The following is a 71840-nucleotide window of genomic DNA, read 5'->3' as shown; positions in this document are numbered from 1 at the left end:
ACCGTTCCATCCTTTTTGCAAATATTCTGATAAAAAAAAGAGAGGGACAACAGAAATATGCCGCGAGAAGAGGAAAACAAGAGAGCCTCTGATTTGCAAGTGGATTTCAAGTGCAGTGAGGAGGTACTTGGTTGTTTTGCAGCCTTGACATGTATTTCTAATCTCCAAGCCGGGCGTTGAGCTCAAAGAAACCCCCCCTTTTGTGCTTTTTTGCATCCACTAGCATTTGTTAGAGTGCATCTATATGTTGTCAATCACACAAACATCCTGCATTAGATTAGATCTTGCCAGACATCAATCACAGGGGGTGGGTGCAACAGTATTCTCTCCAGGATTAAGCTGGTTTTTAAATTGGCTGCAGTGGACAAGATGAGCTGTGGAGCAGAAAACTAAAGCAAAGCCAGAGAGGAAAAGGAGGAGAGAGGGAGGAGGAGAAAGTGGAGGGTAATGAGGTTTGTTAGGGGAGAGGCAAGAAAAAAGAGAAAAACATTATGATGCTGTGTTTAACTTTGAAAATAATGATCCCTGTTTGTGTGAAATGAGGAAAACTTGAGGAATTTATTCACTGAGTGGTAATTAAATTCACTATGAAACTTTAAATCGGCTAAATAAATTGCTTTTCTCAATTAGCTTCCCTTGATTCCTCCTCAGAGCAGCTTTCCAGATCGTATTATTTGTTTGATTTACCTTAATTCTGCAAAACAGGATGTTTTAGGTCACTTTTAGAAACAGTTTTCTTAAGCCACTGATTCATTCTGGCCTAAAAAAAAATCTTGACTGGATATATTAGAACATAATTAGATTAAATGTTATGTCACACTATTTTAATTTGTGCTCAAACTTCTGTGCTGTTGTGCTTAATTTACATCAATTAAATTTATGTGAGCTTAAACAAATGATCACAAAGGGACATGATTTGTAAACACAGTGAATGATGGGGTAAATACAGGATGTACAGATGGAGAAAGCATTTCATATTTAAAGTTTAAAAGAATATTTCATTTAAATGTTTTATTTGAATATTATCTGACATTTCCGGAGACAAAATGTTTATGGCACTTTCATCAAAATGAAAGTGGCATAAACATTTTGTCTCCGAATAAGTTTACTTGCAAACTATTAATGTTAGGCAATATGCTGATTAGTAAAACTGTGAGCAGCTTAAATATTTAGCTAAACTTACTAACAACTTAATTATGACGATGAGTAATTTCCTGTATCATTATAAACAGAATAATAAACAAGCATCATTCCACGACCTGATGATTTAAGTGTTTTCACTCACATTTACCAGGAGCATGTTTTGAGGAATTAAACCATTTGGTCTCATGTCTCTGTGCTTGTTTTAATATCCTGTGCTATATGAAAAGCAAATGAACAAAACAAACTCAGAGGTGATAAATGGTGCATGACAATGATAAATGACCTATCGAATGATCATTAGATGAATCTCATCACTCTGAACTGTCAAAGAATGAGAGTTTTGACTTGAAGAGCTTGAAGGAGCCTTATCTTAAAAAACAGCAACACTTATCCAGTGTTTCCCAACAAAACACAATGTCTGTTCCTAAAGTTTAGAAACCTTGTTCACTGCATTTTGTTCCCAAGAAAACATTTGCAAAGTAGAATTTTTTAAATAGATTTTCAAAACCTGGCATGTTTACATCCATGTTACTTTATAACAGTCGGAGTGAATGCTAATTGTTTCCATTCCCATTGCAGAATAAGGCCAGATGGTAGTGGATGTTTTTTCCAGTAAGAAGGAGGCTAAACAATAATCCTTGTAAAAGACATGCCGCTCTCGACTTGCAAATGATGCGCCTGGAGATTCACTAGATTACGGAGGAAGCTAATATTTTCCCTATTAATTCCTCTGCCATATTTCTATAAACTTTTGGAGGCGTTTGGTTTTCATAACAGGAGCTGTTGGTTGGTAATGTACGCTGCCACCAGATATGACACCTGCCTCCAGATCAGCCAATAGCAAAATCCAATAACAGGGTTTCAACAAGACGAGGGCAGCTGTTGTGAATATTTACCACAAACTCTTTGCATAAAAATGCCAAGATTTAGACCTGAATCAAACAACAACACGGCAAAATACGTTAGTTTTCAGCTGAAAAAAGTAGTTTCTTACAGTTTCTTTAGTTACAATTTAAAGTTGGTTTCAACCAGAATGTAGTGTTCATGTGAATAAAGACCAGATACACGTCTTGATACTGCATATAACCCCCATATGTACCTGCTGTATTAATAAGCACAGACCTGCTCCCTCTCCTCCACAGCTGCCAGCAGGTGCTCCTCACTGATGTTATTTTACTCAAAAAAAAGACTTCAGAGTCAAGACACACCATTACTTTTAAAGTGGAGCAATAAAGAAGGAACTGTCATTTGTCTCAAAGGGAGCACAATCTTTGAAAGATTTATACTCCATATACAGTGTTTAAATTTCCAGTGCGACTACAGAGATTGTGTTTGAATGAAATGCCATTTAAAAATCACTAAAGGAAGACAGATCACCCTCCAGTAAACGGGCGTATCGGGTTCACCCTGCATGTCTTTGGAGATGTAGCAGCATGTGTGCCGTGTTTTCATTCCCCTCTTTTCATAATTATTTGAAATAGCACCAGCAACTTCAAAGGCCCGTTGTCGGAAGACGTTGCCTCTCCCGACTGTTGTGTCTCAGTCTCCTGTCCAAGCGTTTCTTCAACACAAATGGAATTAAATTAATTGCTAAGGAGACCGGCAGCTGGCAGGAAGCGGCTCAGGCAAGAAACAGCACCCATTAATATGGAACAGATCATTTACACCGGAGGATTTACTATAGTGAGAAGTTATCAGGTAACTCAGCAGCTTCACAATTTATATACAGCGATATATTCTTGTGTATATGCATATGTCTCTGGGTGTATGTGCTCGTGTGTCTCCTCTGATACATAAGGAAATGTCTGTCCCCTGGATCACTGAGCCTTAGTTATTAGCTACTGTACCTGTACTGTTCACATCATAATATAAAATATGATACAAATATAATAAATGATAAAATAAGAAGAAGGAATACATGTCGTTGTAATACACTTCTCTTTTTCTATTATACTTCTTTGGGAGGTGAGCCTGTTTTCATGCATGTATGTTGTAGTGAAGCACAGTGTGACTGTTGGTAATGTGCACTTAGTATGCTGACAGAATCTCACCATGTGATTCACTCAGCAAACCATATCAAACCAACATAAATCATAGTTGTGCTGTCATCTTTCATAGCACGTGTTGTTTTATGTTCACCACATTAACTGTTCATTATGAATGTTATTTTGCCATTAGAGTGCAAAAAAGATGGAGGCAAATGTTTTTTTATAACTGCTTTTGACATAAACACAAATTCTTAATGTACAACTCTTTCTCTTCTTTATTCTTTATTCTGCATAACACAAACACAAACACACACACTCCCAGATCACATACACATTTACACTTACACAAACACACATGCATTGAAGAGATCTTCTCTCTGTATGTGCTCTGCATCTTGAAATTTAATGAGTGGGGAAAGTCTTTGACTGTGCTCGCTGCTGCACCGCTTGGTAACCACAACAAAATGATCGTCAAGCATGAGAGGATAAAAATAATTTGCTGTGGAAGGAGGAGATGTGGCCTCACGTCCCTCTGCTGTGCAGGTAAACTGTTTCTTGGCAGTGTAGTGCAACGTCTGGACAAAATGTTAAAGAGATCCTGCACGTTTGAATATGTTCTTTAAGCTGTAAACTAAATTATCCGACTGTTCTTTGTTGAAATGCTGGTTTAAATATCATATTTCTAATCAATACTATGGGTTGAATCTGGCTCATAACGCCACCTAGTGTTTCAAACCCTCTTGGGCCTTGCAGGACTAAAGCTTACATTGAGTCTCTACATCATAATGTATGACACATTTAACCTCCTCTTAACGTCTAACGTGTGCAGCTCCCTGCCACCAGCAACCACCCGTGAGTGGAAAGCCTCATGAGCACTATGCTGAAACCAAACCCAACTCATCATCTACCAATCAGAGACGTCCTCCATCATCTCCAGCGCCTCCATCTTCTCAGACACGGCTGATTCAGCATCCACAGTCTCTCTCACACACACACACGCGCACACACTGTTCCAACAGCATCGGACCATCGTGCTCCTCGGGCAGCTGTGCCAGAGGTTCAAAAGGCTTGACGTGATTGTGGAAGTGGTCGACGGAAAGCTCTGTGAAACTGTGCGTTCCCTCACTTGCGTTATCACACACAAAGCAGTGAAGTTACACTTTTAATAACACCTTAAAAACTATGCAGTCATTAGCTCATGTTACACAAGCTGCCTGAGCAGACAGCAACTGGAATTTCAATTATTAACCCAAGATCACCGCTTTCATCCTTATTCTGTCCAAGAGAATAGACCTGTGTCGTGGGCCAGAGGTGAATTCAGAGGCACTGGCACAGTTTAATGTCCTTTTTCTGCTGTGAAAGTACTGAGCTCATAATCCTACAGTTTTAATAATTATTCATTATCTAAAGCCGTAGTTAGCTTCATTATATTTGTTTCATTTCACTTTATCACACTATCGCATTTGGCATGGTAGTGCTGTCAGTTTCTGATGAATTATTTCTAACCCCTTTGCAAAGCGTTAACACATTTCCACCACACTTTTACTGTCACAACACGCCACACTGATAATCCTTATATCAGCTGTGAACCCACTAACACCACAGATTAATCTTTTCTTTCATTTTCAAAATGCTGTTTATCTCTTATTCTGTGGTTTCGGCAAATAGAGACGAGCCAAGATGAACATGTTCATCTGGGGGGATCTACTACTACTGATATGAATTTTTTAATCCTGAGATGTAAATATTTGTAATTAATGTCTAATTAATTTACTGGCTGTAATAGCAGTAATTTCACTTTAATATGATAAATCAGTGGTAATGTTTTTAAATGTGCCAACACAAATGATTTGTTGCAATAAAACAGCTGACAGAGGAACTCTGCAGCAAAACACCATCACACTAACTGTGATACTGCAGGTACCAAGTCTCCAGCTTTTTCATGTCTTTATATGAAATGCAGGAGATTTTGTACATTTTTGTTACAGTCACCAAATTCCTTAGAGCTAAAATTGTAGAACAACAAATATGCTATTTACTAGTTTTTGAGTACATTTAGGTCAAATCTGCAGTTCCCATCTGTGTAAAGACACTATGTGGTATTTTTAATGTGCTTTTTTAAACTACTTAAGTATCGTTGGTTACTTTGCAACACTTTTTGGTCATTTTGTTTATTTGTGGACTTTCTATCTATTTTTGTTTGTTTAACAGCTCTTGGTGGTTATTTCACATCTCTTTGTAGCTGTCCCATGTCTCTTTGTGCTGGTTTTGTGTCCAGGTCCAACAGGGGGCCAGTTCACCTGATCCATCATTCATTCATAATTGAATGAAGAGAAAGCCCATTGACACATTGTTATTTTGGTCTTTGTTGACACCAAGCAAAATCCCATTATCCCTCCCATCAACCACTCGATCGTGAATCACACAAGCCTTCTTTAATGTTGCGCAGTCACCAAAGTTCATTTGGAGCCAACTCATAAACAAGACAAAATCTCCTCAATGCCAGTATCTCAAATTAATTCACGAGGACAGCAAATGATGAGCGCTAAGGGCTGCCAACATGAGACCATCAAAAAGACAAAGAATAACATGGAAGACTCTTAAGGGTCTTAGAGGGAGGAAACCATCATCCAGGTCAGGGCTTCAAACCCTTTATCCTCGGGTGTTAATTTCTTAACTGCCATGGACAATACTGACCTTGTGAAAGCTCATAAGCAATATTGGAAAACATTTATACTTTGTACTTTTGGTTGAAAATATCAATCTGTGTTGCTTTTTTTTCTTTCCGCAGTTGTATTTCAGGAATGCGCTTCATCAAAGCTGTTGGACGACTCACTGTTGGCTGCTCGCCTGCTCACCACCACCACAACCGGGGGATTATTGTGCTATTTAACTGGTGTCTGCTGCAAGCATATTGTACGTTTAGCTGGTGAACTCTGCCAAAAGCTATGACTACAGGGGCATTTCTTTTCCAGAAAAGTTAGGGATTGAAATCTGTATTTTGCTGGTGTCTGACGCCTCAGCCTCAGATGAACCACAATGGATAATGTGCTGATAAAAACGATGGACAGAATGGCAGGAAAGCCTCAGCAACGATTAGCAGGAAAAATACCATAGAGACAGGTCTGCTTATGTCTCTAAGACTCTAAGGAGACTATATCCTGCTGGGGAAACATTTTCAAATTGAACATCTGAAAGGAAAGAAATTTCATCTGCAATTTTCTGCCTCAATGATTTTTGTGTCTACGTAGACAGAGAAGTCAGATCAGATTCAGAAAGATAAGGTACAAAAATCCTGCAGCTGATGAGACTACAAGCACATGTTGTGTTTCCTTTGGCTACAACTTAATTATAGCCACAGCACCTTAATTTAGTGTCCTTCACTGCTCCATCTCCTTCAAAGAGCTGAAAAATACCTCGAGGCCTCAAAAGAGAAGAGTGGTCTTTCCCCCTTCAACTTTAATCAAAGGTTGTTGAGCCAAAAGAGCATGCGATAAACTTTTGAAGTATTTTATTCTGAGAGTGTAGCAGCAAAAAATTGACCACAGAACTCCTGTCACAGTGAATCATCAGTCATGTAGATCATATATTCGACCTGTGGAAGTCTACTTTTCCCCTGAGGATGCGACAGTCTGATATGCTTAGTGTACCTCATGATGACATCCTCCATTTGATCCTGAGGAATCGTTGAGGGCTCTGAACATGAAAGCTCGCCTTGGTGTATTGTCAGAACAATAGTTCTATTGCAGGGGATATGCTGACTTACTGCAGAGATGGCATCAAGTTCATCTGCCGCTCAGTGTTATTATTTTATTTTATTTTACTTTACGCCTGCATTGGTGTGAAGTGCATATCAAAACAACAACCTGCTGAAAAGCCATGATGATATTTCATTGTGAAAATTGTACATTTTCCTCAAACTGAAGGTTGATGTTTTGCCATGAAACAGGAAGCTGTGCATCCACTGTGCATTGTCAAATCAGCCCCACATTTCCCATGCTTGATCAGAGTTCTGACCTGAACAGGTCTATTTTTCTGTAATTAGTCACAGCGCCAACTACTGGTAACAGGAAGTTAGTCTCATATGGCCGCTTTCATTCAATTTACATAACATCTTCACGGTGTGGTCTACACTTGATGGTGTGGACCATAATGCATGATTGGCTGGACACACAAGAAGTGACCGTTTCGTCCGGTCCATGTCCGTTGTGTTGTTTTATTCATTGCTGTTCTTTCTTATTTACCACTGTGCTTTGTTATTTGCCGATTTGATTTGATTTATTTCCTGTTGTGTTTTCTTATTCACTGTTATGTGTTCTTATTTGCAATTGTGTTTTGTGATTTGCTCTTCCGAAATTCCCTCCTGCCAGAAGACTGCACAAAAAGCATTGAGTGCATCACTATTCGAGGATTGCTCTGCTGATGTATAGAGCACCGGATGACCTGGCTCCTCAATACTTTCCTCACTTACTCAATGTTTATCAGCCACAGACCTGTCTGATCATCTGGAAGGGCCGGGTAGTGTCCGGTCTTCCAAAAATGGAATCAGAATCTGGCGAAGCTGCCTGGAACCGGGGAACAGGCTACCAGATGACCTGAGATGTGCCCGTAATCTTATCATCTTAAAGAGGAGGCTCAAAACATTCCTCTTCTGCCAGGCTTTTTATTAGTTTTTATCCAAAGCCCCAGTGTGTGTGTGTGTGTATAGGCACATGCATGTGTGTGTGTGTGTGTGTGTGTGTGTGTGTTTGTGTGTTTGCCAGCTGGGAGTCGGGTGGTTTAATCTTGTGTCATGCACTGCAGGCTCAGTATTTTACATTAGTTGTATTGTTTTTCATGTGAATCATGCTGAATCTACCTTTGTGTGATTACACAGAGCGTAGACAACATACTGGGGACAGCTGAATGGAGAATGCAAGAAACCTTTTGACAAAATACACATGAAACTGATTTGGTTTGTCACTTAAGACCAGCAGAAATGATACATTGACATTCATGTAGAATTGTTTGTCTCTACCTGATGAATCCCATATTCAAGTCCCTTTCAGCTCCATTTTGGTCTCAACCAACCACTGAGGGAAATTACTCCCTCGTTTAGCCAATAAATCTCAGACTACGCTAACCAGCTATTTTTTGTGCTGAAGAGGTATTATAGTGAGTTTTATTAGATTTGTTGTGAAAACCAGGTGCCTGCAAAGCTATAATGATAAGATAATTGAATGATGACTGATGAAAGTTGCAAGCCAAAAATAATAATGATTTAGCCTGTGCCAAAGATGCAATCAATTAAACAATGGACTGTATTTATATAGTTTCTAGTCTTAATGACCAAGTACAAGCCACATTCACCCATTGACACCATTTATACACAGTTTGGGGCTCAGTATCTTGCCCAAGGATGATTTGGCATATAGAAGGAGAGGCTGGGAATCAAACCGCTGGTTTTCTGATTGGTTTGCCACAGCCACACAATTTTACACACACACGCACACACACACAAATATATATGCAGCAAGTAAACTGATGTGCAGTGTTCACAAAAAAAAGCTTTTCTGGAGAAGATATTTTAGTGAAACATATAAAATGACAATGGAACTTACTTCAATTAATTTACTTCAGAGCACATATGGATCCAGAGATCAGACAGATATTTTGTTATATTACGTTGCTTTACACTTACATCACAGTTCCTGATTATTCATGTCTTTTTAACGGATGTTGGAAAGCTCACAGATGATAATGACGGCAGGGCCAAAATGAAGCCAAAAGACATTTTGGAAACATCTGCTGGATCATGCTTGATTCCTATTTTCAGTATAACCAGAATGAGATCTCCTCCATCTCCAGTCTGATTGATTTAACCAACACTGTCACACGCCTCCTTCCTGGCCAGGCCTAATTTAAAACAGATGGCATCACCGTTCTTTTGGCAGACACCTGGAACAGGCTGAGCCAATAAACAAGTGAAAGTGTGTTTACATTATAATGCTCTACAGGGATTGTTTTTGTCCTCACAAGGACTCCTTGATTACTATTCAGATGACTGCAGAGGATGTATGGTAGACGTTTAGAGGTCATCTAATCGGAGAGAGCTCCACAGGTGCAGCACAGGACACCTTAAAAACAACCGAATAATGGCTACACTTTGATTCATTATCATCAAACGGCATCAAACAAAAGATTTACATGTACAATGTGCATCTTCGGCCACTAGGGGTCTCTAAATCAAAACAAGACCAAAAGACCAATTTTGATGATGTCATGAAGCAGTGTGGGATCATGGGAGTTGTTCTCTTTAACACCATTGCTGGTGAAAATCTTCCTGCTGAATCTCAGGCAAACAAACAGTTGAAGGAAAATACAGCCAACTGGCTAGCGGTGTTTTCCTTCATCAAACGTGGTTTGCCCCCAAAGTTGTAGCACAAAGAGAGAGCTGATATGACACAATTAAAAACCAACCAAAATGAATTGTTATATCTTCAAAGGAGATTTCATAGGTAGGTGTATCTAAGCAGCTAGTGACACCGATAAAAAGATCCACAAACTAAGAGGTTTCACAGAACAGGAACACATTTCAGTTTTTCCATCCCTGCCAATCTACCAGAATTACTGGAGTCAGGAAGAGTTTGAAAACATTCACTTCTGTGGCGTAATTATCACTAATTAAGTCATGAGGGAAAAAAATCACTTTGAACATTATCTCTTTTTTAACATAAAAGTCTGTGGAAGCACTATGCCATTAGGAAATGTGCAGATAAAGGCACTCCAGCAGTCAGCAAGACGCCTTACACAGTCTGCCAGTATCTCCCTCCGGGTGCAGGGTATCTTGTAGTGCTGCAGCCAAAGCAATGTGATTGAGCCGGGCAGCTCAATGAATGCAGATATATTTACTCAGTGTTGCTCTGGGAAACATAAATCCAACAGGCGTCGTTTCTCCAAAGTTGGGGGAATCATTGATCCACAAAATGCGCTAAATGATTTAAGAGTAAGCATTTCTCACTTGCACACTTATGTTCCAGCCAAAGGGCAAAGCTTGTTCAGGAGAAGAAAGTACGTTTTTATACAGCATATTTTCGAAAGGAAAGAAAAGCAGCAAATGCTCTACTAACTGAAAAACAGAAAGAGAAGAAAAGCACATTTAAAACTTCATGTCAAACTTAACCTCGGATAACCCTGCTGTCAGCATGTATGATCACAGAGTGAGTCATAAATAATCATAAATAATCTGCCAAGTTTTCCTGCTTGATGTAACTACCTCAGCCAATCAAGTGTGACCTTTAGCTGAAAGTATTACTGTGAGCTCAACATAATAATGATTGCATTCTTATGAAAGAGGGTCAAGTAAAGGGCTGCTCTTACCTGAAAGACTGAACCTGAGGCATCTGTGCTGTGTGCATAAGCAAGGGATGGAAAATCAAAATAAAGTACAAGCTGAATGTTACCAGGAGTATTTCCGACACGAATGAAGGCACTTGAAGTGATTACTTGCCATGTTTAAATGCACAGAACAGGTAAAAGGACACGCAGGGACTTTTTTCTGCAGCTACCACACCATTGACGAGCTGACGTGGAACAGCGATAAAGACAATATGCTCCAGTGTCTTCAGGTGGACAGTTTAATGTCTGGCAGATATTCAGAGGCTCAGTTTGTGTCAAATAAACACCCGTTTACACAATTCCTGCACTTTACCTCTTTGGGTATTTTGTATTTTACAGGTAGACAGATATCATGAAGTAATATTGTGTTATTGTCATGCAGGATATAGATTATTGCAGAATCGCTGTATCAGGATATTATCGTTATCGCAGGTCAAGTGTAGCGTATCGTATCGTGAATGACCCCACCCCTTCTCACCACACAGTACCATTTTTATATAAGAGCCATGATAAGTGTCAGTAATATTGATCAGTTGCAAACTAAAAAGTAATGTCTTGTCATCATCCTCCTTCATCACAGTTACTGTTTTCTCTACATTGATTCATGTATAATCATCATGTCATATCTGTGTTGCTTCAGGGAATGTTGCTGTCCCCTACAATTAATATGATACAATCAATAGAATGGAAAAGTGGCATCACCTCAAAACAAACTTTACACAGTGTAACCCCCACCCCCCCAGAAAACTAACGAGCACTCAACAACAAACCTGAGCTGGAAAGAAGGGGAGCTGCTCACAGTTAAAAGGTTCCATGAATTTTAGAAATGATGATAGGGTAACTTGTCTTGAAAAGGGCTACTCAGCCTGTGAAGACACTTGTATAATATCTTCTGTGGTTCTGGAGTAGCTTTCTAAGGAAACAAATAATAACCTTAACTGTGTCATCAGGGGTTCCTTGGCTTGAGCTGAGAGGCTAAAAATTCAAACAGCACGCTACAGGACTCTTAAAATATGTGGACATTTATCAGGCATGGAGGGTCTAAAGTCCGAGCTGCATATCAAGTTGGACCATGGGACCCGTGGTATTAAGCGGGTTTGGAGCTTTGCCCACACTGGGGACTGTATGTCAGGCTATCTCATATTCTGACCATTCTTTTTTTGAAAATCTGTCTCTTATGACTTTCCCAACTTTACTGGGTCACTGAATTATCCCTGTGAGAACACTGAGTTCTTACACCCAATTAAAGCAACTTCAGACAGTGTTTTTCCAGTTTTCTTCCCGTCTGAACTGCCACGAAGCTAAATTTAGCACGAGCAGCGATGCCCTGTACAGACCCACAGAGAGAGAGTGTGGACGTCAGCCTTTCACACAGCTCTCTGATACAGGGAATGTTTTGTATACTGTTACCAGCAGCATTAGCAGAGGTACTGAAGACGCCACAGAGCACACTGGCATCACTGTTAATGCATTGTTTTTTTTCTAACATGAATTAATAAAAACTAAATTACTGCTCGTAATTAAATGAATTATTTTATTTTACTGCAATACAAAGCAATTACATCACATTATTGCCTGCAGCTCTGCTGTATTTTTATTTTTTTTAACATGACAGGGCACAGTAATGGAACCAGTGATAATAGCTCCTTTTTAATGGCTAATTAGCGGGATGATGAAGTCTGTATGAAGTGACACTTACACTCTCTCCTGCATCACTTCTCATTCCCCCGGGACTGCTGCTGAGAACAGGTAATCTGCTCAATCAGTTTAGGCAATTAGCCTCGTAAACATCTGTAAAACTACAAAAAAAAAAAGATTATGATATCAGAGGTTTCAGTTTCTTTAAAGGACGGTGCTCGTAACAACATTCAGTAATTGATGAATAACCTTAATGTGTAAACTCATGCCAAGAAGCTCTCATCCTTTAATCTGAACAAGATGACAAGATGTCTTCGAGACACCCAGCGCGTTCCTTTCACTTTCAGGGACTTTCAGCTGAGTTGTTATACAAGTGTTCGCCTCAGACACTCCCTCATTCACAATTTATGCTTATTGCTTGTACACCCACACACCAAATCCTCTCCACCACTCTCCCCTGCGACCCCCAATCTTTCATTTTGGAGAACGTCAACACAAAATATGTCTTCATCGTTACATTTTGCCGTCTGCTAATGTTTTTTTGCCTCCTTGTATGTATGAAGTAACTTCCAAGGCAGGCTGTCATTTATTCAGTAGGAGAAATTCTGTATGCTCTTTGCAGCAGTCTTCCTCTTGTCTTTTTACTCTCTCCTCTGTGAAAATAAGATGAAACCAGTAATGCTGCCAGCTCTTCTGCATGTCAACATATTATAGAAGGGCGACGGGAACAAATATTAGCAGTGGGTGAAGTCCTGGGTTGCACAACAATTTATACAATGATGGTATTTAACATATTAAAACATTTGCTATAGTCACTGTATGATTGCCTTCAGATTGCTTCAGAGTGTTGTGCAGGACACAGTATGTGCAATTTGTATGCTATTATTTAGATGCCTGCGCCCACAGTAACAGAAGTGATATCCTAATTAATGTCCCTATTTGATGTCAGCAATTTAGCCAGTTCCCACACATTGGCAGTCACCAACTGTGAAGTGAAACAGAACGTCCGCACTGCGAGAAGCAAAATAAAACGCAGTATGTGCGGTAGCCAGCCATCCTAATTAGCCCATTTTGTTTAAGATGCCTGAAAACGATGTTTGCATTTCCTTTTGTTCTGTTTATTGCAACATTTCACAAGGGGGAGAGGGGAGGGAGAAGAAAATTCAACACCTGGCGAGTCACGCTGGGTCAAAACTGTTCCGTTACACAGGAGAGGAGTTTGTCGTCGCTCAGGAAAAAGTGAGAAAACACACCGAAAATAAAAGGCGCACAGACCAAGAGACATATACCAGGGGATTTGAGTTGTCTTTTGATGTCAGTGTTAAGAGGTGCAGAGATAATAATCCACTGTGGGACTTGGGAGCAACTAAACATTTTCTCAGACATCATTATGATATTATAAGTGCCAGATGATGGGCTGAACAGACGCTGGGAAAAAAAACCCCATGTTGTTTAGGTCCCTCAGTTTTGCAGAAGTACACAGAAAAGATAATGACAGTAATTTATCTCAAGCAGCTAATTTCTGCCAAGTAGAAAGAAAAAAACGTTACTGAATCAAAATTAACAGATAAGCCATTTTCAGACATGTCCTCTGGAGGACCTCCGCAGAATTGGGTCTGGACTGTTTTGGACTTTTCTGGACTTAGTTGTTAAATATCAAATTCAATTATTCACAAAGACTCAACCCTCTCGGAAACTGTTGCTGCGCCAGTCAATAAAACTTCCCTTGATTAAAGATAGAGACAGACAAGACAGGCTTTTCCTTTTCAGTTGGTTTCCCTTATTTCTAATTCTATGTCTTCATTTTAAACAAGAAACCTTAAAGACTCTAACCACACAGCGAATCATTCAATTTGGGTTCTTCTCAGGAGTGTGTGGGTGTGTGCAGACTGTTTCACTCACACACGTTTATCTCTGCTGCAGTGGAACCTGCAGTGGACTGTTTGTAAAGATGCACAACACGTCTTCACTTCCTCCATACGGGTGCTGCCATCTTGCACTTTTGACGTCACTGAAGTCGACACATTGACCAATCATGTCTAAGTCTCAGCTGTCAATCATGAAGTCATATACATTATATGTATGCAGTTTTTTATATAATCAAACAACTAATTAAAACAAAACTTACTGGGAAAAAATCACTTGAACAAACATCAGTGTGATAAAATCTGAATAAAATGACAGAAACCATCTTTGAGAAAAATGTATTTGACGTGTACTTTGACTTGTCACAATGTCATTTTTAATAAAGTGAGTCAGTCCTACCTAAGATTTTTGGTATTTAACAAAATATATAATTGTATTATAAATGTTTTAAAATGTTTATGTCCGCAATAAATCCAAAATAGATGTCTTCCTTATATTACACTGTTGATTATCATTAACGTTATGAGGTGATGATCTTCAGGTACATTTTATATTTTCAAACATATTACAGTATTTGTGGTGCTACAGACAAGTTAAGACCTTAAAGGTTCAGTGTGTAGAATTTAGTGACATCTAGTGGTGAAGTTACACGTTGCAGTTGAATACCACTCACCTCACTCTCCCCTTCCAAACATGTGGTAGCCTTCAGTTGTCATAAAAACTCAAAAGATGTTTACTTTGTTTGGACGACTGTAAAACGATTATTCTATATTTCTGCCAATAGATCTCTTTTCACCTAAATCTTACACACTGAACCTGATATATCACGACTACATCAACTAAATCCATGTATTACTTTTTATTTTCTTCATGTAGCCAATGGTAAATCATTATTGCATGAATGAGCCTCTATTTGAAATAAATTGACAGAGGAAAGACTCACCTGTCCAGACAGTATATAACCTTATAGCCACTTTAACACACACACTGCAGGCACAGGAGCGCTTCACACTATTCACCTCAATCTTTACATTTTCATTTAATTTGCTCAGAGGTGTCCCAAGGCGGCTGTGCCCCTATTGACTGATCCCCGGGCTGCGACCTTTAAGTCAGACCTGCAGCACTAATTAATCTTAGCAGAGTGATACATTCAGAGGTTCAACCAGGCCGGCACCTCGCAGACAAATTCATTCCACAGCAGGAGGAAGCACAGGGGCCCTGTGTACATATTCCAGCCGCAAACGAATGAATGCAATACTCCCTGAGCTAACGCTTTAAGGAGAGGCTGAGCAGATAATAAAGATTTAAATAAATGTCGAGGAGAACCTGTGCTCTATCTTGGGGATATGATATCTTTGGGAACAGTCGGCAGAGAAATTCATGAGACAAATATTTGTACCAAAAGATAAAAGTAAAGAGCCCGGGATTTGAGTTCCACACCTCACTGAGCACTGCTGGTCTGGTATTTATTTCCCAGCTGGATGAAAGCAGAATTTAGTGGACACATAGATTATTCATCTGTGACTCCAGCACAACCACTTACAGCCTTATATCTCAACAACAGAGCAGAATGTAAAACTGACGACAACTAGCTGGCTGATTGATGGTGAGCGTGAGATATTCATGAGGCAACGCTGTCCTGAAACATGATGGTGCGTCTAAGTCAAACCTGAACTTGTACTTTTCATCATAACTGCTGGTGATAAACACAGAGAAGCAGCGCTGCCGCTCCGTTCAGATATGAAGGAGTCTGATATGTTATGGGAATGAATTACTTTTGAATGCACAACTTTTTTTTTTTATTTACAGAGCAGGTTTGGCGAGAAAAAAAAAAAATTCAACCAATTCCACTGGGTGAGACTCCTCCAGGATGCAGCAACAGTTTTCCTGCAAAAATAAATAAACACAAAATAGTTTGATGAAAGACGGCTGAACTTTGTATTGGTTTTCACAGTGGATAACAAAACAGAACTGGAACAATAAAGATGATAATAAAAGAAGGTCTGATGAGCATGAGTTGTCATTATGAGTTTTTCTGTACCCTTCTGAAAATGTGTGGTCTAACTTGGATGTGAAGAGTCAAACCAAAAAGCTTAGAGTGTGATAATTATAAAATTATCCTAATTATTATTAACATTATGTGTAGTATGTCACTGTTTACAACATACTAGTACACCATCTGTTCTAAACATGTCTGTTTGGAATGGGCAGTTTTTTCGGCCTGTGGTGATGCTGGTTGCAGTCATTGTAAAAGTGACCTGCAGTAATTGAGCGAGTGAAGTCCGACTGCAGGACTCAGTCTGCAGAACCCTGAACTGGAGAATCAGTTGTCGTTGCAGTAACGTGCTGTTGTAATGATGGACAACTCCACTTGTGTCGATAAACGCCAGCTGCTGCTGCCACAGAGCGCTAGTCATCCCTTTATTTATGTCGAGTGGCCAAAATGATCATAGCCTCCAAACAGAAGACTCCGTCCATTTCCGTATATCTACAGTATCTAACACAGTGAATATGAGGTCTGGGAGGTTTAGGCCCTAAAGGATCTAAGACCAATGATAATGCTGCAGTCTTCTTCTTTTGCCTGCATGACACCTGTGACCTTAGAATCACAGGAGAATCTCTCCCTGTCTTTTTTCTCTGACTGTTGTTACACAGGAGCTATTTCCCTCTTTGGATTTTTGTCTAACCATCAACATGGGTGGAACAACCCCCCCCATACCCACACTGGCCTTAAATTTAATAAAGCCACAACATAGAGAAAAGCTTCAATCGTGTTAGGTCGAACATTACTGAGTGTGTTGTGTTTACTCTGGGTATGATGGATAGGCAGCAGTGCGGAGGTACTCTACAGCAGTTTGCTATACTGGACTGAATGAGCTGCAGGAGGAGATCACTGCCTTTCTGATGAGACTCTGAGCTGCGAGGAAGCCGCTCTGCGGCGAAATGCAATGTTCTACAATCTACTTCTTATCAAAAGCACAGGTAAACCTACCCCCACGCTCGAGAGGAACTCCATGACTGCGATCAATACATCAATCAGGAGACATTCCCGGCTTGAGGCAGCTCTTGCCAGTAATCATCCACTTCAGTCATTCTTTTGGTGAAATAGAAGTTACAATATCTTTATTATCAGCAGGACTGTGTTTACGAAGGCCCAGAAGGGCTCTGAAGAGGACAGCTGCTGAATGAATGTGCCCAAAACGGCAACGAGGGGATCAATGAAACCTCGACACAGTCAATAAGCATTTCACCAAAAGTTCTACGGATCCTTCTGAGGTTCAGGCTCTTTTGTTTATCTCTTTTATAATTGATGGATTATTGCACTTTATGTTGTGTCTTGTGTTCTACAGCGCCTCACATCCTCAGGCATCGCCCAGAGCTGCTCATCATGACACGTAAAGAATTCTCCAGCTGCAGACAAACAAACCAAAAGGTAAAATAAAATTTTAAATAAAAATTAGAGAGTCGCAGGAACTTATATCCATCGTTCATTCTTCTGTGACCTCAGCTTTTAGCCAATCAGAGGAGAGAAATTCATAAATTGGGTTATTAATAAAGGTGACAGAACAGGGTGATGTTGAGGGGACGTTGTAATGAAATCATGCTGAGGCACACAGGCATTGAAATGATCCCGTCAAGGCCTAATACTACTTAATATTCTTGTCAGTTCTCCCTGTTTCTATTTTTGTAAACACCATTTGTGGCTGACAACCAAAGGCCACCCGTGTTCATAACACAGAGGAGACCCTGCATATCAAAAGCCATCTCTCCTTAGGATTAGCCCCACTCTCTGCCATTCCCACTGGAAGGAATCCTGATGAGGAGCCTCAGCAGCGACAGGTTGGACATGATAACCCAGCGTGTGAGCTCGCCACTACAGCTATTATATACAGCCACCAACTGAGACACACACACACACACATATTCCTCCTTTTTACAAACCACACTTTTCTTCCTTATAAACACTCCTTATCAAATGGTTTATATGCCGTATCTTAACACAGAGTATTTGGGCAATATTGAAGACATTTTTTTATACGATTTTGAGAATAAAATCGTAACATTATGAAAATGAAGTTGTAATTGAGAAAAACCTCATAATATCACAGAGTTAATGAGAAAGAACTCCTGAGTTCTTCTGACCTTCTGGATCCAAAATTTTGATTACCAATGTTACCGTTTCTTGAGAAACTACAAAATCCATTTCAATAGCATGCAAAAGATATATTTTCCTATGAAGGAATAGTTAGAGTATTTGCTTTCTAACAATCGGTGAAGTTCAGAGTTATTGGTAATGAGATCTGTTCCCCTCATGGCAGGGCCGGGATGTATCTTCCTGATTCCAGTGCTAAGCTAAGCTAACCAGTCACTAGCTGTAGCCTTAAACACTACAGCTATGACAGTGGGATTGATCATCTCATCAAATCTCTGCATGAAAGCAAATGAGTGAGTTTCTGAAACCGTCAAACTGTTCCTGTTAATGGTTTTCAACCGATCAATAAAGCGTTGGTTACAGCTTAGAAACCCGTGGAGAGTAGAGAAAAAAAACGTATTTTCCTACTAAACTAAAAACAAAGCTGCTCTATTCGCTTGTCAGTGAACAGATGCCAATAATATGAATGAGTTCATCAAAACATCAATAATGAAAAGGCAGCAGCAGCAGCTTACTCCCTGTATGAAACATTGTCTTATGTCTTTCTATCATCATAAGTCAGACAAATAAAACCTCCCCTCTGTCTAAAGAAGCAGCCAATCCACAGCTGACTGGAAAAAAAGAATGGGCCTCTGTTCTCAGATCCCTATACATCCGCTCCTCTGTCCTCGCTCTTGCCCTCAATTCCCAAAGCAATCTCAAGTCAGTGGTTCTATTAAAACAATACTGTCTCATGCAAATTGCTACTGTCAAGCCCCTTGGTTTTATTTCCCGTCCTTGCCTCTCCGATGCTTTAATGGAAATTGTGCTGGCCAGACTTATGCGGCGTCAGATAGGATCAATGGTATCAATAAAACAATCCGACAATGATCACAAGCACTTTCAGGCTAAAAAGCGCAATGTGCGACGTTGAATGGACGAACATCTACAAACCAGCAAACCAGGTAATTACAAACACCGGCGACAAATAAACCAATAACTGTGCAGCTTCCAGGTGGCCCAACTTTTTTTAGTGCAGAAACATTATCTTCCTAACTGGCAGGTTGAGCTGTTGTTACATTTTAACAGCAGTTAATGATCCAACGTTTGCACCTCTACTCATCCGTGAACATATGCTGGAAGTTTTATATAAAAAAGTGCTTAACTAGATTTATCTTGTCTGTTTCATTAGCAACAGTTTAATTAAATGACTGATTTGCACGGTGGGTACTTTGGCACTGTTAAACCTCGCCTCACATACATTAGTCATAAGGTGTTGCTGTGTGTGCAAGGGGACTTGCAGGAAACCCTGTTGAGTTCATTATGAGCCCTGTCTGCTCCGAGAAATATTCTTGTTTCTTCAACTCGGGCAATTGACTCGGCTGATCTTCACTCTCTTGGTAATGAGGCCTCTGCTGGAAGTCTGTGGGTCTCACAGTTTTATTAATAAAGTGAACTGGTCTGAGGGAATAAATTGCGAGCTCATGGGCGGCGGCTCCTCTGGCCAAGAAGATGACATCGAAATTTAACACACCCGTCATCAGTGCTGCTTTGCTGGTGACGAGGAATCTTGTGAGGAAACTGGGGAGTTCTGTTCCACTTGTGTTGAATCTTGAAAAGAAAAATGTTGCTCTGGATTCAACTGAGAGCTCAACAGCAGATCAATTTTAAACTCAGCAGAGAAGTGTCCTTTCTGAGCCTGCCTGTTTGAATGGGTTGTTTGCTCATCCTGTGGTGACGTTGGTTGTAGATTCTTTGTGAAAATGTAAAAATGTCCTTCATTATTTGAGCCGCAGCAAGAAAAGACCAAGGTTCTGTGGGACTCAGAACCTTGAAGCCTCCACTGTACAAGGAGCTGTTCACCGGTTCATTCAGGCACCGTTCCACATACATGCAGACAGTTATTATACAGAAACCTGAAAAATGTTTCAACAAAAACACAAACTGTATTCAGTGACAGGCTCTTACTGATGTACGCTCATCTTTTCAAGCCGGGAGCTTCATCTAACATTTTGCTTCACTTCCACGATGTTTACCAATGGAGGAAGGGGAAATTGCAACCTCTCTTGTTTTGTGTTGGTCCTGATGAGATAAGAACAATGAACCGGTCAAAAAGTTTGAGGTAAACTTCACATTGAACAGCTTCAAACCAACTTCATTCACCAACAAGGAACACTGTTTCATTCGAATGCGTTGTAAATGAGCACGTATTTGCATTAACGCTATTATGAAATCCCAGTTAAATATCACCAGCATGAGGGAAACTTTGGCCTCTTTAATGTCTTAGACCAACCAAAGCAAAATACAGCTTGGCAACTTCAACAAAAGAAGGAACTTCTGAGCCTCTAAACAAATAAGCTTTCTGTTCCACTGACAGCCATTATGTTAATTCGCTAATGCAGATTAAAAAGTAATTGCTAACAATGTGTACACAGAATAATCTGCCTAGGCTGACTGCTGTGGAGCAGATAAGAATAGGCAGAAGAGATGTCCAGCCTCTATGCTTCATTACACTCTTTTGTTCCTCCTGCGTTCATTTAAAAAGATTCTGTGCAAGCGGAACCAACTGTAACCTTATCTCCCTTTTTATTTTCCTCCTCTGTGTGTACAATACTGAGTTGTTCATTTATTAATATTCATTCAATACTATTACAGTATTTGTAAATGGAGTTCCATTTCCATTTGTATCTGGATAAATTGATTCGTCAAATAAAATATTCCAAAATACCATAATTATGCAGAACCAAATTCAACATGGCAAAATCCATTGATTTACCAAGAAAGGCTGTGATTTGAAAATTCAAAGCTGCTTTTGACAAATGTATTACATAATAGAAGAGGGAAATAGATTTGTACTGATGAGCCACAGGTATATGCAGGGAACTAAACTGTAGCTTAATGCGAACAAAAAATAAACCAAAACAATATGTGTTACCAATAAGTTGTTCATAGTAGAGCTACACAGACTTTTAATTATTATTATGTTACCAACTCACTTGGTTACTGTCTGACGAAGTTTGGCTCAACTTGGGCCCAGAGATAAATGATTGTACTAGACTGGAAATAAAGATGGATGACATGACTGCTCCTAAAAAGTGAAGCCAAAGTGTCTTGATCACTGCCTGGTGGCTGGCAGCAGTACAGGTCATAATCGATGTCTCCTCCATGTTAGATAATGGGACATGAAGCAAACTAAAAAGTCAAAGTATGTAAAATAAGCATTTTCTCAAAGATGGTTTCTGTCATATTACATAGTTTTCACCCCACTCATGTTTGTTAACTCATTTGGTTTGAATTAGTTATCCGATGCTGTAAAAACAGGGGGAAACATCTGGACTGACTGTGATGGTTGATTGCGTGTCTCGGTGGGACCTCGATACCTCAGTTACATCCCTTGATCACCACGGTGCAGACGAAAGTGGACACGTGTCGTCCATCTTCACATATAAAGTTTGTACCTAAGAGCCTGAGTTCTGCAGCAAACAGTTTGACTTTTTTGCATTTTGATTTAAATACTTTTACCTCTCCACATTATTCTGATTTCTGTTATTGGCGTAAAACATAAGAGTTGGTGGAGTTCTGTCCATTCACTGTGAAGGTACACATGTAGCATCAACTGAAAGATACAGATTTTATAATGTATCGGCTGAATGTCTGTAACTTCAGAGGTTTACTGTGTCCTGCACTCTGTGGCCTGAAAGGTTCCTGACACTCAATACTGGATCCATTCAGAGCTCAACACCCTGAGGGATTTTATACTGAGGGAAAATATCACTCTCTCATCGCAGCACTGTTGTAGCTGTTCAGGTAAGATGCTAGCAGACTGTAGCAAGCTGGGAATAATGGATCTCCTCCCACCTTCTTGGTTTTTCTGGACTCTGTTGTTTACTTGGCATTTTGTTCTTAGGATCATACATCACTTCATCCCATGGAATTACTGCCTCTCAGGTGTATGCCTCCACCACGTCAGACTGTAGTTTACATGCATGTCTGTCCACAACTTTACGTATATTATTTTAGTAGAACAGACGTTATTTCTATCGGACATTTGAGTTTAATAAATAAATCAGTGAGAAATGTGTTTACTACACTTAAATAATATTATGTAAAGAACAAAATGTGAAATATACAATTTCCTCTTCTGTCCCTGAGCTTTGTCTTTGAATATTAGTCAGAAGAGTTTTTGTGGAACGTTATGTCACAGTGAAGTTGACCTTTGACTCTTTGGACATAAAATGTCGCCACTTCATTATTTAATACTGAGACATTTTTGTAAAATATGGTCATTGTTAGCTCATTAAGTTTTGAGTTACGGACAGAAACATGTTTTGTGAGGTCACAATGATCTTGACCTTTGACGAACACGTTTCAATCAGTTCAAACTTAAGTCAGAGTGGACACTGATGCCAGGTGTAAAGAATTTCTCTCCAGGTTTTTCTGATATATTGCGTTCACTAAAATTATCTGGTGGTCACACTGACATTGACCTTTGACAAAAAATCTTATTAATTCATCAATTTAAGTTTGTGCCAAAGTTTTGTAATTCCCTTAAGGTGTACCTTAGATACCACGTTCCTGAGAAGACGGATGCATGGATAATGTTAAGCATTCTTTATATTGACACAGGAGGGGATATCAAAACCCATCAGAGCTGGTGACTTTGCTAAATGAGAGTAAGCTCCACGTGCTTTAAGTTCAGTTTATTCAAGAAAGAAATTGGTGCCATTGGCACAAACTCATGCCTCTTCTGTGAATCACGTTCCCGAGCTTAGATCATCCTGGATGATACAACACAGCTGATTAACTAAAACAGCTTCCTACATTTTAAATGTTACTGTAACTGTTTCCCTCAAAACTCAGCTGTGACAAAATGGCTTCCTCGCATTCGACTGCACAAATCTGCAAGTCCATGTTTGTCAAACTTTAAATGATTTAAATAGAATGTCTATAACTACTATATTACATTCTGACATACTTTTTAAAATACTGTGAATAATATATATATATATATATAAATATATATATATATATTTTATATTCATCTGTTTCATTTTTTTTACCATCATACCAACTTAATACATTTATCTACATGGTACAGGCATTTGCAGTTAGCAGAACAGTGAAAATCTAAATGCTACATATATATATATATATATATACATATATATATATAGAATACAGTAGTATAGATAATAGACAGATGGATGAGGATTTCATACTTCACAGTATCTATACGGCTATAACTACATGCTGATCACGGTTTCATTCTATCTGTGTTTTAGGTTTAGCATTTATTGATCTACCAATCATGACTAGGTTTTTGCTTTTGTCATTATGTCGTATGTTATGTTTATGTGCAGGGTTTCTTGCACTATTTCTGCACCTCGATCCATGAAAAACTTTTTGTTCAGCCGTCTACTTTGTACTCCCAAACTTTGGCTGTGTTGACTGCTGATGTGACCGGCCGATAAAATCATCCACTATTCAGATTTGTTTCCAACAGATCTGTTGATCGACCAGTCATCCATTAATCATCTCAACTCTTCCCCAACAGTCTAAACAGAACAACAGGCATGTGTGATGATTTTACATGTCAGCCTATACAGCAGAGTAAAGCGGGATTTCCGAAAACTGTAATCTTAAGACGTAAAGCTTGAAAGCACCTTCAGCTCCGCTCCCCACCTGGTAATTGATTCTCCACACACATTATGTAACAGCCTCAGTTTGTGCTGGAGAGCTGGTAAACATCAGCACCAGTCAACATTTGATATCCTTTGTCTGTTCTCATGGAGTTTAATCCTGCTGAGTTGGTTCAAACAGCTGAATACCTGGAGACTGACGTGATCGCTTTATAATGAGAGACCACATCTGTTTCAATGTTGAAAAAAGTATTGACACAACACAGCAGAGGAAATGGTATGAGAAACATTTCTTATTCAGGTGGACAGCCAGTGAAATATGTGATGGAATATGTCTTACAACAGCATAACAGAACCTAACAGAACACCAAGGTTACCATGGCTTCCCTTCAGCTGTCATTGTGTGGGGGAGGAGAGAAACATCTATAAAGCTTTGACATTTTATACAATGAGTTCTTTAGCATACCATTAAGACACTATGTTTTAGTCTCTCATTATGTGCGAGGAACAAGTTCATGGCAGAAATTACAATATAAACAACTGTGTGTGCGCTTGGTAGTTGTAATAATCAGGGTGTACAGACACTGTAGGGCACGTCCACTTCCAGAATCAGGCTGTTCATCTCAATTTCGGGGCAGGGGATGAAAGGTTGAGCCCCTTCTGCAGAATTTACAGCATCTTCCTCTTCTCAAACTCCTACAGAGACGGACAACAGAGAAGAAGAAGAAAAGAAACGACGTGAAATGAAGTGAGGTAGAGGAGGCTGATTTATTCATGCGGAATTCACATAGCTCTTTTATGATCCTGTGTGTCAGATCAGCTGTTGAGGAGGGGGGTGGGATTTAGGCAACAAGAGCTTTGGGGAGCCTGTTTTTCCTGTTAAGTGCAAATCATGTTGCGTGTACGTGTCAGTAAGTTCCAGTTGTCAACATTAAAACAGCTCACTTCCTGTGATTGATTTGGGCTACAGCATCTGAAAGAATCTGATTAATGTGAAGTTGCAGTCGCTGTGTGTTATCAGCACAGTCCAACCATGTGACTATAAATGAGAAAGCATTATATAGGCCATTAAAACGGTTGTAGCTATTTACATATTCAATTTGGAAAATATCACACAAACTGTAGGATGATAGAATATGTCGCTCACCGAGAATTTCCCATTCCACAGGGGGAGAGCAACTTAATGTTAATGTTATTTATCAGGTTTACAGAACACACAGTGCTCATGCACATGTTGGCTCATCCCTCTTCGGCTTGAGAATACCTGAAGGTCTACTGCCACCTTGAGGGGAAAATATTTTCTTGTTTCTGAAATGTGAATTCCTGGTGAGGCAAACCTCAGCCTCTCTGAGCTCAATAATCTGGGAAGGATGAAAAGAACGGGGAGAAATTTGGATCGGTGGGAGGATGAGAAAGTTGTGGGCTAGTTCACTAGATTTTGACTTCACAGATGAGGTGAGGTAGCAGAGGGAGTGACAAGGGATCAGTAATTAAAAGGAGAGTGGAGAGGAAAAGAACAAAAGAAAGAGTAATGGGATGGAAAGAGCGACATGAAAAAAAGAGGGGGAGGGCGGTTATAACCAGACCCGCTCTTTGTTGGTCCATGACAAGAGAGCTACTCAAGGACACAGGACAGGAATCCTAGGTAAGAGTAGAGTTGTTTGTGCCACAGGGTAAAAAAATAAATGCAGCAGACTCTTTGTGCGAGACAAGACTCAGACACTTGACAAGACAAGACGAGAGGAAGAAGGGGAGTGAAATGAGCAGAGTAGAGACTGCCACTCAAATAAGACGGTGAAAATACATCTGGATTCAAACTGGAGCGGAGAGCAGAGGAAAACCTGACGTGAACGAACAGCGAGATGTTTACAAGCTTGTAGTGACGACGGCTTCGACACACCGCAGGCCGGATGTATATGAGGAGAGTCATATATATATATATATATGTGTTCTTCACTGAGGACGTGTCCAAGTATCACCGTCAACTCCTCATATATATATATAATATAATATATATAATTCAGAGGCCATATTCATTAAAACAATGGATTTAAAGCTCCTGAACACATCTGTATACATGTGTGTGCATGAATATCAAGCGGGACAGGATAATACTGTCTGCTGCTGCGATTTCATTTCTCTCTGATATTTTGTAAACAAGTAAAAGGTCATAATTATTCTACCTTGCATATGAATTAGGTGTTTTTCAGGAAAAAAAAACACAAGTCTTCAAATATCTTGTCCATGCACCAGTGGAACTGAAAATGACTTTGTATCGTATCACTGAGAGTCTTGCATTTTTAATTCAGTTTCAAGGAAGTGTTTATTGTTTTTTAAATAGTTTAAGGCCCAGAGCTCATATTTTCTCAATACATATCTTTCTGTGACGGGGACCAACATGAGCACAGACGTCCCAGCAGTATTTAAGGATTCGGTTGTTTTATTGTCTGTTTTCTATGTTGCTGTCTCTGTCCTTGCTTAGTTGTTAGAAACTAATTCATCTAGGGCGAGGGACAAGATATTGGGGCCAGAGACCTTCTGGTTTTCATTTTTAGTTTGACCAATCAGGTCTAAGCAGGGTTTGGTTGCCTGCAGGTAAACGGTCCATGTGGAAAGCAAAAGAAGCAGAACATATTGACCCATCAGCTTTTAATTCATCTGCATTCATACGCAGATTGTAAATAGAGATGAGCCAAAATGTCGCCTGGACCTAAAGCGGCTACTAAAGTGAGGAGAAACATTCGAATAACAGAAACTAGTCGTACGGTAAATCTTGGCCTGGACCAAAAGGTAGCTGAACTGTCCCTGTGTCACTGTCATAATAGAAATTCAACATGTCAGCGTGTTGGACAAGGACACAACATATCTTTTTAATGAAGCCACAAGCTGCATGAAGGGATTTCAAATAAACACTGGAGGGATTTAATTGAAGAAATACACTAAATTACGAATGAAAAAGGTTTTTCAAGAGATATTATCAAATCCGATTTCAGACTGTCTGATCTTACCTCTTTTACAACTCCTGTTGATAAAAGTCATTGACTGAAACATATTTCTAATAAACTCAGAGCTGACAGTGTGTAGGGATTCAAATGTCATTGTTTCAATGCACCCGGTGACTGGATGAGTGTTTGACAACTTGATTTTGGATAAAAAACTAAACAAGATATGAGATAAAAAGACAATTTCCTCTGCCATATTCTACTTTAAGCAAATTGTCAAATGGCCTGAAATTAAAATGTAATATCTTTTAACAGAGACGATATCAGCATAGTGCTTTTCTGTTTACACTACCACTGAACTGTCAGGGTGCATCTGTAATTACCATGACGATGAATAGTGTGCCAGGAAGTGCTTTAGTAACTGTGAGGACAGAAGCCTCTTCTGCAGCGTTTGTTTCTTTTCACGATGTATCACTTTGGCAGTAAATGCGTTATTGTTGCCATTATACATTTAATTCGACTGGAAACGTCATAGAAACACACAGTGTACCTTTCTGATCCTCAACACACATTCGGAGCGTAAACTTGCCGTCGACAGAACGCTGAATCTGGACAAGGAGGTCGTTTTGCTTAACTTATCATGTTTTTAGCATAAAAACATCTGCTGCAGCAATATGCATAATTCATAAACTTCCAATTAAACTCGATGACGCATGTATCCAGCTTTGGAAAATTCTTTCCAACACTCCTACAGGTCAGCGGCAGCAGAGATTCCCTCCAAGCACTCGAACAGCTGCAGCCGGGGTCGTCATTGTTTCCCACAGCCGAAGCGTTATGTCTCTTACGTGTTATTACTTTGATAACAGGGGTCAATGAGATTAACAGAGATGTATGAACACGATGTGCAGCAAAATGAGCCACCACGTAGCACGTTTTTCATCATTACACGCAATGATTATGAATTAAACTTTGAGGGGGAAAATAACACAAACATGTGTTAATCTATATTCGTGTGCAGTCGGGGCCGGCGGTGGTAATGAAAGTTTAAGATGATGAATGGGTGTAATACATGCTTTAATTTTTTATACATCTTGTTATCAATGCTATGCAAGAAATTGAAATAAAGAAGCAGTGATCCCAACTCTGCCACTGTCAACTTACATTCATTAATTTCTGCCTCTTCTCTTCTGCCTGTCTTTACAGGATAGTAAAATGTTTAATCTCAACCTTTCTGATCCCAGAAAATAAAACACATTCTTGTTTCCAGTAATCCTGAATTTGTAAGTGTTCAGGGATGAACGATGGTGCTATGAATGACCATCATACCAAGATATTTTGTTCTGGAGGCAAAAGACAAGCGTTATTAAAGTGGTATTACAATGCGATTATATTACCTCCTCATTAGTCGGCCTGGATGTCAGCTTTTATTAGCTTACTTATAAATCTGTATAAAATAAACACGACCACAGTATTTGTTTATTTGTGAGCTATTTTCAAAGCTCAATTAAACACATTTTCTTTCATTTATCAACTTCGACAAATCTGAGCTAAAAACCGGAGTAAAGAAAGGTCTAGTTGGCTTTTTGTTGGGTATTAAAGGTACAGTTTGTAGAACTTTGTGATATCTAGTGTTGAAATTGCATGTTGCAGCTGAACACCCCTCACCTCACCCTCTCCTTCCAAACATGAAAATAAACTGTGGGAGCCTTTAATTGTCATAAAAACTCAAAAGGTGTTTAGTTTGTTCAGTCTGGACTAATGTAAAAAACATGGCAGCCTGCGTAGAGAGGGTCCCCTCGATGTAAATATCAAGTATTCTGGGGTAAAGAAATCTACAATTCATATAATTTAGATGAAACGAACTAGTGAAAACATCATGAGGATTAATCTGCATTAAATTTCTGCCAATAGTTCCCTGCCACCTAAATCTTACACACTGGACCTTTTAGTTGGATTTCTAATTATCTCAAGACAAGCGTTTTGTTACATTTGTATTTGACAGTATTTGATAATGAAAAGACTGAAGCTGGGGTCAAGAAAAAAGATGCGAGACGGAGAAAGAGAGACAAGACGAGATTGATGAACGAGGTAGAAAAACCAACAGAGGGGGGTATTCTGAATCCAATATATTTGGGATTAAGTTTCTATAATGAGTTCAAATATCACTTTTGAGGAAGTTAGCTTCTGCACGTCTGTAATGGTGACAGTATTAAATACGCTGAATAATTCAGGTGTGACATATGAATAATTCCAGCCTCTTAAATCCCTTTGCGGACGGGGAAACGCTGGCTTCACCTGCCTGTCAGAGTCCTTCACAATGACACAGCTGAACGCTACATGAGACTTTGTTCAGGTTTTATTCAGATATGACAGAATTATCATGGAAGCAGCAAATATTACAGTATAACTTAGACCCTTGTTCGGACCTGAGGCCCAAATAAACAAAAAATTAATTATATTTAGGGCTAAGAAAAAGGTGGATATATATACTAGATCGAGAAAGCTTTTATTTTTAATTATAACTAATGTTTAGATAAGTCTTTTAAAGGTTATCTGCTACGACTATACCATAAACTTTAATATGTGGTCCTGTCCTCTTCCACACCCCATTAAACGGTACAATTATCACATTACCATAATTACTATTACTGCCCTTGTCCCATGATAAAAATCTGGCGGGGACTCACCTTGAACATGGTGCTGCCCAGCTGGGCCGGGGACATGCTGACTATGACTCCCGCCGACTGGAGGGCTGCAATCTTCTCTTTGGCTCCACCCTTTCCACCAGCGATGATGGCCCCGGCATGGCCCATCCTGCGGCCAGGAGGAGCGGTTAGCCCCGCGATGAAGGACACCACGGGCTTTGAATTAGCACCCTGGACGTAGAGGAAGAGAAAAAAAAACATGAGTAAAGTGAGATCAAAATGAATAGAAAAGGGGAAAAGTCTCAAGCAAATGGAGGGGGAAGGGGGGAAGGTATGAAGCAAAACAAGGGAGGGAGGGAGTTGTACAAAAATAGAGAGAATACATTTTCTGCACCTGTTTTTCATCCATTCATTAGAAATCAAACATCCCATGTCCTCCCATTACAGAGCCCCTGTGATGACAAGCTTGTCTGTGCAGCCATCTCTGTCTCAGCCTGCATTATTAAAACAAAGGGTCAATCAAGCCATTTAATTGCATGGGTTGGTGTATGACCAGATAGAGACTCACGCTGCTGCCATTTCATATCGTCTCAATTCGGTGATGGTAATTAGTCATGCAGGCACTGATTAGCTCAGCGCCTGTCTATGCTGCTTGCTCGCTGATGGATGTTACATTCAACAGTTAAGATCATTTCCAAGGTGAAGAGAGCTAATGTTTCATCTTCTGCAATAACATTAGCAGCGAGAGGGACGGAGAGAGTGTGTGTGCATGAGTGTGCAGCAACTAATAATTCATAGTTAGGAAATAATAACCTAATTGTAGAGGATAGCTTTGTGCGCACGCACAAAAAACACACACACAGGCTGTGGCGGTCTGCTTTCAGAGAGTGAATGCGACTCAAGAGCCAAAGAAGAACAGCGAGGTCCTTCATAAAACACCCACTTCAACTATTTCAGCTCTAAATTCTGACCTGACAGTAGCAGCAAAAAAAAAGATGCCAGCCGCTGATATCAACCAGAGAAATGTAAAGGACTTTGGCTACAAATGCACCACTAATAAGATACTAACACTTATAGTTAACAAGGAAAATGGAGACGCGATGATGGAATATCCCTTTAAAGTCTGTAAATATGTTATGAGCAATTCTTTTCGGTGCTGTAAACTTGACTCAGAAGTCGAATCACGTTTCAAAATAAACAAACCACCCTTGTGTGAATCAAGCCTTAAATCTACCTCAAACGAAAAGGGGTTTAATTACTCTTAAACCCTGCCTCCCTGGATACTAAGTACTAATGCATACAGGGAGGGGAGTCAAAGATCCGTTGGCTTTACTCCTCTTTTTGTTTTCCACTGGAGGCACTTCAGATATATTCCCTTAATTATAAACCGATGAGGTGGTTTGTCTACCTCAGTGTGCTCACATGACTGGTGGAGGGTCTTTGTTCTGCAAACACAAAAACCAGTCTGGTCTGATATGAGGAATCACATTCACAAGCTTAAAAAATATGAGACAATTATACGCTTCTATAAACAGGTAGACATGAATAAAACCTGGCATGTGTGCGCACACATGTGGAGCCAACTGATTTTTAATTTTTTTTAATCTCGGGCTTCCTCCAGACGACAACCAGCTTTAGTATCCAGTGTTGTTTACACAGAGTCACAAGGGGTTTAGTTAAGCTCAATGGAGACGGGCTAGGCTATAAGTCAAGAGGCTGAAAAATAAATAAATAAAATAAAAGATTCTGTAAACCTCCACTGCAGCTTAGGTGCCAAACAGTCCGACCTACTTGTTATGCATGACGCAAATTGTTATTTGGTCTTTCTGTGTAAAACCTATTTCTGACTTCAGAAAGCCTGTGAAGCTGTGGTAATGATAGGCACTCCTTTGATACAGGTGACTTCTTAAGACCATATGATGTTGGCAAGCATCGCAGACGCTGATGAAGACTGAGTCCTGAAATATGCCATGCATCATAAAACCTGACAGCAGGAGCCGGTAGGAAATATCGGCTTGTTTTCCTGAATTTTACTGAATTAAGGCGTTGGTAGATAAACAGTCTGCAGAAACTCAGCTGTGACACTGATGGATACTGAAATCAATATCTCTTCACCTTTCTGGTATAATGCATCTTTCTCAAACAGGAGTTCAATATATTTAATGTTGCATGACACAAATCAATCATGACACCGGACCTTTAATTTCACCGGGCATTCAATACATGATGTGTCCAGTGTGGCAGAATTTGTCAAGTTAATGTGAAACGTCAAGCATCTTAAAAAAATAATAATTTTTATGTCTTGATGAGTGATGTGGCGAGATAAGAACAGTTTTACTTTTCTAACCAGATATTAGTGTCCGTGTTTTAAAGAGAAAATGGTGACATATAGTTGGTGGCGTATTTGATAAACCTCAATAAAACTAATGCAGTGTTGTATTGCAATAAATTCTTCCTTCATAAAAGTTAAAATGTTCAGATTTTTCCTCCAAAACGGAGGTAATGTTTTTTTATTTCTGGCCATTTAAATGGATTACTATGAAATTTGGTGGAAGGATGAGACATGTGCCAAGAAAAAAAGAATCTGCATTGTAGCGATTGGAGAGAAGTGGTATCAAGGTGGTTTTTAAAGCATCAAATAACTAATTAAAACCAACCTTACCAGAAAAATTAGCACTTGAACAAACATCAGTGAGATAAGAAGTAAATAAAACGACAGAAACAATCTATGACAAAATCATTGAACTAATTTGGAGGGGTGGGTGGAAATGTAGAGGTCGAGAAACAGCTTGTTGGCAGTTTGTTTGCTTATAATACTGATAATAATAACTTTATTTGTATAGCACTTATCTAAACGAGGTTACAAAGTGCTTCACATTAAAGTCCATGGCAAAATGAAGAATCGATTGCAATAAAAGATATTCTGTTCAGTCCAATTTACGAGCAAAATCACAACATAAGGTAAAGACCTTAAGTTTATAGAGAAACCCAACAGTTCTTTGACACTAGGAATTATACTGATCCTTAATTCTGCCAATTGTTTGTCAATTTAATAATTTTGTCCATAAAAAATATGAAAATGTGTTAAATTTTCCCACAGACCAAGGTGTTGCATTTAGATGTCTCATTTCCCCCGACCCGCAGTTCAAACACTTCTAAGTTCAGTTTACTGAAGTTTGTGTCGATGATTTTGCTTCAAATTTATACTTTTTTTTAATGAAAATAATTGACTGATTGATTTATGGATTATACAACTTAACTATTACAGCTGTTTGGGGTTAAAGAGAAATTAAAAAGCAATTTAGAAAACAGTTTTCAGGAGCTTTAAAGACCCAGTGACATGAGAGCTGGATTACTTTTACTACTCTCAATGTGCCGTGTTGACAGAATAATGTGATCATTCTTACCAGAATTCTGAGTCTACTTGAAAATGTGTTATCATAACAACCCAGAGCAAAGTGACTTCTACTTGGGTTTGTCAGTAACATAGCAAGATTTATCTTTAGAGCACAAATAAAGAAGCTCATGAATTGACTAACAAAGACAATCTATCATGACGTTTTGTAATATATTCTTATATTGTGAGATTTGCCTGAGTTCACCTGCTGCTCATTTTCTTGCAACACTGTGCTTCACATAATAGAAACAGACATACATGGGAGCTGCCCTAGGTTAGTGTGCTGCTGACTTGAATTCAAATGTATTCAAATCAAGAAAAGTTAAGTTTCCTCCAAAGTAAAACAACGTCTCCAAACTGCTTTTGAGCTTTGACTATTAAGAAAAAAGGTCCAAATACACTGTTTAATGCACAATGTTCTACACAGTTGACTTTCAACAGAAGATCAGCAGCTTACTCGCATGCTCTGCTGAGCTTTTTCATGATCGTGTTTCAATTGAGCCGTCCCTCGCTGTCAAAACTCTGGGTGCTCGGGCGGGTGGTGTGTACTTTATTTGTGGAGTGAGAGAAGTTATTCTCCTAAGACGCCAGCAGGAGATTTGCATGCATTAAAGCAGCCGAGGGCAAATCAAATTTCTCAGCTCAAGAGAACTACAAGCATGCGTATATACACAGAAACAAACACGTGCACACTGAAAAATTAGCAGATTAAAAATTCGTCCGCAGGGAGTTAGGTGCCAAGTACAGGCCAGTAACACGTTCTCAGCTACTTGGCTTCACAAGTCAATCATCACCATACTGTTCTTTATCGCATGCATCACAAAAGGTTCACAGCTCATCAGCACTGCAGATTTCCAGAAAACGCCCTGCGACTCAGACGTGCACGCCATCTGTCACTTTTTATCTTTATCACACAAATCACACGGACACTGAAAACTGAGAGGGAAAGCTGAGGCTGTGATCAAAACGAAAGGGCACTTTCACACTTCTACTTTGTTCTCGTTGTACGATGGTTTCCAGCGTTCACTACATCTGATGGATTTGAAAGGGCATGACTACGAGCTATTTCAGAAAAGGATAAATGTTTTAAACGAATCGATATATCTGCAGAGGTGACTGCTGAGGTGGAGGATATTAAGAGGAGAGTGAAGTGAAATAACAGGTGTCCCGTGTGTTATTTTCTTACAGAGTTGTGCTGTTTAAGGTATTCTGCTGCATTCTCCTCTGCATCGCCTCCGATTTCTCCAATGACGATGATGCCCTCTGTCTTGGGATCCTGCAGGAACACCTCCAGACAGTCTATGAAGTTTGTACCATTGAATGGATCGCCGCCAATACCTTGCAGGAGACAAAGCAAACACTTGTCAAGACTCTCGCAGGGTAATGCCTGTGCATATTTGAGTATGACTTGGCTGCAGAGCCAGAGAAGGAAAAGCGGCAGCTGGAACTCTAATTTATGTTGATATGGTCTGAAAATCAGCACTGAGGTTGTTCAATTGTTCACTGGTGTCATGATTTTAATGAATTTCACATTTTACCTATTATTCCCTTGTACTGACAAATTCAAGCTTTCTTTTCAAAATGTCCACATCCTCAGCACAAGCAACAACAAAGTGATGTATTATTATTAGTTTTTTAACCCAGTTCAAAAATCTGTCACATGTTAAAAGGGTCTTGGATGCGCCCCCTTGCACATGATGGTTTCTAATATGGGTTGACTCAGACTCCAGAGTTTTTACTAGGAGGTATCTAACAGTGCCCGTCTGCAGTTTGTTGCTGAGCAATGAGGGGATTTTTTTTGCAGTATAACAGCTGCATCTGGAAAATGACTGTAAGATGGTGAATCAGGATAGAAATGTTGTGGACTGTTACAACCAAAACAATTATGTGGGTTTCACATACAAGTAGTTATGTAATTTATTGTCAATACAAATATGTGAATCCCTGATACAAGTGAAAAGTGACAGAGTTTGACTACTTTCTGAAGTCGCTGTAGATGAGAAACATTATTTTAAATTAGTTACAAAGGACAAAAGAACCCCATTATTCAATTTGACTTCAAAGTCACTTCAGAAGTTTGGTAACTGTCCCAAACCACCTTTATCTCTGCACGGTACTTTAATGGCGCTGCTCCTTTCATACCCAGGGAACATGACTGTCGAAGATTTTTCAAATCACAAGAGACCAATACTTATTTTTTTCTAAAAAAAATAATTTCCACGGAAAATTATTCCAGGATCCATAAAAGGTTGGGCAAACCTCCACAAGACAAATCTTCAAAGACAAGATGTCACCTAAATTTATATTCATACCATAAAAAAACCCTGGCAACACAAAAAAAAGAGAAGTGCATGAACATTACTAGCAACAAAGATGACAGTGATATTAAATATTGTACTAAGTGTAATTTGCTGTAGCCTCTAGGTCGCACTCAGACTTAAGAAGTTGCGAGCAGAAACGCCAATAAACCCCTTTAATGAACTCTACAATATTTAATTTGGTTGTGGTACAGGCTGCATGAAGTCTGGTTAAAGGGCATAATTAAAATGTAGAAATAATAATGCCAAAGCCAAGTTGTTTTTCAGTTAAGTCCAGTGTCCAACCAGCCCTTTAAGATAGATTTTCTTGTGGCAAAGGTTTTCCTGTAAAAAAGTTAATCTTATATGTGCCGCAAAGAAATTACAGAGTTAGGTTCAGGGACAGTGTGCCCAGATGTTCTGATAAAATTGAAACATATTGGCTGATCCTGTATAAGTAGTTAGCATTCATAAAACAAAGTTGGAACCTTCTCTCAGATGATCATTTCACTGAGGTTGACAATAACGGGGAGCTCAAGACTGATGAATAAATATGTTAAGTTAGTCAAATTAGTTTTTAGAAAGAAACATTGGCTATACCATAGAAAGTCCAAGCTTTAGGCTGTGTTATGAAGCTGTACGTGCTGTTGAGCCACGGTAGAAATCAGTACATTACAGAAAACAAGGCTGTGAGAAAAGGAATGGGAAGTTCCACATACAGTTTATACTAAGGGATTGTGGAAATGTAGTACCTGGAATTTAAACAGTGAAACCTGGTATAAATCTATCAGCTTATAAATTGTAAAAAAGCTGAATTCCCCAATGTGTCATAATATCATGGTACTGTTTGCAGTATGAATAAATAAGCTAAATAAGCTGCTTCATGAAAGTCATGATCAACGACATCAAACAAAACATTAAGTGGAAAAAAACAGGCAGCTACAAGGTATTTAATAAGAATATTCACAGAATACTTAAATGGTAACACGAGAATCTAGTTCAGAATCCTTTGAGTTTCAGATAAGTGATGTTGAATAACAAGTCTTTCCTCGTCTGGTTTGTTCAGGAACAAAAGACATGTCCTGTCTATGTCCATTTTCCCCAAGATTCTGAGGTCAAAGACATTTTGAAAACAAAAAGAGGACATTTCAACCTTCATGCTTCTGTCCAGTCTGAGACAAAGTTCAAGTTAAATGCCAATATGTGATGTTGAGTGTCTGGTATCCAAGGACCATCTGGTCTGCAAGTAAAATGCAGCACTTTTTAAAATAATATTTTCTGTGAAACATTCCTCAATCTTCTCCTAACAACCAAACACAGGTTTGTGATGCATTTCATCTTTTATCCAAAATATAATTGGTTCTTGTTTTAATAATATTATGGTTAAACTATAAAATATCAAGCCTTGATTGCATTCCTTTATTGTAAGGGTTTGATAACGACATTATTGGAATCATTTTTCCATTTTCTATCGGTTTGTGCCCCCCCCAAATATCTCAGTCGGCCTCTAGTTTATCAATCTACCTTACTGTGTGCGCCATATCATTGCAAGCTTACCAATGCAGAGAGACTGTCCCAGACCGACTTGTGTAGTTTGATGTACAGCTTCGTATGTCAGGGTACCCGATCGAGACACGATGCCTGAAAGACAGATTAAAAAAATGTATTTGTGATCCAACTTTCACTGAAACTTTGAATGAATGATACAGTCGATTCACTATAAAAACGGACTTCATGTAAAGGTTCATTGGCCAGCAGCAGCAATGAACCTTATAAGAAGAAAGGAAAGATATTAACAGGAATAAAGTTTTTCTTTTCCATCACACTCTTATGTTGAAGAAGCCTACATCAATATTTAAGGAACCTGTAAGCCGTCAATTAGCAAATATTCTTAAATAACCTTTAGCAAAATTATGAAACTTACCAATTCTTCCTTTCTTGTGGATGTGACCCGGCATGATCCCGATCTTACATTCCCCAGGCTGCAAAAAAAATAAATATTGAATTTAATTAAAGTCAAGACCATTAACTGTTACATACGATTCCTTCACTGTATCAGTTAACACTCATTCTTAATTATTCTTTGTCCAAATGCAAATTTTGTAATATCTCAAAATCCAGATATTGAGCGAGTCAAACCCAGTGACTGAAATTATTAATGCTACAGAAACAAACAAACAAAAACAAGAAGAAGAAAACCGTGCTCCTTTAAGGTTTCACTTTATCCGTGTAGAATATTAATGCAGTCGATCTGAATTACTCCTGCACCCTTGAGAGGCAGCTTGTGCTTCCAGCTCTCTCTCACAACAACAAAATAAACTGAAGAGGATAAAAATGGATGTGCACCAGTGTGAGTGTGTGTGCTTACGTTGATGACTCCTGGACAGTTGGGGCCGATGAGGCGGGTGGCGCCCTGGCGCAGCAGCTTATGTTTGACCCTCACCATGTCCTGCTGGGGGATGCCCTCAGTGATGCAAACCACGAGGGGTATCTCTGCATCAATGGCCTCGATGATGGCAGCTGCCGCGAATGGTGGAGGTACATAAATCACAGTAGCATCTGCCCCTGTGCCCTCCTTTGCCTGAAGTGAGAAATAGAAGTTATTGGCGGTGTATTAAAAAATAGAAATTCTAAAGTTATGAAACAGTGCCACCTAATGTTTCTTTAAAACATCTGAAAAGCCCCACTGGCCTTCATAAGATATTTAGCTGCAAATGTATCTGCTCCATTCCATCTTTTAACATGTTTATACATTTACAACAGATTTTAAAAGACCCACACATACATACCTCCTTGACTGAGTTGAAGACAGGCAGGCCGAGGTGTGTCTTACCACCCTTACCAGGGGAAACACCTCCGACTAACTGGGAGCCATAATCAAGAGACTGCTGACTGTGAAACGTTCCCTACAAGGCAAGAGGAGGCAAGAGGAGACAGTGTGGGTATGAGTGTGTAATGAAGTGGGGTACAGCCACTTCTGCAGCATCAACCTTGAAATATCATTACAGACAGAGAGGAGGGAGGAAATATGCTGCCATCCAGGATTAATCACCTGTGCTCCCGAGTAAAAGCGATGGATACAGAAGTGATAGCGGGGTTCTTCCAGGGATGTAACTGCGGGTAAATATAGTCAATGAGGAGGAATCAAAATGTTCTTGACGGATAATGATGTAAGGCTTAGTTTAAGCTCCTCGCAGAACATTTGAAAAACAAATCATGAGCGGCTTTGGATATTCTCCAACTGTGACGGTAAATCATCCCCCAAGAAATACATTGTACTTTCCACGCAAGAGGGAACCTGTCGTGGCTGCCACAGTTAGAAGATTTGAGTCTGTCACAAAGTAGCTTCATGTGATGTTAATACAAACAAAATGAGTAAAGAGAGGATATTTGTTTGGACATTTGTACATATCTCCATCAGGGTCCATTGGAAATAAAACATAATAAAATCAAGCAGCAATAACAATGAAAGAGGTATAATATATTTAGGAGGACAAACCTCTAATCTCTAGGTGATTCTCAGCTGCTCAGATCCCATCACTCTGTCAGCAGTTAATCATTATGGAATAGAGATTGAAACAATGTAGAGTAAGTAGCCAAAGGTCATAACTACAAGAGCAAATAAATGACCTTAATGTAAAAATTATAACTGGCCAATTAAGAGGAATTAGAAGCTATGAATCAGCATTCCCCCCCCAAAGTAATAGACCCCTTCACTGTGCTAACTTTGCTGTTTTTGCCAGTCGTTATTATCGCAAATGTTGGGACAATAAATTTGAAAAATGGCTTGCTTATCAAGCCAGCAAGAAATGACAATGTGCACTGAATAGCACTTTCTTCATTTCTCATCCTTTTCTAATTACCCGAAGTGTTCACTGGAACTATATTTAACAACCTTTTATTATGTTGAAGAGAAAGTGGAAGATGAAAAATGGACTGTGAACAAGGACAGAGGGGTAGGACATAAATCTGCAAAGTCCATGTTTCTGGCTTGTTGAACACACTTGCCAAGATTAATTTTTTATTTTTTGTATTCTCCTTGACTTGATGCCGTTCAAACCGATTCACCTGAGCCTCTTCATGCTCTTGAAAAATGACTGGACGGATCTACAATCCGTCACACAACGATGTTATTGACTGAAACAATGAGTAACGGATGTCAAGGGGGGAAAATGAAATTAAAGTAAAAATGAAAAATTCCTTTTTCCCCTCCCAAAAACAAGAACAAACCTGATTTACTGGCCTTTAAATCAAACAACTCTCAAAACTGTGAACTACAACACTATCAACTGATCCAATGACAGGCTTAAAGCATTTATTGAGATCACAAGTATCATCATTAACTAAAATGGCACTCCGTAGAGCACATCTCTGCCAAGGCTTGATAGTCCCCTTGAATTCAATCAAGGTGCTGCAAATTGCACACTTCAGCTTTTCCCACAGAATTAATTCAATGCGTGGCGGTAACATGGTCTCTACTGCACGCGCACGACGGTGACTCTCATGTGCAACAGATTCCGAGTGATAGGTTCACAGACTAAAGAGTAAAAGACAAGTTCTTCAATGAGCAAAATAATTGCACTGATGCCACAACTGTAGCTGAAACTTTGAGTTCTGACTGTCTGCATGGACGGTAAAAATGTTACGGACAATAGCATGAGCATGTGGCAAGAAACGCTGCACACATCAAGTTTGATATCTCTAATTTTATTATAACAGTGTATAAAATGTTTGAAACTGTGGAAGGACAAATTATAATATGACGAGCCACCACAGTCTAGATAATTAATGGGAAACACTTCAATTCAGTCCCTTAAATATGCCTGATACATATATACACCACCAAACAACAAATGGGTGAAAACATGACCTTTTCGGTAGAGTTTGAAATACCACAAATAAAAAGTAGCTCATCTCTTAGACTCATTCTCTTGACTATCCTCCAAACACTTCTACTCTTTGAATGAAACTATTTAAATTATATTTAACATTTATTTGATTCTTAAAATCTTTCGCTTAAACTTGCTTATGTTGAACTCTGTGCTCTCTATTGTGACCCTGACGCTACTTCTGTGTCTACTCTGTGGGACAGAAGTAGGAAAATGGGACTTTTTGTTGCTCTTCCTGAGGCAACCGAGGAGTAAGTTTTCCTCATCTGATCTGATTGTTTAGAGTGAAGAGTGAAATACTTGGGTCTTAAACTGACATGATGGAAATAACGACCTCTTAAAAATCTCTTTTCTTTTTAGTTCTCAGTCATACAGAAACACAAAAAGAGGAATTGTGTGTTTCTTTCTGAGATTTCACAATGACACGAACTGAATCCAATGTGAAGCATATAACATGCGAATGAAAATGATGAAGTTGTCATTACAAACCTGCTTCCCTGTGAATCCTTGGCAGATGACCTTTGTGCTCTTGCTGATGTAGAGGTTCTGTCTTGTTCCCGTATAACAGTGCCTGACTCCACTGTGCTGCACTGATGGACAGATATTAAGGAACAGATATCAATGCACATGTTGACATAAATCATCAAAACATTACACAATCAAATCCTCACACCAAACTTTGTTGAGACTAATCAATGTCAGAAAATTCTCATGAAGATATAAAAAATTATGAAAATGCAATTTGTCAATTTTCATCAATTTTTATTTTCACGAGTATAAGCTTTAAAATAAAAACAGCAGTCTTTTCAATTTTCATACTTAAAATTCTACTTTGGATTTAATACTTGGTGTGTTTTGACAACAATGTCTGTTCTTCTCCAATGTCATTTATTGTTGCTAAGCAGGAGGTTTTCTTCAGACTAGGGTTTACAGCACCTGTGACCACATTATGTATTTTTCTTGTTTTGCATAATTTTAATTAGAGATGGTTGCTTCTGTTGTGGAACTGTTAAGATGTCAATTTACTGCTGAAGTGTTTTGCTATAATTTCCCTCAAAGGTCTCCTCAATGTTTTTACTAAATTTATTATCTCAAATTTGCTGGATAACTACATGCACAAAATGCTGCTTCATAATGGAGCAGTTACACATTGTTTCAACAACAGGGTTTCTTTCTTACTCTGACATTACATTAAATAACTACAGTTTTTTCCTTATTTTCTTTGCTCACTGTTCTGATTCTCAGGTCTGTACATTTACTTTCTGGTTCAGTTCATTGTCACATATTTTTATAAACTCTTTTTATCTTTTGCAGACAGATTTTCAAATCCCACAGGCTTAGGCACAGAAAATAACAAGACAAATTCAGGTCAAAGTGCAATAGAAGAGGCTCTGCTGTATAGAGTGTTACGTCAACTGGGAAACAAATGATAAGACACACACTAAAAAGAGTGGTATAGCAGCCTTGCAGTAATTTAAAAGTAGAAACATGCTTCACCAATTACAACATCAGTGTAAGACTAAACAGACAGTGACATACTGGTGAGAAAAATGCTAAAAATGGCTGGAATTATGTGTTTCCCTTAAACTAGCACATCCTTAAAAGGAAATCCATGATATGAAGCTTTATTAAACAAACATTTTCATAGTTGCTCATGCAAAAATTGCTCCACACACCAATTGACAGATAATTAGATAAGAACACTTATATAATCAATTAATGATTTACTTAATAGATTAAACATAAAGGCCAAGCATTGACTAACTATTCAAATCTCATCCAGAGCCTTGTGAACCTGTATCCTTGCATTTCATCAATTACAAAAATGTACCAATAATTGAAAAATGATTAGCTGCAGCCTTAAGCTTAGTAAACATGACTTTGCATCAAAAGCAGATGATATAGCAGGAATGCTGATAAAACAAAGGGGACACTGGATGCAACGTCAAAAGCCATGGTTGAGTTGACTATTCTGTTGCACACACGTCTTGTAACCTTAAGACAATAAATAATTCAAATTGATGAGCCCTTTATCACAGCAGGCTCACCTCTGACAGAAAACAACATGAAACTTTAATTACCTGCAAGTACTTTGAATAAAACTAAAAAGTGCCTGTTCATGTGTCATCTCAAAGCTCAGTAACTTATTTCAGCAGACTCAACTTTATGCAAAGACATTTAGATTTTTACTTGTGCACCATCTGACAGAAGCTCCTGACTCCACCATCGTTTACAAACAGTATCCTCCCAGAATGGCTGAACTTTGCTCTTCTGTCAGTGCTTCAGTCTCAGACAATTTATCAACGACTCTGTGCAAAGTCCAGTTTCACACTTCAGCTCATTGTCCTGACAAACTGACCGAGTTACTGAACACACGCTCACATCTCTTGGTTTAAAACAATCACACCAACTGCGTTAGTGTCGAAGCACCGTCTATAATTAGATGTGAGCTCTGTGCAAAGCCTGGAGACAACAATCACTGCTGGGGGAGAACCGAGCTCAGGTTTCACTGACAGAACAACAGCACAGTGGATGGACATGATTTGTTTTAGTGGAGAGGACAGACAAGGTCAAAGACCGACACTTGTCCCGAGTGTAAGCAGACAGGAGGCCACATATATGTGTTATATTTGGACGATAGCGATAAGCTAGCTAGTTAGCTTGACTTTCAGTGTAATCGAGTTGGAAGGCTACTGTAGCTAACTAGCCTGAACGCTAGTGACAGCCAACCTGAGAGAGCTTTGCTAGCTCGAGCAGCTCCGCGTGAGCCCGTGTAGCTCCGCTAATGTTCAGAGAATAAACTCAGGTATCAGAAACAACACTGAGGAACATGCCAGGTGATTAGAAGAGGGATGAGTTACAGATACTTACAGAGCAGCCTGGCAAACAACCTGCTGTGAGACATCTTCGGTCATTCACCAATGACACTGGAGGCTGAGGACCCGACCTCTGGTATTTAGCTGTCCACAAATAATCCCGAGGAATCAGCTTTAAGTTTAAAACATCTTTATTTTTACACCGAACTCCAGAATTTTTTGTTTTTGTTCACTGCTATTTTTTTTAGCGGGGGAGGGGATCTGTGAGTTTAGTATGAAACAACTACAGGCAGTGATTTTCTTCCAGGCGATAAAGTCAGCGGCATAAATTCGCAATCATTTCTGGGTAGTGAAGTTCTCCAGCGCGTGCTTGAAAGAAACCTTTGTCAGCACTAGAGGGCGCAGCAGTCCCAAGAATCATTTCTGACGTCACACTCAAACCCTTTGGATGAAGCAACATTTGACCAACATGTAAACTGTAGATTTCACATCATATTAAACTAACATTACTGTAAATATGTCAGCTTCTTACAGCCAACTTTTTATTTCACTTAATCTAAGTTTTATGTAGATTCTGCAACCAGTGTTTAGGACACATCACACTGTGTCAGTCAAACTTAACTTTTCTCCACACTGCATTTTGTTGTTGTTGGTATTTAACCCATAACAAATAAAAACATAAAAACTTGACTCAATCCAGTAAATTAATTTTTTTATCCAAGACATTAATAGGTAATACATAAGAATACATAATAAAGACCATATGTTACGTTACAGTGTGTCACAATATTGATATATATCAATGGCACAGAGAGTTTTTGGCAGTTTGAGCATAAAGAATGTGTTTCTGTAGGAAATTCTCGCAAATTATCTAAGGTTCTTCGTCTGATTGATACAAAAATCAAATCAACTGAAAAACTAAATGAACCAAACCCATAACTGTGAATATGCAGCAGCTATCAAATGAGTGCAGACAGGTTACTTGTTGGCTGTAGTTTACAGATGTAATGCAAACAAGATAATATCTATGGTTATACATAAAGTATATATCTCAGTTTTTCAGTAAACTTAAATCAAACATTTAATAGAAACTTATTTATTTAATTTATACCCATTGTCTTTGTACCTTTGTGTTTTTTAATTATAAATTATTATATGTCAAACATATATAATAAAACTATTGTTATAAATTAGAATGAAAGTGTTGAAAATCAGAAAGCACAGTTCAAAACGATTTTCGACCAAAATTAAAGAGATTTAAAAGAAAATAATAAAATATTTAGAATGATCAAAGGGTTAAAAGAAATGAACATTTACAAATAAGTTGACAGAGAAAAAAATATACAGCTGAAGTAGATAGAATTATGCAAATTTAAAAAGGTCATTTGAATAAAAGTTACATTTTACGAGGAGCACCTGAAGTACCTCAAACCACCTCTGTCACGCCGGATTCAAGTTGACCAATCAGGAGCCACCAACTCCTCCAACGCTGATTGGTTACATCCCTCACCGTCATAGGTCGTTGTTACGCATATTCACGAAATCATTTCCGCCTCTTCTCTCGGTCGCCTCGTACTGTTACCGCAGGAGTTTACGCACCGGTCACAGTCTGCGCTCGATTCTCAGCGCAATGACACAAGAGAAGCTCAGGAACTAGAAGAAGTCAAACCTGAAGCATCGGATCAAGATGGTTCTGGAAAGTATCTCCAGGATAATTAAAGTCCAACTTCCAGCGTATCTCAAGAGGCTTCCGCTGCCGGAGAGCATCGGGGGCTTTGCGAGTTTAACAGGTAAGTTAGCAGGGTTCGAACTTGTGACTGTCCTGTGGAGATGACTGGAGAGGGACACTTTAAACCCCAGGGGCTACTAGCTAGCTCACAGGCGACAACAGCTGTCACAGTCGTGTTGTGGGTCCGGGTACGATCCGCTAAACGTGGACTGTGTCTCCATCGGCTCCTGCTGAACTTTACAAAGTGTTGTCATGTTGTAGTTCTGTTCAAGTCCGCTGCAGCTCAGCCATGATCTTAAGGTGGTCCATGTTAGAAACCCTGTACATGTGTTCACGTGTTAAACTGCGGACACAGTTACGACCTCAACCCCCAAGTGTCTGTGTTGTATAAGCCAACATGTCCTCCTCTGCTGTGCGTGGGAAAGTGATGCCTCTGTACCTGCAGCTCGATAGATGCAACGACCCATCACGTGGTTCTCCTGGTTTTAGACCCTCTCCACATCTGTGATCCAGGTACATGTGGGAGTTAAGGCAGAACCGCAAGGAGGTGAATGTTTTATTAGTTGATCTACTTTATTTACTCAAGTGATGGTTTAATTCACGTTTTAAACTAAAAAACATTATTGGTTCCAGCCTCTCACGTTGAGAATTTTTGGATTGACCTCATTGCACTTGTGTTCAGGCATAAACAAGACATCTGAAGATGTCACTGGCTCAGGCTGTGTTGAAGTAATGATGATTTAATGATGCTCTGCAGACCAAATGATCAACTTGTGAATAAATGATTAGATAATGAATGAGGAAATAACCTCTCCTGTATAAAGCAAACTGCAGCAGGGAGGTCCAGATGTATTTTCTTTATTGAATTATTCTGAAAGTTTTGAAAAACATTGCTGCACCTGTTTTCAAGGGTGAACTGAAGTGATACAGGATTGGAAGTGACTGGAATGATACCTTAGCTCATACTAACCTTCTTGAGTCAACTGGATATGAACCGCGACTTGATGAATTGGGCCCTATTTCACTGTTTTGATGAAAGTGAAAATCTGGATCTGGATCCACTCCAGAATGTGATGTATTGTTCCTTGGGCTATGCCACACCTTTTCACAAAGGTTCATGGAGAACAGCTCTGGAGTTGTCGAGTAATCCTGCTGTCAGCCAGACAAACAAACACAGAAACAAACAGCGGTGAAAACATAACTTCCTTGGTGATGGTAGTAAACCGAGTTTTTTATCTACAGAGCACACATGTGTTAAAAACATCCTTTGGTTCAGATTCTCTGAGATTAGGTGATAAACATCTACCTCACCAGACCAAGTGCTGATACACCACAAGGCATCACATTACATGCAAAGTGCACCAGGAACATAACATGCAAAGCTAATGCATTCACTGTTTTACAACTCTTCCTCAGCAAGACAACACGTCTCTAAAAGAAGGAAATCCAAAATGTTTTCACAGACTTTGCAGGAAAGTGAGTTGATGTAGCAGTGAAAGTCCCTGTTAGAGCTGATCAACCGTCGGTCGGCACAATTTTGGAATGTGTCACATTTTTGAAGCCTAAAAAAAGTGAACCAGCAGAGCTACTTCTGCATTGCTAAAGTATGAAATGGAGGCGTCTGACTCTTTGAGACGTAAGCAAAACCAACAAAACTCAGATCAAACCCAGAGAAGAAAAGATTTGAGTTATTTGAGTTATTAGGATTTGCTCAAGTCCTCACATTGTGGGCTTCAATTTTTCCACATGTTGCATGTAGGCAAACCCATTACTGTTCTTGCTCGGTACTAGTCAGGTCAGATTAGAAACTGAAAGATTTACTAAGTGCTCAATGAGTAAAATATATAATAATTCCTTAAAGAGATTAAGGATTAGCAGTGTCCCATTAGACATCAAAATCTTTTTTATTGAAAGTATTTTAATTGCCATAAGAGTATTATCAGGAGCTCCAGCAGCTGAGAGGTCTAACTCGTAGCTAATCATGGTTAATCCTCACTGCGCTTCACTTGTCTGTCATCTCCCTGTATGGTGAACCATACGATGGGTTTTTCCCAAAGCCCATTCCCAGGCTCGGTGTAGTGTTTCCCCCTGGTTGGTGCGAGATGACACCCAACACGAGAGAGTAGAAATGCAGAGAAGAGGTGGAATAGTTTTCTATAGCTGGTGCAGCAGATACAGTGTGTTACTTTGCAGTCAGATCTCAGGGAGGAAAACAGAGACAAGGGGATTAGAGGTTAAACTCACATTTATATATGCTTGTGGTCATAATGTAGTTTATTCACATTTTCATCTTAAAATATATTATGGAGTAAGATGCGTCTGATACACACATAAAGTCAATAAAGATGTCCTCAAATTGTGTGGTGTGTCCGACCAACAAGAAGTGCAGCAAATCTTCAACAACCATTTTGGCCTTTTTGCTTGATAATGACTCAAACAAATAATCAATTTGCTCACATGTATGTAATGTGTGTGTGCGTAGTGTCTGAGTGGCTCCGGCTGCTGCCTCTCCTGGGCATCCTGGCTTTGCTGGGCTACCTGACCATTCGTCCATTCCTGCCCAAGAAGAAGAAGCAGAGAGACAGCCTGATCAACCTGAAGATCCAGAAAGAAAACCCCAAAGTGGTGAACGAGATAGACATCGAGGACCTGAACAGCGCTAATGTGTGTTACTGTCGCTGCTGGCGTTCCAAAACTGTGAGTTGCTTATTTTCCTCAACTCTGCTGTTATGTTGGTTTTTGTCTGTTTGAGGAGTTCATGCTCCACTGATCGACTAATATAAAGTTGTTTCCTGTTCTTAGTTTCCTGTTTGTGACAAGTCACATTTAAAGCACAATGAGCTGACTGGAGACAACGTGGGACCACTCATACTCAAAAAGAAGATTCTATAATCCACTGCTGATGGGAGTTTTCCTCTGCCCTCCCCAGTCATTCATGTAACAGTTTGTAGTTTTGTCTGTTTTTTTAACATCTCTTTATCTTGTTTTGGTGTCATGTTTATGTTGTTTTGTAGGGACCTCCAGAGTGAGTCAGTTAGTGTGAAAATTGTATAAGTTTGTGCAGTAAGGAAGGGTTTGGTTTTGTTTTGGTTGTGGCCTTTGTTCAATGTTGTGATATGACTGTAAATTCACTTTAAGTCATGTCTCCGTTTTTTCAGAATCGGTTACAATTCATCGGGAGATTCGGGACCACTGAGGGAAAAACTTGAAGCACAATTTCAGCAACAATAAACTTTCAATAATTTGAAGCCATGAGGGCAAACTCGGTTCATCCATTCATCCAAATTTTGCACAGCAAGCTTTCATTTTGCACAAAGCTTTCTTTATTTTGCTTCATTTTTTCCATGTGCCAAATAACATTCTGTCAGGATGTGAATTACTGTCCTTATAAGTTATTGTGTGTATAGAAGGCTACTTATTATTCTTCAAATGTATTTTGTTCACAGCCGCTAAACCCCGGTTTTATATTTTGTTGCCTTCAAACATTTCAAACTGCGCCGTTGAGTAATATCCAGTTTTAGCCTCACTGCCCCACTGAGGTTTTTCTGTACGCCATTTCTTTTCTAGCCTCTGTATAAAGTTGACTTCCTGCTGGAGCCGTTGCCTTTTTTAATTCATCAGCAATATTTTATACATAAAGGGCTTGTATTGTCAGATCTGTATTTTCATCATAATGTCTGAGAATGACTGTGTGTGTTTATGAACCTTTGTAAGGCTGAAATTCATTCATTCTGCAATACAAATGTGACATGTGCAAAGAAATAGTCTACAAGTTTAACTCAACAGTATCTATCACAACAAGGGAACACTTCACTTAACCTGGGGTTGAAATAAGTATGTTTGAATGTCCAACCAAGATTTTAATTTTTCTTTTTCTTTCTCAAGTATTGCATAAATTTAGGGTTATAGGTTTGTATAAAGAATTAAACAACACATTATTCCTATTCATAATAAGGTACATTGCAATTAATAATGACCTCTCCTCTGTTTTCACCTGATGATTGGAGGACAGACGGGCCCTTAGGTGCTGATTCGATTATTTGATCTGACAATTTCAGGATTATTTACAGACGCTGGTGGAGGAAGTTCTTCAACAGTTTTCTGAAGTACAAACAAATGGACAAAAAATAGGGCAAAAGTACATTAACGTTTGTTCTTGAGGAAAAGAAAGTAAGTACTCACTTTTAATTATTTTAATATACATTTTTTTAATGTAGTAAGTATAGATATTTGCTGATATATGTACTTGAAAATAATAATAAACAAGTACAAATACATGGAAAATTTATTCAAGTACAGTAACAAATTAAATGTACTTACACACTATATAAAAAAATACCAATGGGAACAGTTTGAGTTAAGGAAACAATCAAACAATTTAAACATATGAAGTCTTGTTTATCAGTGTTAATAGATTCTTGCTCTGATTGTATTTTTTGAAATGAACTGAATCCTAAACTCAAATGATCGCTGAGATAAATTATAAATCTTCTCGAACACATCAAACTATAAATATACTGCATGTTGCACGTTCACTACAGCATTTATTTAAAGAATATTTGGTAAAAAACTAAAGCTCATTTCTGTAAAATTATCAAACAGCGGCTAATAATACATTCAAACCTTTGAAATAAGAATATAAATTCAAACGAATCAAAAACAACTCACACTGCATAATTCTGTAATAAAAAATCCATGTAACAAACATGAAAGAAAATCTTAATCTACTTTTCTTCATGATCAAACTATAAAAAGTTGGGTTTACATGATTGTTTAGAATGCGGACATCATATGACAATGTAAGCAGAAATAGCGCCATGTTGCAGATGATAGCAGCATCGTGTAAAAACTTGAAGTATTGCAGCTTTTAGATCTTTTTCCTGAGTAAATTAGACAAACCCTTCTCATCACAAGACAAAGAGCTAATACATATTTTAATAAGAATAAAATACACAAACACGTAGCTGTAAAAATGAGTGCAGAAGAACAAAAGACTTAAATAAGTGTCAGTAACTGAGAAGTCTAATTTAAAATGAAAAATAAATAAAATACTGCTGCTGTCAGTACATTCAGATAAGTAACCCTGCATATAATAAAACAGCATTGCAGCTTTGACAGTGCAGACTCTTGGATGTGGGTCATTTGTTTAGAGTCTGAGGCCTGGAAACCACCAGGGGCTATAAATACAGTGTGATTCATGTGCTCCTGCAGGGTGGCAAAGATCGGGAGCCGACCAGTAGATAGAGACACAAAAGAAAGCTCAAATATCCACGTTTGTGTGAGCGCACAGGGGAAGTGTTGTTAAATGTCCTTCGCTCGCTCGGTCAAGACAGGCGGTGTCAGAGCGTGCTTTCATAGGTGACAGGAGTTTCGTTGTCATCGTCGCTTCCTGCTCCAGTGCCTGCAGGGTGAAGACGAGACGGAGGAAGAGAATATAATGAGAAACGCTCCAGTGAAAAGTCTGATTACATTTGTACAAGAACTACAAACAAAACAACATGCGTTGGAGTTGTCAACATTCATGAGTTGCGCTTGTGAGCACTGAGGTGAATCTGATATTCTCACACTAACATCAACAAAGCCACTATTGTGTAGATGTAAGACATGAAGGTGCGAGTGTCAGGGTAAACAGCCAAACTATACCTATGCAAAAATCCTTGTGTGAATGGACACATCTATCACAAAGGAGAAGTAGGGAGAAGCATTATAGGAAAATCAGATTCACCACTCGTTTACAACTAGGAAGCGAGGCGGGATCAACTGAGTTGAAATGTTGAAATGTAGGACTTTACCTACCTAAGAAAAAAGCTGATAAATTGGGTTTGACTCGCTCACCACAGTTCTTCGGTCTCTGTAACAGGTAAGGTCCAGAGATTCCTATGATAAGAGCACCGAGCGGGGCCGTGAGGAGGATGGCCAGCACGGCCACCGTCAACACATCCATGCCGTACTTCTCCATCTGCTTTTCGTTCCTTAACCTGGCCATGTCTAAAGCTGTGGAGCCTATAGCTGCCTGATGAGGGAGAAGACGATAGCAGTGTTTTTTTTCGCTGCTGATTCTCAAAGAAATTCACCATCACCATGAGGAAACACTTGAAACATTATTATATTGCAGTCTTTGTTCACAAAGGAAAACGTCTGTTGATAAGTTCGATAAAAAAAAGATAATCATTCCAAAAAATAATTTTCCTGCTGAGAAATGTTTCAGCGCTGACTTACCTGCACTGTGGCTTTGGGCATCCATGCTAGAGCTATGAACACTTTCTCCCTCATGTTAAAGCCCGCACACAACACACACACAAAGGTGAATAGGAGTCGAACCACGAGGGCAATGAGCAGAGAGGCTATACCCAGACCTAGACACAAACAAAACAAGAGTCAGATGAAGATGTCATGAGTGGGTTTTGGAAATGATGCACCAGAAGCGTGACATCAACATTAGCAACATTAGTGAATTCTGGGTACTTAAGCATGTTTTTTTCTAATATAAGTACTGCTTGCATTAGAGAGAGATCCCTAAAACAGTTTCAACAAGGGCCAACACAGGCTCAGGTTTCAGTATGTACAGATGGAGAGATTAAAACTCTCCGAGTCGTTTTTGATTATGCAAACACATTTACAATGTGATTATCCAGCTACATTTAAATCCCTCACATAACAGCCATGGCACTGTGTTTTATTTAGATGTCTGTTTGTGTTCATCTCACCAACTGTGTGTCCCTCCAGCTGAGAGATTCGAATTTCTGCTCCGATCAGTCCAAACAGCAGAGGCTGAAAAATGTCCCAGGCCCACCCGACCACTTCCTCCACACGTGCCTTAAGACACGGAACACACAAAAATGATAAGCGAGGTTGTTTTTTTAACAGTGGTTATTAAAAACAACATGCTGATGAATATATTTTCTGAACAACAAATAAAACAGGTTCTGAGGTGGTACGCTTCTCTGCCAGGTAAACCTCAAAATTCATTATCAAAGATTGATAACTGTGAATAGGAGACCTCATAAATATGTCTATGTGTTTGAAAGATGCCATATGCATATGTTATAACCTTTTCCTTCCCCCAGCCGAGTCCAGCCAGAAATGCCAACACCAGGGTGCAGAGGCCTCCAGAGCCAGGAAATCCAGCGACGTTGCTGCCGAACACAGCAAAGACGGAGAGAGCCAGCACCAGGAAGGAACGCTTCATCACCAAATGTTTCTGGGGAAAGAGAGTCATTGATTACACAAAGTATATTTTTGTATGGTGAAATCCAGACACATATAAGTGTTCACAGATATCAGGCAGCTGATGACATTTATATAAAAGGGGGGTTTGTCTTTGTCCTACAATGATACATACTAAATAATCTTGACCCGCTAAACTTGGAATGCAAACTCCAGCAAATTTCCATTTTCCGGACACATTAGAGAGTTCATGAACCGGCTTTGGATGACCTCAGCGATTAAAATCAGAAGTGAAACAGAAGATTTTCCTCAAGCATCTGTTGGTTCTTCATAGTTGTTCCTTACACAGACTGTAGAGTCTGTTTGCTAAGCGATTGTAAACCTAGATAATATTACAGTCATGCTGGGAGAACATGCCTACCTGGTCAACACTAGGAAAGTATTGGATGAGGAAGCCAAGAAGAATCCCAGCAACCGTCCCACCAGCAACCTCAAGTACACCTCTCAGGAGGTTGTACCATGTGGAGCCTGAAAGTGTCAGCAGAGAAAATATACAAATTACAAAAAATGTTTTACTATTTAGATGTGCGGCAGAAGCATTGTGAAAATGTATGGTCTTAACTTGGGTTTTATATGCAGGCAAAGACCTGTGGGACAAAATGTACAAAAATACTTTTACTTTGTGTTTTTAACACTAGCTCACTTGCACCCTCTACTGAGCTCCTGACAAACTACAGAGGAAAGTTACTTAAATCACGTGCTTCTCAGTGTTGACCTACACTACAGTGAACAAAACTGGATGCCACTCCCCTGGAGATAAGATAGTGTTGAATTTAAAAGGAAAAAACCCACTGGATTCATTTCCCTTCACTTCGCCTCACACACAAACACATACATCCGCAGGTTACCTTCAGCGAAGGCCATGCTCAAGCATGTGGTGAACCCAGTGATGGCGAGGATGTCATCAAAACTGCCTGCAGCCATCAGCAGCGTGGGGATGCCCTGCTCCACGCCGTAACCGTCCTTCTGCAGCAGCAACATGGAGGGAACCACCACCGCTGGAGACACAGCGCCCAACACAAAACTACAAAGTGGAGGAGATTGAGTGTTTATCAGTTTATTTTCTCCTGTAAAGGTGTAACAAACAAAGAAGTGCTTATTTAATCAACAGCCTTTGAATACATCAGAGAGATAGAAGAAGGAGACACTGAAGCCAAGGATGTGTGTCTGAAATGAGATACAGGCCTCAAATTGAATACAACGGTTATGATCCTTAAATTACACCTCGGTCATGGGTGTTAAAATTAACATGATTTGTCTAATCATAAAAATACTTCTGCTTTGAATCTGTTATATATTTTTTAAATGACACTGGCCTCAAAACTGAGTTTGAGACATTTGAGTTGAGCAGTATAAAAAAATATTTGTTTTGGCCTCTATCCAACCAATGATAAGTAAAGCATTCAGAGGAGGAACAAGCCATTGGTGAATAAAGTCCCATATGATAAGTTGCTTTGCAACTACTGAGGCACACGAATGCTGATAAGGTTTTTTTTTTCACTTTTGTGAGGACAAAAAAACCCAGACACATCTTATTGTCAACATATTTGTACTATCATCAAACCTAAACAACATTACTCAGCAATAAACTGTGTGTGGATGTGAGGGTGATCTAGTGTTGCTGGGGAAGCAGTTTGTTTAAATGCTTTGAATGTAACCCTCCTCCTTGCTCTGTCTATGAATGCAAGATCAACTTTTCTTTGATTGATTAATAAGAGCTCCTGAAGTTTCCCAGGGGGCACTGCGACAAAACTGAAAAGCCTTGGCTTCTTGTCCTTATTATCAAACTACTGAGTTAAAAACAGATATCACAAAAAAATGATGTTGAAGTTTGAACCCAACTGATATGGACTGTTGGCAGCTGATGCCAATACTAATACTAGGGAGTTAAAAAACTTTGATACCAATAGATCTGCTGATATATGTATGTTAAAAAATCAGGTAATGTTTGCGATGAGTGTAAGCTGTAACAAGTAATTATATTTACCCGAGGATAAAACCCCACACCCAGGGCAAGCCCATGAGGAAGTGAGAGACCAGCGCTGTGGTGCAAGCCTCGATCAAGCAGGGCCCAGCTGCCACACGCACACACACGGCCTTCAGTTTCCTCAGAGCCTGACAGAACACACAGACAAGACAGTCTGGCATACTCTTTCATAACACTGGAAATGTACTGTGGATTTTCTGACTGTTGGTCAGAAAAGTTACACAACTTAAAAAAACTGCTTAACTAAGAGAAGACTATGAGACCTTGTATAGTTAAACCATGTGCACAGGGATGAGAGTGAAATATACTTTCTAAAGATTTCTATTATGCATACACGGGGCTCCAATGGTGGAGCGTGAGTCGTACCGTGGGATCCAACCCAAGACCAGCTCTGACGAGGATGACAGCCAGAGCGATGTTCCTTAGTGACGCCGACCATCTGTAGTCAATGTACACCCCATTTGTTATAACTGGGATGTTCCTCAGCGTGAAGCCCATCAGCAGCATACCTACGACACAGCAGAGGGTGTGAGAGGAAAGAGGAGCTTTTCTACCATGAAACACTGTTTATTCTTGAAGACGGTCTCTCATCCAACTACGGAACAAGAGTCAACCTCCCTGTTGCTTTTTGAACTCACTGTGATTAAACCTGAGACCAGGAGGCTCAGTGTGAACTGAAAATACAGTTACAATACTGATAATTCAAGTTTCAATAATATCCAAACCTACTCATCAACTTCATGATACAGTCCTCAAATGTTTATAACAGAAAAAGGTCTTCACAGTTGAAGCCAGAAGATGTTCAAAATATAGAAATAAAGACTTAACTGGTAAACTAGGCTACTCTTTATAAAGCCTGCTCAAAATTAAAAAATTAAAAAATAAATACAGGACGGTGAAGCGTAGAGAAATAAACTCCAAGTTGTACTTTAATCTGCCCTTTGATGCTATTTACAAATGAGGAGCGGCTCCAGTTTCCGTGATGTTTATCTGAATAAGGAGAAGTTAGACTCTTCCATTTCCAAATAATGAACACCAGGAATTCACATTACATTATGTCATGTTAAAACCATTACCACGGACACATAGGATAAATAGGAGGATCATTGATCGGCATGTTAAAGTTAGCGGTCTAGTGCAGCAGCTTTAAAGGTACTTGATCAACTTGACATTTTCTCTGCTAACTGATGTATCGTGTCTTTAGTGGAGGCATAAACATTGAGTTCTCTGCCTTACCCAGCAGTGGTGGGAATGGTGGAAGTTTGGGCAGATGGACGAGAGCCACCAGTTTACCACCAATGAGCGCACAGATGAAAAGTATCGTGATGCCGAACAAGTTTCCCCCGGGAAGACATTCGTCCTCTGTGATGGACCAAACCACTCCAAAGAGCACAGCTGCCAAAATGACTGGAGGGGACAGAGGAGAAAGACATTGGAGTCATGCTATGTAAATGCCAACAAAGATATGATACGATCATTCCTTTTAGCACATTACACAAAGAAAGACGTTTGGGAGTAACAGATTGGGGGATAAATGTATTACTATACATTTAGCTTCATTACAAAGTCAACCTCAAAACCTTTACTCATATATAATTTATCAGAAAACAATGCTGTTCTCCTTGAACACATAAATTATTTAATGTTAAATCTATTGTCAATATAAATGTACAGTAGCAACATCTAGAACAGTGATGCCGCACTACCTCCAACATCTGTCATTTCCATCCATATTTTATATGTATTTACAAGTGAAGTACAGGTAATTGGACAATAATACACAAAAATAATAATAATTAAATGTTTTATGGGATGATAAAAAACTATTAATATTGGTGTGTGTGAACAAATGTATTAATTTTACTTAATTGTATTGGATAATTGGAATTCTTCATTTACAACATAACTTCATACAACACACACATTTGCACTTTTTCCAAATCTCCAGGGAAAGAAGGGAAAACCTTGGCAACAGGTAAGAGATACCACCAGGAGACACCTCCACTGCTTTGTTACCTTTGGTAATGAGAGAAGCCAGGAGGCCTCTTGGTGGGCACGGGCAGAATTTGTGGAGCAAGGGGCAGCAGACCACTGGTGGGTCTGTGTTTGTGCCGGCATCCACCACAGGGTTTTTGGGAAGAAAATATGTTGTCTCCTCTGTGACATTGGGACTGGAGCAGCGTCGAACCACCACCTGGATCTGGTTCACATTTAGGTGCTGGAGGAGGAGAAGAATCAGGAGGACGGGTCAGTGATAGCATGTTTTAGTGGCAGTCTAAACACCATTTCTACAAAGGCAATTCGTGATGAAGATATTTTTAGCATATAAGCTTCAAACTGTTCGTATCACTTGCTGTAAGAATCTGCAGATTAAAAGGTATCTGGGGTAGTGAAGCTAATCCACATGAATGAAGAATTCTACACTGCCTATCCAATCGATTGCTTGGCACTGACATAAATATATAAAAGCTGTGCTTATGGAAAGATGAGAAAACTGTGAGATCTTCATGAGACATATTAACTGTGAAATCCCTCTGTTGTGCCCAATCAGAAGTGGTGACACAGAGACACGTCATACCAGCAGATTACAAGCTACTGTTTTCTTTGCAAATAATAGAGAAAAGATATGACCTTGCTCAAGAAGCTTGATACCCGTGACTCACAGAACTGCCTATTTGTCATAGTGCACAGGTGAGTACATTGGCTCAAAGTTTAGACTCTGCCTTGATTTACATTTATTCTCACAAATGATGATCAAATGATTTAGGGCAGAAAAATAATTCAACAAGGCTAGAGAAGGATAATAAAATATGGTGGCAATAAAACTAAAAGAAAGAATTAGAGCCACATGAAAGCAACCACATTGTTAATGCATGGCTTGAATGTCTTATTTAGTAAATGTAAAAAACATTTAAACAGAAAACAGAACCACACATTACATTTTGCAGCACAGTTTTGTTGAGGCAAGTAACTAGATCTCAAATTTTAAGAGATTCTTATTAATAAAATACTTCACCTCCACATGGTTTGCTCCAGGTGCTGCGATAACGTCTACCAGTGGGCCGGGTGCAGGACTGGGTGCAGGACTGGGAGCAGGACTGGGCGCAGGGCTCGGCTCCGGGGTGGCAGGTTTGGCCTGAGTGTCTTCCATGGCAATTAGCTACAGTATTTCTGCGGTCCACTCACTTCTCTGTCACAGTGCATCAAGCTGAGGGGCGGGGCTGGCCATTGATGGGCTGTTCCTTCACTTCTGCTTCTTTATGTCCAGCTCTGACATCAGGCTCCTATTCATACAGCAGGGGTTTTATCAGTAGGAATAATAATTATTGTTGACTTAATAATGTAGAACAGCAATGTTGATGCAGGTGTGGAAATTGGCAGATTGTGGAATGAGAAATGAGAATGAATGACAAATACCCTGCTCTACTTCCACTCTAAAATATATATGTTTTATAATAAAGATGTCCACGTTTAAAAGACAAGATTTCCTAACTTTAAAGGTTCAGTGTGTAGAATTCTGTGATATCTAGTGTTGAAAGTGCATGTTGCAGCTGAACACCCCTCACCTAACCCTCTCCTTCCAAACATGAAAAATAAACTGTGGTAGCCTTTAATTGTCATACAAACTCAAAAGTTGTTTAGTTTGTCCAGTCTGGACTAATGTAAAAAAAAAAAACATGGCAGCCGCCGTAGAGAGGACCCCCTCGATGTAAATATAAAGTATTTAAATACAAAGTATTTGAATATAAAGGGCCTTTTCTGGGGTAAAGAAAGTCATAAAGTCATACAATTTAGATGAAACCTCATGAGGATTATTCTACATTAAATTTCTGTCAATAGATCCTTTCACCTCAATCTTACACACTGGACCTTTAATTAGGGCTGGATGGTAAAACAATTAATCTGCCATGGCTCCACAGTCCTTTCATAAAACTACATTTAATTCACTAGATGCAGATCAAACATAAACTACAATATCATTTTCATTAATATTATAGCAACAAAACTTCAATATATTCATTTTATACATTATTAATGCATTGTACGAGGATGTATAATACATTTCTCTGCATTTTTAAAATAATTTGTTTAATTTTAATAGAATTTTTGGCCCTGACATACTTATAGAAATCCTGTACTGGCTCTTAACGTGACATACACATTTTTATTTGGATTTTAACTTGAATCTGGACCAAATTGCTCACTTGTGTACAATATGTACAACTAAAATTATTCCACAAGCACAAAATATTCGCGATCCTATAGAAAATGACCTAGAGTTCAAGCCACGTGACTTACGTTGAAATGAGGATCTGTGTAACAGTACATACTAGTACTTGTGTTTACTTTATGATGTGGCACCTCTGATAAGTACCTGGGCTGAAAGTTTACTTCTTACACTGGACTCGTCTATTATCTGCTCCACTTCACTTCATGTTGCTCACAGATGAATTGAGCCCAAAGTAACGTTACTACAATGTTTTGACAGTTGCTGATGGCGACAGACGCTGGTTAATCCAATTGTGAACAAACTAATCAATGCTTACAGGTCGACCATATGGCGCATGAAGCTAGCGTTAGCTCAAGTAGGTTAGAATTAACCAACAACAAACCTAGCATTCGGTGGCTATCTAACTAGCTGGCTAACTAGCTAGCTAAGCGATGACATGTGTGGAGACTGGTTGAGTTGGTTCAGTGGCATAATGATGCTACACACACACACACACACACACACACACACACACACACACACACACACAGTGACACACGTGTAGGGGCAGAGGCGCCTGAAACCATCGCTCACGATACCGGAATTAGCTGAAGAGGGAGGTCCATGCCTCGCCTCACGCTAGTATCTCATTGGCGCTGGCTGACTAATGTTTGCTAAACGTAGCAGTATAGTTTATCTATATAATATTTAGCCGTCGTTTAGCTAGCTCTGTTTGACACACCATGCTAATGCAAGACACGGCGTTGCCCTGGAAACGACGCATTACTCCCCTCGTGTTGAAACGGATGAAGTGGTTCTAACGTAAACTGACGTGGACGGTGAATGAAGCCCGGAGGTTCACGACGTTTCACTCCTGAGAATCAACGCGAAACTAAATCTGATCCCGACTCGTGTTCAGTGTTCGTCCGATAATGGATGCATGCACATGTAGCGCTCCCTGCCAGCAGCTGTCAGTGAACTCTCCACTCCGATTTAACAACACGGCAGCTAGCCGCAGCCTCCGCTCCCGACGGGACCACACATGGTCGCGTCTCCGATATTCAAGACACAATAAATAAAAGCAGCTCACCTCGCACAGTGAACATGGTCACCTCCTGTGAACTGTAACGTGTTCGAGTCCCTGTGGTGGATCAGACCAGCTGGAGAATGGGAATGAGGCGGATTAGTGAGTGTGTGTGTACCGCGCATAGGCGGCTGGTGGAGGGGAGGAGGAGGGGAGGAGGGGGGGCTGATGAGGCTCATTGGAAAAGTCAAAGTGTGTTGCAGAATGTTTTACACTCATTTATTATTTATCACACACACACACACACAGATGACTGTGTAAAGTATTAATCAATATATCATCACCAATATTTTATATTTTGTACATACTTAAAAAGTGTGTTGCTGAAGATGTTTTATTACATGTTACACACATTTAATTATATTTATATGTATTTTATACTGATTGCACACAGAGTACTTTGTAAAGTACTTTGGTCTAAACACCATGTCTACAAAGACAATGGTTGATGAAGATATTTTTGGGAACTCAATCTGCAGAATTTTGTATTCATCTTCATACGTGGATGTTTAGACATTATCAGTCACACTGATCAGTCACACAAATAGATTACTATATGTAAAGTATTATTAAACTGCATTCCACATATCTTTATATATGTTGTAAATGTTATACTTTTAGTTGTAGAAATGTAATTTGATTTGCAAGTCTTTTTCACATATTGCTCTTGTACTTTAGGTTCATGTCTTTACCTTTCTTCACAATACATACTCTTTTTATTGTATTGTTGACTCTGTGTGAACTTACATATGACAAACTTAAAAATTATTATTAGATATTACTTTTATTGTGTTTGACTATTCAATATTGTTCAATTATTTTAACCATTTGATTTAATTTGACTGTTTTTACAAATCTCATTATGATTGTTTTATAGTTTTACAGATCTTAGAGAAATACAGAACATATTCACTACATGAGATTATCTTTAAATTATATATTTGAACACACAATGTGTTTATATTTATAAAATGTATAATTATATTATACTTGTACATCAATATATTGATGTATGTGAAATATAGTGCTGGTAATATTTAGGCTGTCATGTCCCAAAATCTGAATGTGCTACAAGGAGTTTAATTTTTACTCTTTTGGAAACCACTTTGTGCTTAAGCTTAAAATCTGCAATATAAATAAAATCTATTATTATTTTGCTTAATACACCCCCATATTTTTCTACCTAATATATTTGTTCTGCACCAAACAACAAAGCAAATTCCTTGCATATTGAAAAACTACTTGGCAATAAACACAATTCTGATTAAAATGGATATCTTTATTTCATAGGTGTTACACACAGACTGTAGATGTGTTGGAGTCAATTTATCACAACGCCTGTCGACATGTGGCAGCGTGACCATATTTTGGCACTACATGTATACATTTGCAGCATTGATTGATATTGTATATCATCAAAATTGTGCAAACTTGATTTAGGTTTAGGGATTTGCTACAGTCTCCAACCTCCGTCGATGATTTGCTCCGTCCCTGTCACATAGGCCGACTGTGGAGGAGCCAAAACACGTATCAGGTTAGTTCTGAGGAATTAGGTGCAACTTTGCCTGAAATGCTATTTTTGGAAAAGTTTACATAAAATACTGAGCCTGCTCTCCATGACTGCCAGTTAACCACATGCATGCTTGACATTTCTGTGCCAACCTCGAACACTCACCTCATCTGAGGCCAGGTACACACACAGGTATGCCACCTCTTCAGCTGTGCACATTCTGCCAGTTTTCTGTCTTGCCATGAAATCCTTGAAAGCCTGCGGAGAGGGGTTACATATGTCCTCAATACCCAGACATCAGGATTTCCTCTTATGGAAGATGCACCTGTAATTTGACTCAGCAGGTATTACTGTCAGATTAAGCATGGAGGAAAATATCAGAGTATATCAGAGAGTACAGCACCTGTTCCGGGTCAGGCTGGGCCTGGATCCGCCCTCTCAAGGATGGAGTATCAACAGTCCCTGAGGAAATATTAAAGAGAGACACAAATAAACCACAAAACTGAATATAGATACATATTATTAGGGATTTTTAATATCTAAGTATGACAGAGTTTAATTCAGGCCAGTGGAAATAGTACATCCCTATTTTTATTCAGAAATGCTCATGAGGGTCAAACTCAAGGTTTACAAATCCTTGAAATACACAGAGTCGTCAAAAATTAGAAGCCCTTGAGTTTTTCTATAAACATCGATTTAATATCCTGTCGGTCTGTTTTGAGGATGTTCTCTATTAAAACACTCCCAACCTTGAGTAATAACTACAGAAGAATAAAAGAACAGTATTTTTTATGTGGTGCTCAAAACTTACCAGGACAAATACAATTACAGCGGATGCCTTGCTCAATGAAGTCAGCTGCTATAGATTTGGTGAGACCTATTACCGCGGCCTTGGAGGTACTGTAGACGCATCGGTTCACAACACCTGTGCCAAGGAGAAACACACACACACACACACACACACACACACGCACACACGCACCCACGCAATTATCTAAGATAAGAGGATTACGCTGAACTTGGTTATACTTCAATGTCCCTTTAATTCGGCTTGATATTTGTTCTGCAGACATTTACAGTGAAAAGATGTGTGGATTATTCTTTTACCTTTTATACTTGATGCAACAGAAGCCATGTTAATAATGTTTCCTGACTTCTTTGCCAACATCTAGAATGACAAAACTAGTTAGGAAGTTCCCATAATTGTTCAAATGAAGATAAAATGACATATCATTCTCAGCTTTACATTTTTATATAACCAAGATAAATGATCCAAGGTTAAAATTCCCCCATAGAGACAGTTTGGTTAGTTTGTCACTAAAGCTGGATTAGTGATCGTGCAGTCGCTGCCCATCATGTCACAGGCTCAGAGTAATGCAGCTAATCCCAGGGAACAAAGGATGAGAACAAAAAAAAAAGCATATGTCACTCAATTTCCAAAGGCACCTAATTTCATTCTCTCAACAACAGGATAAACTGTGTTAAGCATTAAGTAAAGGGGTCAAAGGTCACCTTAGGCAGGAAAGCCTTGCACATGAGGTACATGCTCTTGACATTCACGTCCATTGTGAAGTCCCAGTCGGCCTCCTCACAGCTCAAGATGGAGCCGTGGTGCACAAACCTGTGCAGGACAAATAAAAAGTCTCACATTTGTGACACATATATGACAGTGTGTTCGTAAAATAAAGAACCTCATCTGTCAATCAGAATCAAAACACAGAAGAAATATGGGTCAAAACGCTGCGTTAGCCCACTCATCATTTTACTGAGCCTTAAAGGTGCCAGTTCAGAGACTTTAAGAAGATTGACGAAAGGTCGCGTGGAGGTTAAACCTAATGGAACAGGGATTTGGGAAATGTAGTTAAGGAACCTCTGTCTGAGAACATTCAGAAGTCTCATCTTTATAGTCTCTGGTTCAGCCAAACACCACAGTGTCAGCTCGGCTCTGTACGCCACCATGCACACAGACACATTACACATTTACTTTATTTAGCTTTTTCTCTCGACGGTTTGCTCGTTGTGGGAACTGTCAGGTTTCTCTATTTTATTATGTGGTCTCGACCTTACGATTTTAAAATGTCTTGACAAGATGAATGTTGTGATTTGGTGCAAAAAACTGTATTTAACTGAATTATCTGTCTTTCAGCAGAATTACTCAAAAACTGTTGAACCGAATCCCATTAAATTTTGCGGAGGGGTGGGGAAGGAACAACCCATAACATTTTGGAGCCAATCTGGATAAACGGCAGATCAGGAATGTTTATTCTTTCTTAAACCAAGTGTCCTTCTAATAATTCTTTGTGTTTATTTTCCTCTTATGTATACACTGTATTAATATAAATATGTAATTTTGTTCACATTTTGTAATTTCCATAAAATCTTTTGATGTACAAGAACCTATTTTCCCAATTTATTTTGTTATTGTGTTTATTTATCGATTATGTTTTAGGTTTTTTTTGTTGTTTGTTGAACACCATGAAAAGAATAGACTGAAAATGAATAAAAAAGGTACCCAGCACAGTTAAACAGCACATCGACAAGGTCATGCTCCTTGGCCAAAGCTTCCACTTGCTCCTTCTTCGTCACATCCACCACCTTGGTCTTGATCCCTGTTGAGGAGGAGGACAACAGTTCCAATCAAAATTTTACTGCAGACAAACGTTACTTTAGATGAAGTGGGTAACACCCCCCCCCCCGCCACTTCCTCGCACTCAGCAGCCTCTAGTAAATGGTCCATTCTTCTACACTAACAAAACCAGGAGAGGTACAATAGACACTCACAACGAGCTATCAGAGCTACACAGAGCAATCAGAGGTGAAGGGCTTTGCTTGTGACAGTATGGAGGTGTGGAGCGAGGGAAGAGTGTTGATTACGTCCTGTTTATTCAATCCTGGTCCAGCAGGGACTGGTAGAGACAAACGACTGAATTTAACCTGCTCCTCCACTCTTACTGCCAAGAAAATGAGTGAATGTTCGTCTGCCAAATCCAGAATCCTGTTGACATTAGATTTCATGGTATAACAGTGATCACTTGTCAATGTCAGGCAGCGATTAATCCAATTCAAGGTGATACACAGGCTTCATCATTCAAAAACTATATTGCATAGAATCTTTACCGATATCTCCTCCTGTGTCTGGTGCAAGTCTGCAGAAATGTGTCTAACCCACCTTTTCTGGACACAAAGGGTATAAAAATAAAAATAAAATGTCATATCATAAATAGTAATGCTGACATATTTGTAGGCCATTTCATCCAAACGGGAATTTAAAATAATTTTTGACTAAAAGTAGTATAAATAAAAAATAAAAGGAGTTTTTCTGTCTTCTATCATAGCAAACTGTAAAATCTTTGTGCTCAGCCATCTTGGCTGCATTTCACTGGTTACCCAGCAGGTGTCAGCTGCAGACCAAGAGAGAATAATGTTACCTGGGATACCGTCCAGTTCCCTCAGCTTCTCTCCGTTGATGTCTGTGGCCGTGACCTGAGCCCCCTCCTTTGCAAATGCCTACAGTTAAAAAACATGAGTCACTTACAAGCAGTCACACAACGTCTGAGCATGATGAGCCTGACCCCTGACGCTGACCCTTGTGACCTTTTCAGCCGAGTATTCGCTTCTCTGCTCATCGAAATCTGAATTGCTGCCTGAAGGTAAAGTCACTCCATCCCACTTGAGGCAATAATACAGGTCACTACTTATTACCAACTATCTATAGATACAGAATGTATTTAAATCTAATCTCTCTGCTCTCAATTGCTATCCATTTAATGTCTGGTCAGCTAATATCTGATGGAGTAACCGCATCATTAACCACAGCACACCAAAGAAAATCCACATTTAAAAAAGTCTTCATGGAAAATGCTCAGTAGACACAAAATGCAGCCGTTAATACGAAGTCATTTAAACCTAATGATCCGATGCAGCGTAAACACATTTGAATTCCACCAGAAACGTGACACGACACCCACTGTGCTACGAGGCACAGTCTCACAACACATTTAAAGACATCACTCGAAGGGAATGGAGGCGATGATGACCCAATCTTGACGAGTACGTGTGTGAGATGTTCGAGTGTTTTGTTTTTCCATCTCTTTGGCCAGAGGATTGTCTTGACCCTGTGTTTGTCTGATCTCAAGAAATCACTGTTACTGCACAGTTATTTTATTATATTACAATCTTCCTGCGATGGGAAATTATTGTATAAAACAACAGTAAATCAGTCATTTGCAGTATAACTGGTGCAGGAGAAAGAGATCAGTGACAAGTGCTTATTGTAGCTCATTACTATTGCAGCAGCACGTCCAATCCCCTGCGCCGCTGCCGACAACACAATCGCTTTCCCGTCCAGACGGCCCATGGCGCTCCTTCCACTGCTGCTGTGATCAAAACAAGAAAAGAAATAAAACGTTCATTTCCAAAATAAAAGCTACTTTTGTCAAATTGAACACGTCCTGCTGAGAATTCATTAGATATTTACGAATGCGTGTTTACGAAGGTTTCTTTAGACTGAATGAAACGAGAAACATTTACATACAGGAAATTCTACATGGAGAAAAATGTGATTGTCTGTTAAGTTTACCAGGAAGTAAGTTATCAGGGTTCAAACCATGGACTGTAGGTTCAAACATAAACCCAGTTCATGCAAGTAGAGCACTTATTATGTAACACAAGGACAGTAGACTGATGCCTGACAGAAATAATACCCTTAAATAATCTTCACTATGAAACTGAGGACTGAGTTATAAAACAGTATCAATAAATCTCGCAAAACAATGTTCATAAATAGCAACATAACAAAAGCTCAATAAAAATCCAAATTGCATATTTAAGCACAGTGAGGAGAGTTAAAGGGTGAATTCGGGTAATCTGGGATATTTCTTTCGCAATTTCAACTGTTGTTTGACTGTCCCATCTGTTTTACACATTAGATCAACATATTATACCTTTCTGTGATCCTTAAGATACCAAGAAGAGAGATATCATACTCAGAGGAGACATGACACAACGATTCGTGTTCTTTATGCCCAAAAAAGAAAATCTGCCTGAGTTTCATAATCTGGGATAAGTCACTTTGTAATTTGGGAAACTTGTAGGTTTAAAAAAAGACAAATCACCTTGCTTTATGCATGCAACGCTCAATATTACCCAGTTTTAGAAGAAGTATTAATAAAATAAGTATTTATGTAAAAGGTATTATGCAAATAGGACAGAAAGCTGAACAATAAAATGTATATTACTTATAAAAACGTAAATAATTCCTTTTGACATATAAAAGTCACATTATAGCCGAGCCTAACTATACAAACAATAATCAGCCCATTGTCTTCTCCACAGGTTTGAAACCAGTGGCTGCAGATGCTTCTGTACTTTTTGGATCATCTCTGTCTTTGAGAGCTACTGATTATGTGCTAGTTAACAAACCACAGCAGTTTAAACATACAGGGACAGACTGTGTTTACCACTAACTCCTGTCTGACACTGAAGACCACATCTCTTTAGTTTATCTTCTTTTGTTATTTTACCCCACATTTCCCCCATTCAGAGAACTTAAATGACTCACACATTATCAATCATGTTGGATAAAGTTGGACAACTAATAAATGACTAACAATACACCCTAAATCACATTTTAAACAGCTCAATGCATATTTTGTTGCTTGAATACATCAAAATCATAATTTGATAACAACTGGGAACATTGTCTAGTCTATGACAAATGTATATCCTTAACATTAATCTTATCAGACTCTTATGTCATTGACCTTGTCAAGCAATTCCAAGAGGCCGGCCTCTGATTGACATTTGCCCCTTTCCGTGACATCATCATGAAGTCACGTGATTTAAGTCACATGATATCCATGCTAACTTATAGTAAAAGTCCTTAAACTAGATTTTGTTGGAACAGGAAATAAACAGACTGAAGCGTAGGTGTCCCAGATAACAGACTTCACACTACCTCATTGATCTCCATCCCATGAGGCTTTCATGGAGTTACACGAATCAAGTGGAGATCAGTTGTTTTTCACACAGTTTCTGTGTGTGTTGTTTTTTTATCCATATCTATTTTAGTGGATAGAGGTCGGTACAACGGTCCAGCGAGGAACTCTGCCCACATGATGGTTATGAGTTACCTATTTTCCCTTTAGTTTCTACAAAAATCAACATGTGTCCATTATGAAACGATGAGTTTCTCCACTGAGTGAAGAATGTGAAGCTGCAAAACAACTTGTAGCTGATGTCTAACAAGCACAGACAGAACAAATATTTGATAAACTTATCACCTGATGCAGTTGAGAGAAAACACTAAAGAATTTCAATTCCCTACAAACTTAATAAACTGAATTTCAGATTTCTGTTTCCTACTTTGCACCAACACATAACTAGCTTCTCAATTCTCTTTAATCTGAAATCAGTGGATTTAGAAAAACATTGTAAAGTTGTGTTTAAAATGTGGAGACGACCTCATGCTTTCACTGTAGCAGAGAGGAAACAGTCAGCTGCTCAATCACAGCAGCAGCAGCACACAGGGAGAGCCACAGCAGCAGCAGCACACAGGGAGAGCAGATCGATTATCGGTTACACATTGTTACTATTGGTGATCGATCCACCTGCTGCTGCAGAACTGAAGCAAACAACATTCACGGACTGTTTGTTAAGATTCAACTCAGCGTGGAAACTCACCGTGCTTCAGCCTCGACACTGTGCACGTCAATGAGCAGCAGAGCCCGACACGTGACCCGGATCGGACACTGCCATTGGTTCACAGCCAGGAAGTGAACGTGACTGTGCGGTGAGAAGATGAAGTAGACAGCAAGATAGTGATCCCACCGATTTTATTTGACTCACCACTGAGTTGTTTACTTCAGAAGAAGCTTCTTCTTTCACTCAATTAGAAATTAAATCGTGTTCGGTTGAATAAATGTGTATTATTTAAGAGTGGTATGGACTCTTATAGTAATTTAAACTAATTTCAGACGCTCCAGCTTCCTGTCTTTTCTTTTTTCTTTTTCCTTTTGCAAAAGCAGCCATTTATATAACTTAAAGATACAGTGTGTAGAATTTAGTGATATTTAGTGTTGAAATTGCATGTTGCAGCTGAACACCCCTCACCTCACCCTCTCCTTCCAAGCATGAAAAAGAAACTGTGGTAGCTTCAGTTGTCATAAAAACTCAAAAGGTGTTTAGTTTGTCCAGTCTGGACTAATGTAAAAAACATGGCAGGACCCCCTCGATGTAAATATAAAGTATTTAAATATAAAGGGTCTTTTCTGGGGTAAAGAAAACTACAGTTCCTACAATTTAGATGAAACAAACTAGTGAAAATATCATGAGGATTATTCTACATTAAATTTCTGCCAATAGTTCCCTTTCACCTAAATCTTACACACATGCATCAGATGACTATGGTCTCTGTGTGTGTGTGAACTCTCTTGATAATGTTAATGAAATCCACTATCTTTGGAAATTGACCTTTAAGATCTGCACAAAGGTCTGCAATGGCCCAGTTTAATATATAACTTTTTTAGAATATTAAAAGTGAATTAAATTCATGCGTAAAGTTGAGCCTAATAATTAAGAAAAAAAAGAAAATGGTGTAAACTGCAAATCATTCAGCATTTATACATTGAGAATACTGTCAAAAATATAAGTCAGATAATCATTGGCTTCAAATCTTTCAGTATTTAACTCATAGAAACAAAACTGCTTCTTTGTCCATGGCTCTTAACTGAAAATATGTCGGTTGTTTTTCTCTGCCATGATTAGTCTCTTTATGTAATGATGAGAGTCACACAGATTTGCTAAATCCATTTAGCAGGTTAGGTTTTATCATACAGTCCTGTGATAAGTCCTGCCTTCGGTTCAGGTTGTGTTGAAACTGTTGTGGAGCAATGTTTATTCTTTGTTGTCATTTTGGAGGCTGCAGTTCGATGTAAATGGTAAATGATCTGTATCTATATAGTGCTTTTCTTGTCCTGATGACCACTCTCTATACAGTACTGTTTCACATTCACACACAAATTCATACAGTGCATCTATGACTAGCACTTTCTCAAGGAAATTTGGGGTTCAGTGTCATACCCAAGGGAAAAATGGGATCGAACCACTGACCTTTTGGTTGGCGGACAGCCGCCCTAACCCCTGAGCCAAAGTCAACCCGATGTGCTGTTGAATGAATTGTGTTGAACTGTCAATTATTTTCAATGAGCTTTGGCTAAGTAACACAAACACATCTCTGTATAACACAGTTGAGTTCAACAGCCTCATAAATGTAGGTCTTTACAATTAAAATGATGTTGAATCAACACCTCACAACTGTTATTTGTTGCAGGGACGTTGTATTAGATACATTCATTTTTGCTTGAAGTTCTTAATAAACTGCCAACTGTGTGTAAAATTGTTGTTGTCATGGGAGATATGCGATTATTTAGAGTCCCACTTAATTTGCAGTGTTATTTTCACCCTGCATAGGCTGGTTAAAGTGCAAATTTCAAAAATAAATAGATTCAAAATAATATATTCTATTTACAATGCAAATCTGTCATCATACAAATAAAATGTACTGTGCATGGAACCAGAAAAACCAGACCGTGGTCACAATAGAGCTTGTGGATGTGTCTCGTTCTTGTGGTCACACTGACGGTAAACAATCATGACTGAAATGGTCGACTGCATGTGTCTGTGAATAACAAAATATGCATGAAACAATTTTACGATTGCCACAGGCTTGACCAACCCGCTGGCTCGACCTGAACGAGGTTGTGGGGGAGTGAAGTCACCATTATTATATTCATCACCGCAGATGAGTGGATTCAGAGTCAGACTGGTGCAACACTGAGAGATACACTTCAATCAGCAGACAATAACGTGCACAGAGAGAGTGCTGGCTCTATTACAGCAGGGTGGCCTGGTCACTTATTGATGTGGTACATTACATTTTCTAGGAGCTGATTGTTTTTCCTGAGAATTATCCTAAGGGGTTAAACAGTTTGCATTGTATTTGTATATGTGTTTCATCAGAGGAGTTGAGTCCAGCTGCTCTCATCTGGAGATATCCCAGGAAATATCATGCGTGCCTCAAAGATTACAAAGTAAGCGTACAACAAATCCATGATAAGATAGAAAAATAAATGGCTAATAATTAAAATACTACACCAGATCCTGCTTTATAAGAGACTTGAAGAAAGCCTGTAACGATTTACTGATTGAGCTGGAGGAGAAAATGAAAGCATCTTGTCCTAGGCTATGTATCCATTTAATCCAAAACAGTCTGTCAACACATAGTGTAAGATTCACACTCTTTATTTAAACCAAGTGAGTCAATACACAAAACAGCCATTACAGTTCATAAAGGGGGGTTGAACTACAGTCTATGTCTCAAGAGAGCTCTTCAGTTTGTTCATCTGAACACGGGATCGAAGGTAATTTGGTGTTTCTCTGAGCCATTTGTTCCTGAGAGTGAAAATTAAGGATGAGAGCTGTTTACACAGAAGTAAATATAATAGATAGGATTTATGTATATAAGTCTTTTGTACACTTAAAGCAGAATAAATACCTGACATATATCCGAGGCAATATATATCTGCATTACTCACTCGCTGCAAAAATGATTACGTGGTACAAGGGTGAGAAGCCACCAGCTTTGACCTGGAGGTTTGACTTTGTACTATTACTCTCCTTTCCCATAGGTGGTGCAAGCTTCTCTGTAGAAGCATAGGAGGAAATCAACATTTAATTAGTTGGGTATAACAGCCTGGAAAAAAACCATATCAATATTTGAGACATATTATGTAAAATGAAATTATGTCCAAATTCATAAACTGTTATGAAGCAGGTTTCATCAGCGAGTTGCCAGCAATACACAAATTATTATATGACACCTAGAAAGAAACTAATGCAAAATACTGCAGTGAAATTTGAATCTCCTCCTGCCTCACTCCTGTACTGTGAATGTGTTTGTAATTAATTTTGTCTGGAGAGCAGTCTCTGTCTGTAATGTCCGAAATTACTAAACCTTTCCTTAAACTAAAACAAGATAACACACACTTTACTTCGCTCTCACCTCACAGTAAGAATGTTTTGCCTGTGGACGCTTCCTCCCACAGTCTGAGGATAAGCATCAGAGAATCTAAATGACTTGTATAAGAGTGAATGTTGACCCTGGAACCAGGATGCAACCCTCTTGGTATTTTATATGAATAACTGGGGATGTATACCTCACTGATAATCAGTCAAATTCAACATTAGGTTGTATTTTCTGCTTGGAAGCTGTTTAAATTCTCTGAATAGATTTGTCCCACAGAATAACAGGGGGAAGGACATTAAGAGGAGGCTATCACTTCCCCTGAAGTAGTGTGAAGTATATAAATAGCTTCAAGCACAATCTTATTCACAAGGGCAGCATGGTGGAAGTGCCGTCTCACAACACAAAGGTTCCTGGTTCAAATTTTGGTCAGGATCTATCTGTGTGGTGTTGTGGACGTTCTCCTTGGTTTTGTTTGGCTTCCTCCCATAGTTCAAAGATGCAGATTGGGTTTGGATGAATTGGAGACTCTAAATTGACTATAGGTGTAAAATGGTTGTTCGTCTCTATATGTTGGACCGGCAATAAGCTGGGGACCTGTCCAGGGTAAACCTCTGTATTTATATAAAGCTTTTCTAGTCTTGATGACCACTCATAAACCCTCACTGTACAGTTTTGTTATCCACCCGTTCACACACATTCATACATGTGCTGCACTTTCTCTATCACACAGTAATGACACACTGCTGGCACATCTGCCATGGCTCAGTATCTTGCCTCAGGAAACTTTGGCATGCAGAATGGTGGAGATGGGGATCAAACTGCTGACATTTTGGTTAGTGGATGACCCACTCTATCTCCTGAGCCGCAGCCACAACAATTGGCTTGGCTTTATATAAAGCTACTTACTTATAGCACATTTTGATCTACAGCACTGAGAAACATTTTATAGTACTTAAAGGCCCAGTGTGTAACATTTAGGTGAAAGGGATTTTAGCCAGAAATTGAATATAAAATAATCGTAGTGATGTTTTCACTGGTTTTTCATCTAAATTGTATGAATTGTTATTTTCTCTACCATAGAACGGGCCCTTTACATTTAGGGGGCTCCTCTCTGTGGAGGCCGCCATGTTTTTTACTGTCGTCACAAACTGGACAAACTAAAACTTTTTGAGTTCATCACAGGTTCTCTTTCATGTTGGGAAGGGGAGGGTGAGATGAGGCCTATTCAGCTGCAACATGAAAGTTCACCTCTAGATGTCACTAAATTCTACACACTGAACCTTTAAATATATGAAGACTT

At 39.1% G+C, this 71840-nt stretch overlaps 4 protein-coding genes and 1 long non-coding RNA gene across 8 annotated transcripts; 1 reads left to right on the top strand and 4 right to left on the bottom strand.

Annotated features, from left to right (window-relative positions):
• Window positions 1-24056: 24056 nt before the first annotated feature.
• On the bottom strand, window positions 24057-42976 carry suclg1 (succinate-CoA ligase GDP/ADP-forming subunit alph). Its single transcript, XM_020100267.2, has 9 exons — window positions 42825-42976; window positions 40443-40543; window positions 37854-37970; window positions 37433-37645; window positions 36989-37046; window positions 36622-36705; window positions 33954-34105; window positions 29413-29601; window positions 24057-24479 (listed from the first exon to the last, which is right to left on the bottom strand). The coding sequence occupies exons 1-9, from the start codon at window positions 42856-42858 to the stop codon at window positions 24453-24455; spliced, it is 975 nt and encodes a 324-aa protein (XP_019955826.1). The 5' UTR covers window positions 42859-42976; the 3' UTR covers window positions 24057-24452.
• Window positions 42977-44273: 1297 nt separating this feature from the next.
• cisd2 (CDGSH iron sulfur domain 2) lies at window positions 44274-48260 on the top strand. 2 transcript variants are annotated; one of them, XM_020100497.2, is made up of 4 exons: window positions 44277-44559; window positions 46981-47195; window positions 47301-47435; window positions 47657-48260. In XM_020100497.2, the coding sequence occupies exons 1-3, from the start codon at window positions 44457-44459 to the stop codon at window positions 47388-47390; spliced, it is 408 nt and encodes a 135-aa protein (XP_019956056.1). In that variant the 5' UTR covers window positions 44277-44456; the 3' UTR covers window positions 47391-47435; window positions 47657-48260. The 2 variants fall into 2 exon arrangements, with proteins under 2 accessions (XP_019956054.1, XP_019956056.1); XM_020100495.2 differs by having other exon boundaries at window positions 44274-44559; window positions 47301-48260.
• LOC138411068 (uncharacterized) lies at window positions 44410-45748 on the bottom strand. Its single transcript, XR_011243704.1, has 2 exons — window positions 45469-45748; window positions 44410-45000 (listed from the first exon to the last, which is right to left on the bottom strand). It is a non-coding gene; the product is annotated as an uncharacterized lncRNA (long non-coding RNA).
• A 416-nt stretch (window positions 48261-48676) lies between the features above and the next one.
• Window positions 48677-59154, bottom strand: si:dkey-162b23.4 (sodium/hydrogen exchanger 9B2). 2 transcript variants are annotated; one of them, XM_069529417.1, is made up of 13 exons: window positions 59013-59154; window positions 56729-56996; window positions 55729-55930; window positions 54949-55119; window positions 54079-54221; window positions 53713-53840; window positions 52574-52749; window positions 52087-52193; window positions 51550-51699; window positions 51206-51314; window positions 50718-50854; window positions 50295-50511; window positions 48677-49899 (listed from the first exon to the last, which is right to left on the bottom strand). In XM_069529417.1, the coding sequence occupies exons 2-13, from the start codon at window positions 56861-56863 to the stop codon at window positions 49838-49840; spliced, it is 1737 nt and encodes a 578-aa protein (XP_069385518.1). In that variant the 5' UTR covers window positions 56864-56996; window positions 59013-59154; the 3' UTR covers window positions 48677-49837. The 2 variants fall into 2 exon arrangements, with proteins under 2 accessions (XP_069385518.1, XP_069385519.1); XM_069529418.1 differs by having other exon boundaries at window positions 50334-50511.
• A 1110-nt stretch (window positions 59155-60264) lies between these two features.
• On the bottom strand, window positions 60265-67316 carry bdh2 (3-hydroxybutyrate dehydrogenase, type 2). 2 transcript variants are annotated; one of them, XM_069529419.1, is made up of 10 exons: window positions 67198-67316; window positions 64802-64892; window positions 63945-64023; window positions 63029-63125; window positions 62029-62137; window positions 61624-61684; window positions 61328-61441; window positions 60920-60978; window positions 60682-60774; window positions 60265-60513 (listed from the first exon to the last, which is right to left on the bottom strand). In XM_069529419.1, the coding sequence occupies exons 2-10, from the start codon at window positions 64871-64873 to the stop codon at window positions 60460-60462; spliced, it is 738 nt and encodes a 245-aa protein (XP_069385520.1). In that variant the 5' UTR covers window positions 64874-64892; window positions 67198-67316; the 3' UTR covers window positions 60265-60459. The 2 variants fall into 2 exon arrangements, with proteins under 2 accessions (XP_069385520.1, XP_019955882.1); XM_020100323.2 differs by having other exon boundaries at window positions 64802-64889; window positions 67198-67315.
• Between the last annotated feature and the right edge of the window lie 4524 nt (window positions 67317-71840).

This window comes from Paralichthys olivaceus, chromosome 8 (assembly GCF_024713975.1).
Source record: "Paralichthys olivaceus isolate ysfri-2021 chromosome 8, ASM2471397v2, whole genome shotgun sequence".
Classification (NCBI taxonomy): domain Eukaryota; kingdom Metazoa; phylum Chordata; class Actinopteri; order Pleuronectiformes; family Paralichthyidae; genus Paralichthys; species Paralichthys olivaceus.
Note: the sequence above shows the minus strand (reverse complement) of the source record. Positions and strands in the feature narration are given on the sequence as shown.

Coding starts and splice junctions, on each gene's coding strand:
- suclg1 (XM_020100267.2), bottom strand. CDS start 42,858: ATGTCTCACAGCAGGTTGTTTGCCAGGCTGCTCT. Junction 40,544..42,824: donor GTTGTTTGCCAGGCTGCTCT/GTAAGTATCTGT, acceptor TCTGTCCATCAG/TGCAGCACAGTGGAGTCAGG. Junction 37,047..37,432: donor ACTGTCCAGGAGTCATCAAC/GTAAGCACACAC, acceptor TTTTTTTTGCAG/CCTGGGGAATGTAAGATCGG.
- cisd2 (XM_020100495.2), top strand. CDS start 44,457: ATGGTTCTGGAAAGTATCTCCAGGATAATTAAAGTCCAACTTCCAGCG. Junction 44,560..46,980: donor GGGCTTTGCGAGTTTAACAG/GTAAGTTAGCAG, acceptor GTGTGTGCGTAG/TGTCTGAGTGGCTCCGGCTG. Junction 47,196..47,300: donor GCTGCTGGCGTTCCAAAACT/GTGAGTTGCTTA, acceptor TCCTGTTCTTAG/TTTCCTGTTTGTGACAAGTC.
- si:dkey-162b23.4 (XM_069529417.1), bottom strand. CDS start 56,863: ATGGAAGACACTCAGGCCAAACCTGCCACCCCGGAGCCGAGCCCTGCG. Junction 53,841..54,078: donor GTCTTGGGTTGGATCCCACG/GTACGACTCACG, acceptor GTGTTCTGTCAG/GCTCTGAGGAAACTGAAGGC. Junction 51,315..51,549: donor TCGGCTGGGGGAAGGAAAAG/GTTATAACATAT, acceptor CCGTGTCTTAAG/GCACGTGTGGAGGAAGTGGT.
- bdh2 (XM_069529419.1), bottom strand. CDS start 64,873: ATGGGCCGTCTGGACGGGAAAGCGATTGTGTTGTCGGCAGCGGCGCAG. Junction 64,024..64,801: donor TTGGACGTGCTGCTGCAATA/GTAATGAGCTAC, acceptor TTTTAACTGTAG/GCATTTGCAAAGGAGGGGGC. Junction 60,514..60,681: donor TGTACCTGGCCTCAGATGAG/GTGAGTGTTCGA, acceptor GCTCCTCCACAG/TCGGCCTATGTGACAGGGAC.